Here is a 62,690-nt window from a genome sequence, read left to right as displayed (position 1 = left end):
TACTTTAAGGTATTAAAATTTAAAGGAGCCCCCTCTAGAACCAACAGAGCCAATAGGACTGGAGGGGGAGTGGCCCTCTATATCTATAATGAATTGAAATGTAGACCAGTTAAATGCATGACAACAGCCATTAATGATTTAATGGAAAGTGTAGCTGTAGAAATAGAATTAAAACAAAATAGGAATATTGTTATTGCATGTGTATATAGAAAACCAGATAAATTAGAAGAAATGATTCATGGTCTAAATAGCAAACGAAATATTGTAATTTGTGGAGATTATATTGATCTTCTAAAGGTAGATACACATATACAAAACTCAGATTTTTTGGAGACATTATATAAAAACGGGTTGTATCCATTAATAACGAAGCCTAGCAGAATAACCACAACTAGTGCAACTTTAATAAATAATATCTTTACAAATATTTGGGAGAATCACATTACTAGTTGGTTGGTAATAAATGATATAAGCGACCATCTGCCTATGTTTGCAATATTTGACTATAAGTTGCCTAAAAAAAAAAAAACAGTATTATAAACAGGAGTGCTGATCATATTAATAAGTTTAGGAATGATTTAATTAAACAAGAGTGGAAAGAGGTGTACACAGATGATGTAAATAATGCTTATAATTCTTTTCTTAAATGTTATCTTACTCTTTATAATAAGCATTGTCCTGAGAACCCATGCAGATCCAAACAAAGGCAAAATAGTAAACCTTGGATAACAAACGGATTAAAAAATGCCTCTAAAAAGAAAAATAGACTTTAAAGGGAGTTTATCAAATCAAGAACAGAGAATGCAGAAAAACGCTATAAGAAATACAAAAATAAGTTGACTGATATATTGAGACAAGCAAAAAAGGACTATTATAATAGAATGTTGCATGAAAATTAAAATAATATAAAGGCTACATGGAATATTCTGAACATTATATGAATATTAAACCATTATATTATATGATTAATTATTCTTTTACAGAAGGAGTTTTTCCAGATAGTATAAAAATAGCTAAGGTAATACCTTTTTTTTTTAAACTGGAGATAAACATATTTTTAATAACTATACACCAGTATCTCTCCTACCTCAATTTTCCAAAGTGTTTGAAAAACTCTTTGTTAATAAATTAGACAACTTTATTGAAAAACATGAATTAATAAATGAAAATCAGTACGGATTTAGGTCAAATGGGTCTACAAGTTTGGCTATCGTGAAAATTATTGAAGACATTACAACCGCAATAGACAGAAATAAATACACAATAGGAGTGTTCATTGATTTAAAGAAGGCATTTGACACTATAGATTATCAAATTCTTATTTCTAAATTATATACTTATGGAATTAGAGGAGTTGTACTGGACTGGTTAACTAACTATTTACAACAATGACAACAATATGTTGAGTTTGATGGTTATAGGTCAGAATGTATGAATATTGAATGTGGACTTCCACAAGGCTCAATTTTAGGACCCAAACTTTTTATTTTATATATAAATGAGATTTGTGAGGTTTCAAAAAAAATTACACTATGTATTATTTGCAGACGATACAAATTTATATAGTTCAGGAAATGACTTGAAAACTTTAGCTATTAATATTGAAGATGAAATGCTTAAACTAAAATTGTGGTTTGATGTAAATAAATTATCTTTAAATTTGAATAAGACAAAGTTTATGATATTCAGCAATAAAAGAAAGGAGGAAGTCAGCTTATCTATAAACAATGTAAATATTGAGAAGGTGTCTGAAATCAGATTTTTAGGAGTTACTTTAGATTAGACTTTAGAAAAGTCATATATTGCATGTAAAAAATAAGATGGCAAAAATCCTATTTATTTTGAATAAGGTTAAATACAGTTTACCGTATAATACAATGAAAATGTTATATTGTTCAATCATTTTGCCTTATTTAAACTATTGTGTAGAAATATGGGGAAATACATATCATAGTAACACTATGCCTTTATTTATTTTACAGAAAAGAGCCATTCGCATTATTTTCAAAGCAGGATATAGAGACCACACAAATCCACTCTTTATTAGGTCAGGATTATTAAAATGTAAAGACATTGTAGAATTACAAACTCTGTTAGTGATGTTTAAAGCTAGAAGCAAAGCTCTTCCATGACTTACAAAAGTTATTTGTTTTTACTTCTGAAGATGGAAATCACAGAAGGCCGTATGACTTTAAACATCTAATAGCACGAACAAACCTGAAACAAATGTGTTTGTCTGTTGCTGGAGTAAAAGCTTGGAATTCTCTTAGGAAAGATTTAAAAAGTTGTAAATATATTTTGGAATTTAAAAGGAGTTATAAAAAGAAATAACTTGAATTATATCAAACAGAATTTTGATTTGGATTGTATGTGATCATTGTAAAACGTTTAAACAAATATCAGATATGTTGGAGTTTGGGTGATGGTGGAGGGAACAATGCTAATGACATCTACTATTTATGTTAATATATTTTGGGTGATGCTAATGTCATCTACTACTAATGTTAATACATTTTGGGTGATGGTGGAGGGAACAATGTTAATGCCATCTACTATTTATGTCTATAAAGAGGGCAGATAAATATAAGAATATCATTCTTCTATCTTCTCCTTTCTGATCATGGAAATGTAAAGAAAAATTCAAATGAATTATATGTGTTTTGTACAAATAATGCATTTTCATGAAAAGAATAAAAGAGAAAATGAAAATGAAAACCCGAATTGACACTTCAATACTTGCAATGAATTGACCAATGTGTAGAGTATGTTTCTGGCAGTTAGTCTAATGCCTTTTCTCTCTCTTAGATTTAATTAGATTAGCATTCCTGTGCTATAAACTGCTACAGTCACTGTTCAGTCAATGTGGACAGGTCAAATCAATTGCTTTCGATGGATGCAGGTAAATTAAATGCACAAACATAAACACTGTTTTTGTATGAAAGTCTGTTTCTGCCACGGAATAAAAAAAATTTAATTGCAATTTATTATCTCACAATTCGATTCGGAATTCTGTATTGATATCAAACAGTTTTGAGTTTGCATTTCATTTTGAAAACTGCGTGTGTCTTTGTCAAGGTATTTGTGTATGTGGAGTTGCGGCTAATTTGTGTAACATAGGTGTGTGATGGGCTTTCCTTTAGCATGGACCTCCACCTCATCTGCATGGTGGAGAGAGGGAGTCTGCCGTGCTCGCAGCAATGCCAACAAAACCTCATGTAACACGCCTGTCTCCCTCACACACAAGTGATAAAACTCCACATACAAATAAACTCTTTTGAGGGTCTTTCGGACAGATGAGAGCAGTGTACAGAAACAGTGTCAGTTAACAGCATCCCTAAACATGGGAGATCTGAGACCTGTATCTGTCTCTCTATATCCAAACCTGCTGTGTGTGGCCCACTTCAAAGACAGACAGCAACTGGCCAAATACTGTAGAGCCAAAGTACTGCACATACATAAACACACACACACACACACACATACATGCTCACAAAGTTCCAATGCAGAACAAAACACTCATATATATATATAATTATTGCTTTACGGATATATTTTATATATATATACATATGTATATATGTATGCAGGTGTTTTTTGTGGATTGCACCCTTAATATCTCTGTAGAGTCTTTAGTTTTATCAGATTTATAAAAGAAGGATACCACCTTACGATTCTCTCCGAAAACAGCTGAGCTCCTGGAGGCATGCCATGGGCGAAGCTAAAGAGTCCTGAGCACTTGCGCACCGACTGGCAACAAAACACAGAAATTTGATGCAGTTTTACTCACCCTCTGCGAATCCAGCTCATGACCTGGATCTTTTATCTCTGGGACTGCTCTATCTTTCAGTATCAAATGATGAGCAAATCCAGAGTGTATTTGGCACAGAAATATTTTTTTGAAATGTTAGTCATGTTTAGCATGAGAATCCAACTCTTTAACAGTGTAAATAACTCAGAATGCATAAGACCGACACCCCCTCATCCATTAACATTTGTTAAAAATATCCTGACCTGAAATCAATGTCCATGCTTCTCTTTTTGTCTATCTGCAGCAATATCCATGAGGTTCTGATGTCTCTGTATGAGGACATGGCCAGCGGCAGTTTCATCCCTAGTTCTGCTAGTGGTACCCTGAACAGCAGGATGGAAGAAGACAAGCCCATCACTGAGCTCCTTCAGTACTTTTGTGCCTCCAGCAGCAGCTCCCTCAAGTGCAAGGTGCTTTGCCTGCATTTGAACTGTGATGCCTGCATTTGAACTCCCTGTGATTGTCTGCATTTGAACTGTGCTGTATAAATGTGTGTGCTGTGTAAACTGTGATGTGTGTTTTTTTTGGGTCCTTAAGTTCTGTTCTGTCACTCTGCAGGCTTTAGTTTATGGTCCCAGCAGCCCACAGAAGTTCAGCTTTCACAACATGAGCAGGATCAGCCACTTCAGGTAAGACATGCCTCTCCATCTCACAGAACAGACAAGTTGCATCCCAGGAAAGGATGTGGTGAGTGTTGTGAGTTTTGTTTTGTTTGCAGCGATGTTGTCATTGAGAGGGACAGTATTAATTTGGTAATGGTGAATGAAAATCCACAGGACTAGCATGAGAGGATGTTGATGAGTGCAACTTTGCTCTCAGTGTCTCAAGTGCGCACACGATCATCTGATAATGACTATTTGGGTTTGTCATGGTAAATGTAATGCACACTACAGTAAAAAAATGGTCAAGGATGCATTAAATTCATCACAGTAAATACATTTATATTTCAAATTAATTTTTTAATGAATTTCTGAAGGATCATGTGACACTAATGACTGCAGAAATGGCTGTTTGAAATTCAGATTTGACTTCACAGAAATAAATGATACATACAAACATACATTTTCAGATTAATTATTTTACTTATAATCATTTTTTAAATTATTTTTTACATTTCTATTCATTTATTTTTATGTCAGTGGTGCCTAATTTTAAGTTACCACATCTGGTAAGGTTAGTAATGGTAGTGTGGTACCTACACTTTCTCAGATAAAGTTCTTGATGCCTGATCCACAGCCTTCCTTTCATTGTAACTATGCTCTTCACCCCGTCATGGAACTGTGGTAACTGTCACCACGGAAATGCTTGCTCTCAATTACATAGATTCTTTATCATCTTTACATCATTCTGTAAAAAATATATGTTCATGCAATCCTACCAAGTGCATGGTTTCACAAGATGAACCATCCATCCTTCTGAACCCCTACAAATTGCAACCCACACTTGTTTATCTACATACCTGTCCTTTTTTGCATGATATTACATGGAGATGTACTCTGCAGTACAAATGTTAAGTTTGACATTGAAGTCATTACAGATGTATGTTGTGGTGTGTGTGTGTGTGATTACGCATTCAGAGGTCAGCTTTCACATTCAGGCTCTACCAGTATAAGTAAGCAGGCTCTTAGTTAGAATAAGTTGCATGGTAAAATGTCTGGTTTATGCATATAGTTTGAACTATGCATGTGGTGACGAATGATGTGTATGTGTTAAGAGGCACAATGAACAGTTTGGTGTGTGATGGACACCAAAGGAGTCCAGGAGTCCTGTCAAGATCAGCAGACTTCAGTAGGAGGCCTGTGAATGACTTGCTGGTTACTCAATCACCATCTCTGCTTATTTTGAGTGTATCCATGGGATGGGAATACGAACATAGTAACATCTGTGATTCCTTCTCTTTAGACTGTTTATTAAAAACCTCCCAGACCTGAGTGCATACCTGAGTGTACTATGAGAAATTCAAGAAGTGGAACCAGGTAAAAAAAAGTTGTTGTATTTTTAATTTAGCTGTAAGCTGAGTTGACCATGTTCTTGCTATAGTTGAACGTGTACAGTAAATAATTTGTTCAAATTCCCGGACTTTTTCCTTTTTTCAGAAATTACCTTGCTGTCCCTACCCAGGTTGAAAGCTAGTTCACTCATTTGTTTTCCATAACATTTGTTCACTATGTTTCAAGCTGTCTGAAGCTGCACGATATCTTTATGTGAGGAACAGACCAAAAAACGTTTATAATCTTTTACTCCACTTTTAGTCGGCATGAAATGGAAATTCACCCTATCCACTTATAAATTCATGTTATTGATCTGTTTGTGATTGATCTGAATACATGTGCATCCATGCATGTATTTTAGTTTTATAACACATTTTTACTTTAATCTTTAATCAAAATTCAATAAATCCATTAAAACAAAAGATTTTCTGTTTAACCTGTCCCTCGTTACAATTGTCTGCAAGCTCACATTCAGATCTGCCTCCATCCAATTAACAACCAATGAACTGAACAAAATCTGCCCTACATTTGTTTTATTTCTTGATGATCTGTTTAACTCCGATGTATGTCAGAATTTGGAACATCTGTAACTACTTATCTGTTTGCTACTGCTATATTCATTTCACTTTAAGCTCTGATATGTTACTGAAAAGCTACAAACTCATCAAACTCAAACCTGCATAACCTTCTGCATAAGAAATCACAGCCTCATGTGTCTTTAATGCTTTGCAGAATAATTTTTCATAATGCCATCTGTCTGTCTTATAACTTTCTCTTAGTTCATTTTGCTATGAATGACAAAACACCAACCCTCCTACATTAAGGAACATTTATTTTTCCCATTCGTTAATTAAATACAGAGTGCAAATAGTTAAAGACTTTAAAATAACAACACTGAACGTTGTACAAAGTTGGACAGAGTTTAGTACAGCTGGAGCTCTGCAGTCTGACAATCAGGTGCCCTAGAGAAGGACCACAAAGCTTGTCTTTAAACACCTACATGTATCCCTACAGTTCTGCAAAAATCACAGTTACACATTTAGTAATAACATCTTCAAATTATCATTGTGCTCGATTACACAGAAAAGAACAAAAACAAAAAACAATCCACAATTCAGCTCGATATTAATAAGTATGTCTGTACACAGAACCACTCTACCAGTGACGGTGAATTGAAGCGAATATTCGACATGGCAGCAGGAGATTATATGACAGGCATGATTTTAATTTTCATGTTACATTTTACAGCAGGAAATATGCACTGCAAAATAAAGCAGAGAGAGGAAGAGCACTGCAGAGATAGCAAATATTTACTCAAGACTGGACTTCATGCACTTAAATCAGAAGCAATGGAAGAGAGAATCGCTGTGTGTCCCTCTGGTATATCTATAGCTATACGACTGCCCACAGGGTGTTATTTATGTGAATCGGTGTTAGTTATGCAGGAATTCACCTGTGACTAGCAACAGTGGGGGGTTTTATTGGTGCCATTATACTTACATGATCTTTTTTTGTTTATGCTTTTTTTAAATTAGTTTTTGAGGTGACATTGGCCTCCTGTGTAGTTGGGGTCCTTAAGTGCTGGCAAAGTTGTAGTTTTACTGGCTATAGTGTTTACTTGTACAGAAGCAAAGAGTTTATTCCTTCTTTTTGGCCCCAGGAACCTTTTCTCTAATCCTGAAAATCAAACAGAAAATTAAGCAGGTTAATTGTATAAAAAATAGATTTAAAATTTTAATCATATTTATATAGAACTCACTTTCCCATTATCGAGTTAACCTGGGTGCGGACCAGTCCTAAGTACTGATCAATCTGTGTCTGAAAGGGAGAAAACGAGTGTGAGGATTCACCATACACAATATTGATACCAAAAGAATCGATACTTCAACAAAAACAACAATACCAAAAGAAAGCCATTCACTATGGAAGCTTGTTTCCGGCATGTGATGTAAAAAAAAAAAAAATTAACGGCAAATTTTTAGCTCACAATTCAGATTTAATTACCTTTTTATTCTATGGCAGAAACCAAAAGAATGGTAAGATATTAACTCAGTATTCTGAGAAAATCCTATACTTTTGTGTATCTATCTCACAGTTCTGACCATTTTCTCTGAATTACTTTCTCTGATAATAAATGTATATAAATTCTGAATTGTAAGGAAAAAAATTATTGTGAGATAAATATATATATATATATTTGTGTGTGTGTGTGTGTGTGTGGAGGAGACACGCTTCCGTAATTCACAATTTTTGTTTATTTTTCTTTTTTTAACTAACTGTACTTGAATTATTAATTTAATTGTTTACTTAATTCAGAATTATAAGAATAATTTCAAAATAAAAGTTTTCATTTAATGAAACTTTTTTTTTAATACTCAGTATTCTGAGAAATAAAGGTGTATGTTTAATAGCATATTAGTTATTGCTCAAAATTGGTATTGAGTATCATGAAATTTCACTGGTACAGGAATCGACATCGTAGGTTCATATAATGTAATTATCATAACCTTGTAATAACATACTGGTAAAAAAAAAAATTGTGTAGCCTGAATGCACTGCAAGTCGCTTTCGATAAAAGTGTCTGCTAAAGGAAAAAAAAAAAGTGGCAAAACATGTACCTTAAAAAAAGATAATTGTGGGGACTGGGAAAACATTACCTGGTACTTCTCGTAAACCACTGGCACACTAAACATGGATACCACCACTAAAGAGAGAAAGATCAAGGAGAGATACAGTCAGGACAACTGAGCTGCTCTCCCAGAATGCTGTGTGGTGTCATTTGATGACAGTTGTTTGAGGTTATCACAGCCTGACCTACAGCAGAGTGTGTGTTTGTGACATGGAATTCTGAGTGTGTACCTAAGATATGGAAGCAAATCAGACAGCAAACACACAGAAACTGCTGAACATTTCTTAGAAAATCATTTCTGCCCTAAGAATCAGCACAGATATCGGAGAAAGTTTATCAAACTTTTCATTTAAAATTCCAAGACATTCACTAGCTCTCTGCACCAACTGGTTTCACTAACTATAATAATATTTCCCAATATTACTGTTCTTTTTTTCTGTATATTTGATCAAAATAAATGCAGCCTTGTGACGCTAAGGGACTTACAAAATATACAAAATATTTTAAAATCTTACTGACCCTAAACTTTTGAATGGTAGTGTATATTTGTGTTGTTTTCTTACCCAGAATCAACAAGGTCAGGCCATTAAACAGAGCTCCAACATACGTCAACAACCACATCAACACTGCAAACTAAACACACACACACATATGTCAAATTATCTACACAGATTTGTAATCCTTTACAGGGGCACTCAGTAACTTTTCCCACTGTCTAACAATAAAAATAATGTAAACCTACATGAGATGAAGACTACAGTCATATTAATGCGGTTTTATTCTACATTAGCCTCTCAAGGTTTGAGATCACATGATGAGCTGAATGCAAGCTTGAAAATTATTGGCCACCTTTGATTTTAAAATATGTGACAAATATGCCTGAAAACAGTTATTTCTATCATGGCATCTGTAACTGAATTATTTTGTGCAACACTCCATGCCAGTAGGTTTCAGTATGAAGTCCAAGACCACTGTTGTATGAACCAGTGGAACAAAATTAATGAGTGCACCTTTAAAATTAGGGAATTAAATGTTCAACAGCTAGTGTGTTTTCACCTTTATGGAGTCGATCAGATCCTGAACCAAGAACAGCCTGCGAAGCTCCTTCATGGTGGAGTTGATGTACAGCTGAGTCTTATCCACATACTTCATGATCTGATCTCCAGAGAGAGCGATCTCCACCTCCAGATAAGCCCTGAAAAAGAGAGAAGCCATGAGAACCGATTCATTTCTCAATATGAACAGAAGCAAAAGACACAAACTGAGTGTTGGACTAACTTGAAGGGGTGGCCCTCATCGGTTTTTTGCACTGCCTGCAGGACTGATTTGTAGACTCGGAAACTGATGGTGGCGGAGAGGACAGCCAGAGCCAGATATGCTATAACACTCACCACGCTGAACTGGGTTAAAGAGAATAGCAGCAGCAACACACTGCCGAAAACCAGTCCAGACTGCTTTAAATCCCGCCAATGTAACAGATTGACCACTGAACCGAGGGACAAAAACAAGAAGAAAAGTGATCAGAACAAGAACAATGTCAGTTCTTAAGTACAGAAATCTTACAATGAGACATTACAGCATCAAATCTACTGCACAGTCACAGGTTGCAAGTCTCTCTACACTTGTTCTATTTTAGTTCAGTAATTCTACTCTGTTAAACATTGTTTACAAAGCCATCTCAAATTTGCAGCTGGTTAGTATTTGTTACACTTACTATGTAGTAGCAGCACTGGCCATTAAATCATCTAAAAGAAATGAACACAGTGGGTCTTATTCACTAACTGTTAGTGAAATATACCTACGAACCTTGGTACAAATATGTTTCTAAATTATGAAAAAAGGCAGAAACACATGCAAAAACATACTCTGGGTGGATTTATAAACATAAGATAAAGTTTTATACATAAATATTTCATCATAGTCAATGAGTGAGAAAAGTTGTGTCATTGCTCGAACTGCAAGGTTCCTTTGCATAAAAATTTAGATATGTATAGCTGGCTAATCTGGGTCTGTATAAAAGGTGATAACTGTGTTTGAACTGGTTTTAAGGATGGCACAAGTGGAATTGCTAGAGAATCAAATGCACTTTGGCAAGAGTTTGTATTTGGTGACAAAAAGGCTGTAAAGGAAAGTCATACAGATCCTTCAATTTAAGAGTCTCTCAGAACCCAACCAAACAAGCCAGAAGGCGACAATGGAACCCAAACTCTATCAGATTTTTTTTTATTAATTTCCATAATTGTGACTTATACAGGTCTGGAAATCAGTTTTTAATTCTCTGTTCAAGTTTGTTTTCAACATGCATTTTCCATGAAGAGGACATTTGTAACCTTGAGGCTATCAGTTCACACCTGTCAACCTCTCACAGCACCAGTTGTCAACTTATCTAACCCTAACCATCTGTGTGCACACACACTGTACTGGGTTAATTATTACTATTGAGTAAGACAGTACAAATAGTTATGTTATCAGAAGTGCTGTAATATAATGACCACACACTATGAGCTATGAGCCTTCACCATACTAATGTAAACTTTTAGAATTATAGTAGTGAAATGGAGAGGTGCATGAAGGTTACAACTTTTAAATTGCAAGTTTAGTTTGGCATGTGGTAGAGTATATCCATGTAAAATGCCAAAACCTAGTAAAATTATCATCACTCTATATACGGGAGATTAATTTATTTCTACAACATTTCTACACGTGTACCATCTTAAATTACAGCGGTAATCCCCCTTGGAGTAAACGGCCCGACATGCATCTCACAATCATCAACTGTACAACTACTATTCAAACCTACAAATTAGTCCCACCGTTCTCTAGAAGCAAGTCATTTACAGAGTACAGCTTCATTAGGAAAGTGTTTTGTGAGCATGCAGTATATCCATTAAACAGATTAAAACCAAGCACACTCAACAACCAAGAGCCAATACCTCCACAGAAATGTGAAACATTCCAGAGCTTGTATTTGCTATTGATGTGATTTTGACTGAATCTGAAGAAATAACGTCTTGTACTACTCATTTAATGTGCTTCTTTTCCATAAAATATTTAGCAGGGAAGTAGCAATGCAGTCATCGTTATAGTCCTGAATGCTGATTGGTCAGTATAGAGTTCTAGCCATGCTATAGTACAAATACACTGCTGTTTCACTGTTTTGGATCTTTAAGAATTTTCTTTATGTTTTTGAAAGAAGCCTCTTATGCCCATAAAGGCTGCATTTATTTAAAAACAAAGTAAATACTGTAATATTGTAAAATAGTATTACAGTTTAAAATGTTTCCTATTTTAATATATATCTTGAATGTAATTTAATCCTGTGATGATGAAGCTGAATTTTCAGCAGTCATTACTCCAGTCTTCGGTGTTCCTTCAGATGATCCTTCAGAAATCATTCTAATAGTGAATTTGCTGCTCAAGAAACATTTCTTCTTATTATCAAAGTTCAAAGCACAAAGTGTAAAGCTTGGTGGACAGGTTTCAAGCAGGTATCTAAGAAAAACCAGATCTTTCTTCTCTAACTGCTGGAAGCAAACTCATTCACCTTTCTATCTCTGCCCAAATATCACAAAGACAAGACCAGTAGAACTTGTTGCCATGAGAACCAGCAGTTTGAGATCTCTGAATCATCTCTTCAGTCTCTGCGGCAAGCGAGAGCTCCCTGTAACTTATGTGTGTTTCCATTTTTAACAGCTGTATTTGTTGCGGCTTCAGAAGAAACTGTTACACACTCACAGAAGCTGGTCTGTCACACTCTAGTGTGTGCAAGACATTTGTAGTCCCTTGTGTGATTCTCCAATCAGTCCCACAGGGCTAAATTTAGCCTGGCAGAGCTTAGAGGAGGGCAGAAATATCTGCCATTTTTATATGCAGATTTTGCTCGAGTCCTAGATGAAGTGCAGACTTCAGATTCAAGTCTGAGTTTCACTGAGAGTTGAATACACTGTCATTTATTCTTAATAACTTCTTATTGTATCTCATCAATAATAATGTAAAACAAAAAAATAAATATATACAAAAAACTTTAACATAATTATTAAACTATTAGCTCTGATGATAATTTCCTGCTCTGGTAAATCCCTCCGCTAACTGACTCTCTAATAGAATTAAAGACTAAAAGCAGTACGTTTGCATTCTTTCTCCTTACACACACCTTTAAATATTACTTAACTAATGTATACTAGTATAATACTAGTGTTTAAGGATATCCAGTGGTTAGGTGACCAAACATGAGCTGTTAAATTACATATGGACACTAAATTCAGTTTTCCAACAAAACCAGTGACATCTGTAATTAATTCTATCATTATAAAAAATCTCTTTGAGATCCCTGATTTTTGATGCTAAAACACCAAAGCTATCAGAAGACAGAGAGAGCTACTGACCTGAACCACCCATGACTGCAGATAGCAAGAAAGAGAGAGAGAGACAGTGAGTGGAAGCGCACACAAAAGGAAAGAGAGAAAGGCAGAGAATAAGAGGGAGGGGGAGCGGCTCATACTACCATTGGATAATAATGGAAACCACACATATTAATTCAGTATGGTGACAAATAGCCCAGATAGGGCTGCACAATTAATCTAATTTCTAATTGCAATTAAAATAATGAATGCCACTTTTACGCAAGCTTACGTTACGTTTACGTTAGCTTAAGGGATTTTCCCATTATTTTAATTTTAGTTTTAGTATAACATTATAATACCATTCATATTTTTACTTGTAATTTAAAGAAGAAACCAATTTGATGTACATTGACATTTGAGGCTTAATACTATAGAACAGCACTAAACGTTTTCAGTAAGAATGTTTTCAGTTTTATTTTCATATAAAAATACAGCATGCAGTTGCATCAAACATTAGTATAAACGTCATTCAGTGTTGATTGTGTAAATTGTAATTAATAATCGAAATTACAGTTTCAAGGGAATAATTGACAATTATGATTTTTGTCATAATCATGCAGCCCTAAGCCCAGACTGAAACACATACACAATCAAAGATGAAAATTATGTGTGACCCTTTCACAGAACCTAATTAATCCACCTTGTTTCATATGTCCTATGTGGCAAGAGCATGTGAGAAGAGAAAGAAAGGGGGCAGTTATGGTTGCTATAGATACAGTGTTCCAGTTTCCCTTACACACATTGCTTAGGGGGCCAGTTTAAAATAAAAAGGTGATGGTGGGGGGTAATTGTGTGTGTGTGCTGGTGTTTAAATGTCGGGGTGTACACAGCAAATGTCAGAGTGTTAAAATCCCAGAGTTTTGATGACCAGAGTATAATTTATACACTTTGGAGTAAACTGGGCTTAAAGTACACTTGTCAGGTTTCACCATAAACTCTCTCAAGTGTTAGTGTGTTGGTTCAGTGTTGATGTGGAGCTGTTGTAGTGTAAATAGTGGATGATGAACTCTTTGAGAGTCAATCTTTTGCTGTCCCGTCCGCATATGAGTTTAGGTTTCGATACGTCATCAGATCGACTACGCTGTCATTGGTTGAATCAAGATGCAGCCTCGTGGACACCAGTTTCCAACTGACATCCAAAGACGTCGTCGACATTTTGATTCTGCGGGACCGTAGGTAAGAAACCAGCAAGTGAATCATGCTGAATATTCCTGTTTGTCTTCTTGTTTTAATTCTCATAACTAAAACACTAAAAACGCTAATGTAGAAGTAACGTTAGAAGAGGTGTGACGTTTAGTAATTTAGTTTAACTAGCTAACTTAGTATATCAATGGTAGCTAAAGTGATTGTGAATGTTAAATCTGGTAAAACTGTTTTAGTGGTAACGTTGATCGTTGACCATTAAATGAAATTTCAAAAAGGAAATGCAGCAATCATTTTTTAACGTTAGCTGCCGCTCCCAATCTCGCGCCTTATGAAGGCTAAATTAACTAGCTAACGTTAGCCTGGAAAGCTAACGTTACAGATTCCCGTCAAATGATTGAGTCTGACTTTATTTGCACTACATTTGGTATTGTGTGTGTTCAATAAACCAATTGTATTTTTATGTTGTAGTAATATGTGAGGAAAACTACAGCAATGCTTTTCAAAGTACAGTACCAAGGAAAGAAGAAGTACATCAAACTCAATGGAGCATCATATCCAGCATTTCTCAGGGAGGGTAAGTTACGTTCTTAAGCATTCTTCTCTTCGTTCTCTTTATAATTGAAGTTTAGATCAGAGGTCGTGTTAACCGAATATTTTCCGTCATTGACTAGCTTTACGTTAATTTTTTTAGCAGTGACGAAAACATCTGAAGGTTTAATCAGGGTTCCTACAAAGTCTCGAAAGTTTGGAAAATGCTTGATTTTAATTTATTTCTTCAGGACGGCAGATGTAACTAAAATATAAATAAAACCGGCTGACAATGGTTTTAATGCGAGGCAGCCTCTGTTACGACTCAGGTCTCGTGTAATTCCATGTAAGTTAGCAGCTAACAGTCAGCAGCTATTTGGCGCCTCGTGTATTCGCCTGGCGCGCAAACATCTACATTAAGAAATGTCGCTTGCTGTAATTTTGTCGATAACTGCCTAGAAGATGATAAATAAAAACTGATTGCGTCGACGATCAACAGACTGAAAGGCACACACTGTGAGAGCTATGGGAGAATAAGCCTTCACCAGCCATGCCAAAGGTAATCGGAGACAAATGAATTTGACTGTAATTCTTTAAAAATATTATTAAATTAATTCATATCGAATCATTATATAACTGTAATGTAGGGAGGGGAGGGGGATGTTCTTTCCGTCGTGCACGTTTGTGTGAGCACTCTGGTTTCTATTCACAAAAGCAAAAGTTTAAATTTTAACGTCTGCAGCATTGTAGCCAATCGAAAGTTTTTTTTTATGATGCTTAGATGACTAAACTTACGGAGTGACAACCGCTTTTACCAGAGTGAGTTCTGTAAATAATCGTTCCGTGATAGTAGTAACCATAGCAACGGACGTGACAAAAAAATCTGATATGACCATTTAGATCTGTGCATCATGTCTTACTGTGTAAATACAGAATAGAGCTGTCACTGTCAAGAATAAATAAAACAAATCAGTGTTGGCTGAATATGTTTAGATTCATTTAGTCTATTGATAACACTTAAACACTCTTTTTCATGTGTCCTTTTTAAAACAATGCTCATTTATTAAAATAATATTTTAAGGTATTTAAGGAAGATTCATGTATTATATACTCATGATCATTATTATTATTCCAACCATCTACAAAAAAACTCATCCTAACCTACAGTTGACAACAAATATACAAACATATAACCACATTTTTAAAAAGTATCCAAAGAGTGATTTAATATAAGTTGTATTTATATTGAAGATTCTAATATTTTAGCTTGTAGTTTTCTAAAGGGGCGCGGTTTATACTATTTATATTCTTTCATTTTGTTGCTGCTTGAAAAATGGATTTAGGGACCTTACAAAATGCTTGAAAAGTGCTTAATTTAAACTTCAAAATCTGTACAAACCCTGACTATGAAAAGTGACTCTTTATATATTAAAAAATGCATAATCTAGCCTATATGCTCCTATATCCTGTAAGTTCATGATTAAAAATGAAAATGTGAATTAAAACGAAAATTTAATGAAAATTAAAATAGAGTAATAGATTATGGTGCAATTTTAACGACCATATCCATCAAAATAAAGGACAATGTGAAAGTCTTGCGCAACCACTGGTTTAGATGTACGTTTATATGAACTGTTATTCTTAGCACCATGCTAGTCTACCGTAGCCTTGCCCATTAAGAATTGTGCTAAAAACATTGTTCTCCCACTTTCTAACCCTAACACAACAACTTATGTTTTTTTCTGTATTCAAAGCTAAAGAGAAGTTCAGCATACCCCCTGAGACAAACATGTATGTGCTGGATGACAGTGGAACAGAGGTTGATGAAGAGGTCTTCAGCGACATCTTGGAGGAAAAAGCAGACATCCTGTGGACCATTGTTAATGTTCTTTCAGTTTCTGGTATTTGCTATCACAAAACCCAAACAGTATCTTCTCACCAATGTCCGATTTGTGCTTTCTCTGTTAAAGGACTACTTTGCATATTTCCAACCTTATCTCTTATCTGTCAGTGTTCACATAAGGATGTGAAAAACTACATTTGAGATAAAAATAGATTAGCCGGTAAGGCTGTTGACCCGAGCACTTCTCAAAAAACAGTCAGTTTTGCCATCTAGTAGTTAATGTATCATGGCCTAAACTGCTTAAAGTCTGGCCACATTAACTACCAAAACTCATGTAATTCCTGGAAGCAGTCTCACCATGCCTTTTTTGAACCTCTACTCACTTAAACCTGTGGAAACATTGACTGAAATATATATATAAAAAAAAATCTTTTTGCCCTTTTCAGACTCTCCCATCCAGTCCTCATGCACAGACACCTTGTCACTATCATCACCCTCATCGGACAGTGATGCTTCTCTGATGTCCCCAAAAAGACAGCGCATTGATGACGCCTTTGTGATGTCCCCAAAAAGTCTACATACTGATGACAGTTCTTCACAAGCCAAAGAGGTGATGTTTCTTCAGAACATTTCTCTTTATGTTGTAAACATTACATTTACCTGTTATTGTTACCATAACATTTTCCCCTGTTGTCCAGCTTGTCAAAAGAATTCTGGAACAAAAGCCTGGAGGGGAGAAAATCCTTGCAAAATATGCAATGACAGGAGAGATGAAGGACCGAGCACGCCGTGATCTTGTCAGCATTGTTGTTGCTGAAATGTTTGAAAAGTATGGGTAAGTAAAATACTTTATGGTGCATGATTTTGTAAAGTGTATATTCATAGTATTCAATTGCAGATTTGGTAGTTGTAATCAAATAGGTGATTATCATTAAATAACAACCGTGGCCAATGAGCTGTGGCCTTGCGCAGATCATAGGTTTTCCGGTGTGTTGGTTTTAATACACATTTATTCCACAGACGTGCTCCCCCTATGGATAAAAGAGCACAGTATGCATTGGGGATAGTAACACTGTTCCCCTCTCTAAAAGATCCCTACTCCAAAAAAGGCTATGTGAGTACATATTTAAAAGTAAGGTTAATCTTAATAAACAAATGAATAATGTTCTGGTGCATTTTAGAAGTCTAACACTTCTTTTATAAAGATCTCTATTGATTCATGCTGAAACAATTTTTTTATACATTTCCATCTTTGTTGATACTGTCTTTAGGAACACTTTTTTGACATAGACAGCAATGAGGGCTACATTGCCTGGAAGATTAAAAACACACAGCGAGAACTCAGCAATGGCGGTACCAATGGGGGTAGGAGAAGGAGCTCTCAAACTACAGGCAGCAGCGGACCAAACTTAGAGAGAGAAGTGACTAAAGTGCAGCAGTTGGAGGGAGACCAGTGTCGTGAGGCCATATCTCTACTGAAACACAGCACAGACAACGAACAGATCTTCATGAAAATGAGAGAAACCTTCCAGCACAGGCAAAAGTTGATCCATGATCCTGAGCAGTGCAGCACAGTGCTTACTGTGTTCCCAAGGTTTCTTGACACAAAAGGCCTGGTAAGTTTTTTTTTTTTTTTTGTAAGCACATTTATTATGTTTTTGCAAATGTCAAGAACAGCTGTTCAAAGATGAAAACGGTCACTTACCACTACCACCATCATCAAATACACATATGCTTGCTTCCTCCCCTTTAGGTGGCGCAAGACTTTGACCTGTTGTTTGGAGCTGAGACTTCATCAAAACTCCTTGAGAAATGGGATTTCCTGAAGGCCAAAGTAATAGAGCAAGCCAAGGACATCAGCAAGACACCCCTGCTTGACCATCTCATCCAGTCTGCAGAGGAGAACACTGATGAGGATGACGAGGTCCCAGGTAAATAATTTAACTGGATCTGGTGTGTATCTTTCAAATGTCGACTTAATTTATTTACCATGACAAATAGTTGTGTAGACAAATAATATATTTTTTAGGGCTGCAACAACTAATCGATAATCAAAAATAATCAAGAAAGAATTTCATTATCAATTCATTGTCACTTCACAATGGTGTAAAACGCATTTCTATGCATAAAACGCATCTGAAAAACAGAGCAGAGGTCGCAAAGTTAGCTGCTGCGAGAAAATTGCACAATACAAAACATGAGAATGTTTTATATTGAGTTCTTCAAACTGACTTGTAATTGTATTAATGTGGCCTGTCTTGTCAGATGCCGTGACAAATGTGTGTGATGTTTAATGTGTTTCAAGATGTGTTTTCCTCAGCATTTTACACAAAGTCCTGTCAGTAATTGAGTCTTCGTAAACTTCACTGAATGAGCGCAAGTCAGTACATCAATCAAACGGCGGTCGGAATGGAAGCTCTATAACCCTTGACTGAAGCCCACGTAGATTAATTTTAGGGCTGGTCCGAATACCATTTTTTGATCTTCGAAGCTTCGATAGGAATTAACATCGAATATTCGAAGCTTCGGAAGGAGGGGGCTGAACATATTTTTCTCTCTAATAAAGGCAGGAATCTCTATGCATCTGTCTGTTTGCATTTAGATGATTTATCTTGCATTTAGAACCGTTCATCCAATCGACTTCACGAGTGTAGTGTCACATTTGGTGCAATATAGACACGCGAGACGTGACACGTTCAGAATTAATAAACTTTTAATACAGAACAGCGCGAGCCGGAAGCGTGCGCGCCTCACGCGCAGGGCTTATATGCTCCGAGAACGGACACTGCACTAGTGATACAAAACACAGCCTAATATTTTTCTGAGTAACAAATAACTCTCAAATCAGAAATCAGCAGCACAGTAATTACTGACACAGTAAAGGGTAGGCTAATATATTGTTTTCTATTTCCACAATGTCAAAGCAACGCAGCTTATAGCCTACAAGCTCAGGCATGCACTTCTGCCCATACAAACTCCGCTGTTCTGCGCTCTAAAATAAGAGTATTGTATTTCGCCCAAAAATGCTAAAAAAATAACCGTGTGAGAGCGTGTTTTAGGCTATATCATGTTATAGCCAGGTATGACGACGCTTACAGCACACGTCACCGCAGATCAGCATCTATTCATCAAGCCAATGTGCAAACTATCGTAAATCAAAGTGAAAGTGGGTCGCAGATGCTTTAACACACAATCAACTTCATTAAAAGTAAAGAACCAAAATGATCTTACCAGGGCTGTTGCCGCTCTCTTATTGCGGTCTTTGACTTAGAAATTTTAGCTGACGATCAGTAAAATGCATGCATCTGTTGCTGGTGACGTGCACTCCATTACATCTGCCTATAGCGCGGGATCTGAAGTTTGGATTCATATCCGTTTTTCAAAAACACATTTATGTGTTCATTGTTCATATTGATAAATCAGAGAGAGCTATATACGATCTGAGAAAACGCATGACAGCCCCATTCAAGCGCGAATGGGAACCGTTTCTAGGGGGATGCCAGGTTGTGAAAAAAAAAAAATTAAAACAAATATTCGAATGTCAAACTTGAAAATCGAATACCAACCCACCGAACAAATATTCGAATATTCTGATACAGCCCTAATTAATTTACTATCGTTTTCATAGGCTTCAATTGACACAATGTTTGAAGGAGATCATTGTGCAGAATAAAATTTCCTCGATAAATTGGCCTTTTAATCCAACCAATTGATTAATAATTGACAGGTTAATAGATTATCAAAAAAATTGTTAGTTGCATAACTAGTATTGTTATTGAAAAGAGTTTTGAGTTTTAATATTGATGTAGTATCAAAGGTTTTGGTCAGGTGTATATCATGCTTAAAGCAGGTGCTTCTGTCTTCTCAGGTTGGGATAGTGACATGGCCTCACTGCTACTGCTGGTCTACCTACTGCCACCACCTCCAAGTGGAAAGAAGGGAGCTGTAAAGATCAGTACCCGGGAAGCTGTGGACCATGTAGTCAAATTTCATAAGGTCAGTGTGCCCTAATCTCCAATGGCAATAGCCATTGTCAAAAGGCAATTGTGTAACCCCCCAGATCATTAATTTGTTTCTTTTCAATGCCACCGCCACAGAATTTTAAGTCTGGTAATTATGTTTTGCCTCCTTGAAGTATAGCAAATAGATAGTGGGGTTCACCTCTTTTGACTGCAGTCTTGTGCTCGTGCTATCAGAGTGTGACTTTAGGAAGTCACAGACAGGTTTCTATCAGAGTGTGACTTATCCATCAAAATGTGATGTTCAGTGTAGATTCATTTCAGTTTATTGTTATCTTACAGTCATGTCGCAGCCTTCAGGAGCACTCTGGTCCAAACCAGCGGAGGCAGCCCTACATCCTGGCAGTTGGGACGACAAGAAAGCACATCCACGAGTTCTACATTGCATTGGATGGTGATCTCCTTCCCTGCAAGGGCAAGTCTTCCCTGTCAGCCTTTGATGAACTTTTCAAAGCACATTATGTTTTCGGCATCTCCTATGACCAGGCCTTAAATGGCATGTACACATTTGTGCAGACCACCATCTACAACATTGATGTTGGTCATTCTCACGAAACTCCCAGAGTCAAGGACCTAAGAGCTAAGCTCCTCAACTAAAAAGTTATGATGTTCAGATGCTTTGTTTGCAAGTCTAGTTTTGTTACCGTTCAAATGTTGATCCGTCATCTCAAAGTTTTCCATGCCTTTTATCCTGGTAAGAAGTTTCAGTTAATGTGTGACCAGGCTGGATGCCACCAGAGATTTTGGACTTTTTCAGGCTTTAGAAAACATCTCCATAACAAACATCGCGCAAAAAATCTAGATCAATTTGAGAACGAACCTGTCATAGTTGAGAACAATCCCGTCATAGTTGAGAACGAACCCATCATAGTTGAGAACGAACCTGTCATAGTTGACGTAGCTGATGATGTTAATTTAATTCCAGAGCAACCAGAGAATTCTCAAAGCTGTAATGAGACCAGGCAACATACCCAAGAAATGTGTGCATCCCTTATTGCAAATCTCCAAAGCTGTGGTGTGGCTACTAATGTCATAACGACTGTTGTTGAAAATATGGAGGAACTTGTAGAGGAATTACATTCAAATGTTAAAGATGATGTTGTAAAATTACTCTCTAACGATGAGGAGATCAGAACAAAGTTTGACGATTATTTTGACAACCTTGAAAATCCATTTAGCAAACTAAACACTGAGGCAAAAAGGAAAAAACATTTCAGTGAGAAATGGGGTATTGTAGAACCTGTAGAGGTAGCCCTAGGAGTGAGGTATGACGCTAGAAGGAATCGAACTACTGGCACATATGATCAAGTTCCCATAACAGACAAATTTGTTTATATTCCTCTATTGCAAACTTTGAAGTTCATATTCACCAACCAAGAGATCTGTGATCATTTTGTGCAGCCTTGTGAGAAAACTGGGTTTTACAAAGACTTCTGTGATGGTAACTATTTTAGAGACCACCCCCTCTTCTCTGAAAAACCAAACTCTCTCCAAATACAGATATTCTACGATGATTTTGAAATGGCAAATCCTCTCGGATCCAAGCATGGTATCCATAAGGTTGGAAGTATATACTTTGTTTTACGAAACCTATCTCCAAAGATTAACTCTGCTCTTATGAATATTCATCTTTTAGCCCTTTTTCATACTGAGGATGTGAAGAAGTATGGATTTGATTTAATCTTACAGCCCCTCGTACGTGATCTGAAAATCCTTGAGTGTACAGGAATTGAAGTTCCTTTCTCTGATGAACCAGTTTACGGAACAATTGCACAAGTAACTGGAGACAATTTGGGATTGCACTCATTACTCGGGTATGTTGAATCATTCAGTGCAAACAATTTCTGTCGTTTTTGTCTAGTGGACAAACAGACCTCACAAACGGTTTTCAGGGATGATGATCCAAGAATAACATTGCGTAATAAAGCACTGCATGATCAGCATTGCAATGACCTCATGGTAGATCCTACACTGCCATCCACATTTGGAGTTAAGCGACAATGTTTATTCAATGATCTACAGTACTTTCATGTTTCTGAAAATTATGCTGTAGACATTATGCATGACATATTGGAAGGAGTGGGGCAATTTGAGCTGAAGTTGCTGTTTGCTTACCTCTCAGACAACAAAATCATATCCAAGACAGATGTTTGTAACCGAATATACTCATACAATTATGGCTTTGTTGAGCGAAAAAATCGTCCAACCAGAATAAACTTGGAGCAGAATGGAAACGGAATTGGTCTCAATGCCATTCAAACTTTTTGCCTAATCCGGAATATGCCCTTGATATTTGGAGATGTTTTACGAGAAGGAAATGCCCACTATAGACTCTTGTTGCTTCTGTTGCAAATTATGAACATTATATTTTCTCCAGTTGTTACTGATGGAATGACAGTATGTCTGAAGCATCTCATTGTTGACCATCACCAACTTTTCAAAGAGCTTTACCCACATCGCAGAATGATCCCTAAACATCACTTCATGATTCATTACCCCAGAGTAATTCGAAAAATAGGTCCAATTCTACATGTTTGGTCAATGAGATTCGAAGCCAAACATAGGTTTTTCAAAAACACAATCAAAAATTTCAAAAATATAACAAAGTCATTGGCCCAAAAACATCAGATGGCTATAGCATACCATTGGGAATCAATGCCATTTAAAAGTATTGACTGTGGGCCAGTAAAAACTGTTCAGCTCATTGAATTGCCACATGGTGAGATGATTGCAGAAGAACTGCAGGTTGACTCAGACTGTGAAGTTGATCTGACTTCTTGGATCACTTGTTTTGGAACTGAGTATCGTCCAGGCCTTTTAGTTTGCACGGACAAAGAGGACGATTTGCCTGTATTTAGTCAGATAAAAGACATCATTGCATTTAATCGAGAATATTTTCTTGTAACAGAGGACTTTCAGACACTTTGTTTTGCAGAGCATTTTCATTCCTTTCATGTGACACAGGGAAATGATCATAATGTTTCCATGCTTAAAGTTGATAAATTGCACTTCTTTAAGCCGTTTGATCTGCAAACTACTTATGGTTTTGATAGGGATTATCAATATGTTGTTCCTGTACATGTGTTTGTATGAGTTTGTGGTTTTTGTACATCCATGAACTGTTAAATAAAACCGACATATAAGCACTGACTTGGAGTATTTTTCATTCACTGATGGTTCTAGGTTTACACTACAGGTGTAGGAAACTATTGAAACAATGTAAATAAAAAAGTACCAGCTTTAGAGTACAGTTGTACTCTTAAAGTGTTAAATAATGAGCTCTGCAAAGGTTCTAGGTTTACACTGCAGGTGTTCAAAAGCACTGAAACGGTGTCAAAAAGTGCTAGTTATAAGAGTTCATTTTAACTCTCCAGGTGTTCAAGTTTAACTCTATTTTGAGAGTATATATTTTACACTTTTTACAGTGTTCACTGAACACCGAACTCTTGGACCTATATATACACTGAAACCAGTGTTCAGTGAACTCCTATAGAGTACATTGAACACTCTGATTTTTGCTGTGTAATTATAGCATCAGAGATGCACATCCAGCTTGACAACCAGTCTAACATTATGTCCAACCATTCACTTCCTGGGTGAAAGGTCACTGCCAAGGGCAAAGTCCTTTATGGAGTGCAGCTGAATTCCAGAAGTAAACATCACATTAATTTTCTTCATAGCAGAATCAATGTTTATCGATAATTATAAAGCTTATAAAACAGACCTACTGTGAGCTAAAAGGTTGTTAATCAATGGCATATGATTTTGTTGAAGCCACTATAGCTTGCATTAGTTCAGCTTATATTTTAAATGAATGTGTTCAACAGAACAAATCCAGGTGAAAAACTGCATTACCCATGGTTCTGCAAAAAAAAAAAACGTGCACCAAATCATAAAATCAAAGTTGCAATACTTAAAGCACTCCCATGAAACACTGTAAATTATAGCTAATCTATCTTACTATGCTCTCAAACTAGGCCCACTTAAATATTTATATATAACCTATTTATTTCAATTACCTTCGCAATTTGTATTTATGTTAATGATATTTGCATTGCTCCATGGTACATTCATTAAAGCTGTTACACAGTACATAGTCTTGTACTGTACCTTTGTCTTTTTATTTTAAAATAGTTTTTTTCTATGCCAGTCTATGCCAGGGTACTGGAGAGGAGAATCCGGCCGATAGTAGAACCTCGGATTCAGGAGGAACAGTGTGGTTTTCGTCCAGGCCGTGGAACACTGGACCAGCTCTATACCCTCTACAGGGTGCTGGAGGATTCATGGGAGTTTGCCCAACCAGTCCACATGTGCTTTGTGGATTTGGAGAAGGCATTCGACTGTGTCCCTCGCGGCGGCCTGTGGAGGGTGCTCCGGGAGTATGGGGTCCGGGGCCCTTTGCTAAGGGCTATCCGGTCCCTGTACGACCGGAGCAGGAGCTTGGTTCGTATTGCCAGCAGTAAGTCAGACTTGTTCCCGGTGCGTGTTGGACTCCGGCAGGGCTGCCCTTTGTCGCCGGTTCTGTTCATGATTTTTATGGACAGAATTTCTAGGCGCAGCCAGGGGCCGGAGGGGGTCAGGTTTGGTGACAACACGATTTCGTCTCTGCTCTTTGCGAATAATGTTGTCGTGTTGGCTTCATCAAGCCAGGACCTTCAGCATGCACTGGGACGGTTCGCAGCCGAGTGTGAAGCGGCTGGGATGAGAATCAGCACCTCCAAATCCGAGGCCATGGTCCTCAGTCGGAAAAGGGTGGCTTGCCCACTTCAGGTTGGTGGAGAGTTCCTGCCTCAAGTGGAGGAGTTTAAGTATCTTGGGGTCTTGTTCACGAGTGAGGGAAGGATGGAACGGGAGATTGACAGACGGATCGGTGCAGGTTCTGCAGTAATGCGGTCGATGTACCGGTCTGTCGTGGTGAAGAAAGAGCTGAGCCGCAAGGCGAAGCTCTCGATTTACCGGTCAATCTACGTTCCTACTCTCACCTATGGTCATGAGCTTTGGGTCATGACCGAAAGGACAAGATCCGGGATACAGGAGGCCGAAATGAGCTTTCTCCGCAGGGTGGCTGGGCGATCCCTTAGAGATAGGGTGAGAAGCTCAGTCACCCGGGAGGAGCTCAGAGTAGAGCCGGTGCTCCTCCACATCGAGAGGGGTCAGCTGAGGTGGCTCGGGCATCTGTTCCGGATGCCTCCTGGACGCCTTCCCGGGAAGGTGTTCCGGGCGCGTCCCACTGGGAGGAGACCCCGGGGAAGACCTAGGACACGCTGGAGAGACTATGTCTCCCGGCTGGCCTGGGAACGCCTCGGTGTCCCCCCAGAAGAGCTGGAGGAAGTGTCTAGGGAGAGGGAAGTCTAGGGTTCTCTGCTTAGACTGCTGCCCCCGCGACCCGGCCCCGGATAAGCGGAAGAAGATGGATGGATGGAATCGTTTTTTTCTTCAAATTAAAGTTTGCAATATTGTGATTCACCTTGTAGCTGTATAGTTTGATTTATGGCTTTTAACATTTAATCAAAGACTTTTTAAAAATCACTAAGGGAAAAATGAATGGGAAACATGCTTCTGGAAACAAGGCAGCTAAAAAAGTGAGCCCTCTGTTGGGACTGAAAGCCCGAATGTTCATTCAAATTGCTGAACAACTGGATATCTTGTTTTAATGTATCATAAAAAGATTGCCTTAATCAGTTAGCAATATGCTAAGCTAGTACTCAAATGAAACTCTACACTATGAAACTCATCCTGGACCAGGAAGGGAGCATGTGTGACTGCATTAAAACCTTCTCTGCACTTCTGACCCTCACAATGCCCAAGCCCACATTAATTTTTACTTTCCATGTACATTTGCACTCAATGTCTGTGTCTGAGTGAAAATGTAAGTTAAAAATGAAAATTCTGTCATTTACTCATGTCATCATCTGTATGTCTTTCTTTATTATGCAGAACACAAATAAGATATTATGCAGAATGCTGTAAACCAACATTTTGGTTACCATTGATTTCCACAGTACTGACAAAAAAGTAAATAATAAATAAAAAATCTGAAAATACCTTCTTTTATGCTCTAAAGTAAGAATGTCATGCAGGTTTAGAGCAACATAAAGGTGAGTAAAAGATCACAGAATTTTCGGGTTTTGGTCGAACCTTTTTAAAACAAGTTATCAGTGACTAAGTCTTCACTGTATCCACATGAACTATGCTGTTTTTGTCCCATTTTGTGCCAGTTTACGTTTTAATTAGGGTTGGTGGTAGCTTATTGGTTAATGATCTGGGCTGCTAACACAAAAATCTCAAAAATAGGTGACCCAGACACCAGAGTTACTGCGATCACAATCCTGGTTCTCTCATAGATTGTGCTACTAATCAAGACACACACAAGCCTGAAAATTCCAGAGCTAAACAGGAAATGGAATCCAGCCCCACCAAACGATACAAATATATAATTGAAATCTGGAGGTAATATATGTTAATGTAAATTTTACATATACTGTACTAGCTTTTGTAAAGTGTAATCAGGAACAATATTCTGTCCTGACTTTAAAAACCCTGTTGCTTTATCCAATAATTAACACATTAGAACAATTATTTTATTTACTTTCATTTAATTACTTAATTTCCTAATAAAGACAAGTGTATAAGGATGAGTTTAAGTAAAACAGTGTCTTCATGCATGTGGGAGGTTTAGAAATACAGCACTGAATGTTTTATTTATGTATGTGTTAGGCTACTTTATGCATGTCACTGTGTGTATGAGAATGCAGTTAGAGGGGACTAGAGGGTTTGTTATGAATCATCAACAAACAAGAAATAATTTCATAGAGATGTCGTACCATAATGCAGGGAAAATGTGATGTAATACAAATAGCATAGAGACAAACTGTGTAAAAATGTATGTTTGTGCTGTTAAATGATCATGAGTAGAATTTCTAAATTGTTTAAACGCATTATGCTAGAAATGGATTTAAGATATATTATTTACTATGCATCGATGGTAAAAATAAATGTAAAAGGCCCCACACATATCTAGGCAACAGAATATAATAGAAACCCTCATGGGGAGTCCTTTTTCACACAGAATACTCTAGCAACGGCCTAGAAACCATAAAGAATGCCTTATACGGAGAATACTCAGGCCAGTCATAATGTTGTGAATTTTTCATCTAGTCACAGACAGTAGTTTCAGCAAACACAACCATGCACAAATACTGTAGCTTTACAAACACAGACTGCACACAATGCAATCCCTATAATTGGAGTGTCTGCATCCCCTCCCTAGTGGACATTCAAAATGTGCTTGCCATTGTACTAGAATAGCCTAGAGAACCATTTTTCTCTTTTAAAAACAGCCTAGCTCACAATTTCTTAGTCTTGCATGCCCTCCCCTCCCTCTTTCCTTCTCCAGGTATCATGGATGCCTGCTGGAGAGGATGATGTAATCAGGATGGGTGTGACCTGGTTGCTATAGCGACAGCCTCATCCAGCGCTTGAAGATAAAAACAGTCTGAACTGTGTTCCATGGCAACCGGAGCCTAATCTAACGACACAGCGGGGTTACCATATCAGCCTTCCTATGAAACAGACGGACCACCTGCCACCCCTCATTCCAAAACAGCTGCCTCTCCCCTCTTCTCTTTGTCCCACAAGCGCAGGCTTCACGTGAAACGCAAAACCTAACACACGCTTAAATACACACGAACAACACGGTGCTGTGAAATGAATACCATACAATACGGTTTTTATACAAGCACGAAATGTGTACCCTGTCCTCTCCAGCTGCTCCAGTTGCACTCTTTCTTCCCTTTATCCATGTCTTCCCCTCCTCTGGCGTTTCTTTCGCTGCTGTCGTCTTTCTCTTTTCTCTTTCGCAGATCTTGTGTCTTCTCGAGACCCACTATCTCACACGTCCGAACGGCATGAATGAAAAGAACAGAGAGAAGAGAACAGAGGAGAGACAAGCTACTGCTACTTAGTGAGGAAACAGAGAGAGACAGAACGAAAGAAAGAGAGAGAGAGAGAGGCGCTGATCTTCTGGATGAAACCGTAAACACTGCAGCCTTCACCGCAGAGAGAGGAGCGTACCATATGCAACGCCCGGGACGCGATGGGGGGGGGGGTTAAAGAGGCCGCACCCTATCTAGCAAATATAATGCATAAACATAAGCAAGGTCATGTGACATTATTGGCTCACAATGGGCGAAGTCTGCCATATATATATATATATATATATATATATATATATATATATATATATATATATACATACACAGTGAAATGTAGGTCTGGCATACTCTTTTTAGACTGTGACAAAAAATAAAAATAAAAATAAATAAATACCAATAGTGAAATATACAAAAAAAATAAGGAGAAAATTTTTTGAAGAATTAAATACAAATAATGAAATATCTGAAAACAAAATAATAAAAAATAAGATAAAAAGATAATTAAATACAAATAATGAAATATACACAATATATTAAACTACTACACAGATACTGTGTAGCGATGCTACAAGAACTGCTATACAGATGATGTGCAGAGATGTAAACAATGTGCAGATGAGTTGCATAGGTTGTCATGAAAAAGTGCAGTGTGCAAAGAGTTATTGGGTAACCCTACACAACCAGAGTCACTAAAGTGTGGTGTTTAATGTCCATTGTTAAGTAGTCTGATAGCGTGAGAAAAGAAACTACTCCTGAGCCTCTCCGTTTTTGCCATCAGACTACGGAAGCTTCTGTCTGACTGATATATATATATATAATAATAATAATATATATAATTTTTTCCCCTTGCTTTTTTGCATTCAGACTTAAACAGAATAGCAGGCTGACATATGTGAAAATATATCCTTACACACTGAGTAACAAATATTTCTTCCGAATTATAGAGAAAATTATAGTAAAATATTAACATTCTCGTTGCAGAGAAACAAAAAGCAAAATAAAACAATATAATTACATAAAAATAAATATTTGTTATTTTTTATTTAATTATTTTGACTTTTTCTTATTTTTGTCTTTTGTTTCTGTGTTGTAATGGATATTAATAACACTCATATATACATAGGAACAGCTCAATATTTTAATATTTAAATAAACATGAATGTTTGGACGCTTCACAGTTGTTTGTAAATTAATGTAGTATTGTTTTTTATGTTGTTAAATAATCATAATGATGATGATGATGATGATTTTGCAACATAATGTTTCTAAATAAATAAACACTGTTCTAAGATATTTCAACAACAAGAGCCGACTCAGATGCATGCATGCTTTCATGCGTAGGTACGTGTGAGTAGGACTGGAATTCGATGGTTTCAGTCTTGGCTTATTCATTTTCATCATCTTCCTCTGTTTCCCTCAGCATCTTCTCTCTAAGGGCTCCCTCGCTCCCGTGTTACTATGGCAACAGGCTGATCTGTGCTGATCCAGATTGACTCAGAATTGCAGTGTGATGAAGAGCGCAGTTGTTTTAACATCACATCATTAGAAACACCCGAACTGTTCACACGAAGATATACTTTATCGCTACTGTGATCTGTTGGTAATGGTTTAATGAAGTTTTTTATTTTTTTCATTTATAAAAAACAAAAGCTGTGTACATAAACCGGCGGTCTCTATCGCCCTCTGCAGGTGATCAACGATAGCGCTACTCAGAAGGCGTTGACCTCTTTTTCTTACATTCTAGAACCTTCAGTTTCAATCACCAGACAATGAATGGAATATATGTCTGGTAAAATGCAATTCAAAACATTAGCTTTACACACAGCCTATCCGTCAGTTTATCTGTAGCTGCCTGCAATTTTGTAATATTAAAAACCAATTAATAAAGGAAGCAAAATAGCAAATTAATTAATATATAATCAGCTGCTGTTCCTTCAGAAAATAATAATAATAATAATTTCACAGTGCTTGAAGCATCATATCTGCACTGCCTCATTTTAAAACAGAATTATATAAAAATACTGTTCGCAACAAGAGAATCTGCTTCTCTAGTGAGAACCACTTAGTGCCCTAGGCTATGTTCAAATGTTCATTTCTTTCACTGCTGTCACGATTTCAAGGCACTCAGGTTCACGTAAAAACACTGAAAGGTGGACTGACTTCAAAGATATCTTCTCACTCCCGCTTTGAATGTGCAAATAAAAAATTCCATTAATATTAATGGGTCTACAGAAGATTTACTATGAGCAACATCAGTAGGCCTACTTTTCGATTTAAATGTTGTTTAAATGTGCCTTAACTTAAACCATAAAGGGTTTGAAAAACAATAAACTGCACAATTTTAAAGATCTTCGATATGTTTTGGGTCAGTGTACACCATTTCTTGAGCTTTTCTGCTGTTTCTGTGTTAGTATTGTGAAGTTATGTAAACACAGTGCAGTTGTTTAAACCCACCACTAGAGGGAGATTATCCACTTAATTCAGCCTCAATCGACCCCAGAATTGAGTGGATCTGTCTGTGGCTGTGTGCCTGGTGAGTCAATGACATCACAAGCAGCATGAAGGTATTTCACAATGAAACTGATTTCATACCAGCATTCAAGGGACCATGATGTCATGGTTTAATAAACTAAAATAAATTCAAGTGAGCTTTAGTCATAAAAAAGCATTTAATGACTAAAATATGCATTTATTGGTAGAAATTTTATCATTTATGAATTCATTTACTCCAAATAATATGCATCGAATCATGAATCTATGCTGCTTTCCAAATAATAACAGATGAAGGCATCTTAGCTGACAGGATGTTGCACAAAAATGGGATGCTCTTTACATAAAGGCTGTGCTTTCGGACATGGTCATTGTCTCTCAGATTCTCCACCACTGAATCAAAATAGTCCTTGCAACATAAGCAGGCTTTTCTAATTAAACTTTCATGGAAAACACCAGCTGTGACAATAATCTCCTCAGCACTGCATCCTCTGAGCATTGCAGAATTATGAAGTGGCATGAATACGTGTTCAAAGAACAGATGATAAAGAATGAGATCAGTGAGCTGGATTACAAAGGAAATCCAGGATACTCATGATTTAAATTAATATTTTGGGTTCAACACAATAAAAAATCTGGTTTGTTTTGATAACATGTTACAGAAATGGTCTCTTATGCTTTAAATCATACAGCGTTTCTGATTGATTCAGACTATAACTTGTTGTACTGAAATATAAGTGTCATTCATTTTGGGGGTCAGGCCATAGAGTATCTGTGCTATACTCTATGTGTTTGATTCACTAATAAGAATCTGAACTAGTACACAACCCAACAGAAATCCATTTCTTGCCATTATTTTGTGGTTCATGATTTTCATTGCTTCACATTCAAAATAGGCCGCAAACTCATGTTGGCTAATGTTAGCTGGGTTACAAACCTGCAATCATCTAGAACAGTGGCTCTCAACCTTTTTGTCTCCAAGGCCCCCACTTTGTCCAACACAATATTCCCCTTTGGCTATTAGAGATATTTCCTCTTGCATTTTGCTTGTTGCCACTGGGAATGTTAAAGTTAATTAAACATAATTTATTTTGTGATTCTATAAAATTCAACATTATGATTCTGTATGGTTTTCAATAGAAATAATAGTTATTAAGGGGAAAAATAAATATGATGTCAGTTTACGTCTGAATTTGTGTGTGTGTGTTTTCAGCATTTTAATTAGTTTTAATGGGAAGTTTGCTGAGCCCTGGGTGAGAACCACTGCTGTAGTCCTGAACTGTGGCTGTTGCATTAAAAACAGCCATGCTTACAAATCTATGTTAGGATTTCAAATTAATTTTGTGTACCATCTAATTGAAAAAAGTTAGTGTCCATAAATATTTCTTATATAAAACTGTATCATCTATTAATTTCCTCACTGTGTTATTTAAAAATTTGTTGTTTCTGTTTCTATGACAGTCATTTTACCTGTCACTATGCAAAGTAGACCCAAAGCCATTTTTCCTTTGAATTTTCATTTTTGTGGCTTAATATGAGGAAAAACTCATATATGTTCCCAAAAGACAATAAATAAATAAATTAATTAATTAATTAATAAACAAATAAATAAGAAAAACCTTAGGCATCCTAGATAAACTTATTAGGGTAAATAGTTTTTACTGTTTGATCCAAACAATCATGTTATAGTTCTTCCATTTAATTTACTCCCCAAAGGCAGTTTGACTCACATAAATGAGCAAATTTCTCTTATAATGCAAACACTTTCTAAAACTGTTTATTAGTATTCACATACTAATATTACTTATTAATATTTTTAACATATTCATTTTAGTTTAAGTTTTAAGTGTCATTTATATATATATATATATATATATATATATATATATATATATATATATGTATGTATGTATTCTAATTAGCTTAAGTTAAAGTTTTTCATCTAATATTTATATTTTCTTTTATTTCCACTTTATTTAAATTAACAAAAATGCTTTTTAATCAGTTTCAGTTTTAGTTAAAAATAATGCTGCTTGTATAGGAAGACTAACAGCAATGACTCTTACCTTTCTGTCTGTTGATGCTTTGTAGGAGCAAGGACAGATCAGCCTCTTCCTCTGTAGTGGAACTCACAATACTGCTTTTGCTTTTATTCTCCTTCTGCTGACTGGAATTCTGCTCCGGAGTCACTGTAGACGTTCCCATTACTACAGGCCTGGGTTCATTGGACCAGTTGTCCTCTGGTTGTGGCTTGGGCTTCTCAACAGGTGCTGCGTTCTCATTTTCCTTCTCTTTTTCTTTCTCTGTTACTTTCAAGGTGCTAGCTGGGGGGTCAATGAAGGGAGAGGGTGTGGTGCAGGAAGTCGTAATGGGCTTAGAAGACGTGACGCCTGTGGTCAGGGGAGAAGATATTTCAGGAGGTTTTGGGGTGGAATATTCCTGCTCCCTCTTGGGACTCTCCTCAGAAGCTGATTCGATTAGCAGGTCGCTGTCAAGCTCCGCCTCCCTTTCCTCTCTCAACAGACTGTAGAGTGGTGGGTTGCTGGCTTGACCAAAGCCCCCCTTGATACCACCAGACAACTCAAATGGGTTACTAGCACTGACCTTGTTGGTTTGTGGCTTATCAAATGGGTTACTAGCCTTATCAGTGGCAGATGAGTAGCTGGTCTGCTCAAATGGGTTGCTTGCTTGGCTGAATCCACCTTTTGCGGGCGGGGTCTTAGATGTCAGGTCATATACTGGTGAATCGGTTTCTTCGGTCACTTGCTCAATTTCTGAATCTCCAGACTCATCTCCACTGCCTTGAAGGTCTTGAGCCCATGTGGACGTCGTTTTGGCTGAACTCTTGATGACCTCGGCTTCAGGAAGACTGGGATGAGAGCTGATGCCACTGGAATCTTGAGTGGAGCTCACAGACTTCATTCCTGCAGGCTGGAACAGCACATCAGATGGAGACTCTCGACCTGGAAAAGTGGAAAGTAATGGAAATGTCAGAATTTTAAAAAGCCTAAACTATGAGCGAAAGATTATAACATTTAATTCTTAATTATGTATTGAAATAAATAGCACAATTTGAAATGATTTAAACGATTAGGTATTAGTGGCAAGACAATAAGATCAAGACTATGGATCAGTATTTTCTATCCATCAATCTACTTGAAAACAGAAGGCATTCTGAATTCAGTTCTGAACGGTGCAGCAAGTGCCTCACGAGTGGGAGGGATCTACCTGTAGGGGAGTGGTTAGGGGAGTGGCTAGCTGAGGAGGCTGCACTATCATCCTCTGGTTCTGACAGTGTTACTGTGGGAAGACTCTGCTGACCGAAACCAAGCACGCTCTCTCTCTCGAACATGCCCCCTTGTGGAGACCCTTTCACTGGCTGGGATTCTGTTGTAACCGTGATCTTTACAGGACTGGCACTCTGTGGCGTTTCCATCCTATGGTAAGATCGGTAATCTGCCATCTCTTCATCTGAAGGGTCCTCCACATACGGAAATGTGTGCTGCCCACCGGCTGATCCCGGACTCTTCACCTCTGTGTCTTCAGATCCAAGAGGACTCTTTTCCAAATAGCGACCCAGATCGAAAGGGTCATGGCTGGATTCCTTTTCATGGATCTTAGGCTTCAAATCCTGAATGTCATCTTCATCTTCTTCATCGTCTTCGTCATCTCCATAGCTAGATATGGGAGGCTGCTGCTTGTTCTTGGTATTGCCCACACTGCCAAAATCACAGAGGTCATCCCCCATGTCCATGTAGCTATAATGGTCAGTCTTGTGTGAGCCCTGCAGGGTCGTCTGATGGTCTGAGGGGTCACCTGGGGTCATGCCAATGCCGGAGTCGGTCCCAGTGGGAGCAGGTGGAGAGCGGTTGCCCTCCGTGGAGAAGAGAGAGGCACCATAATTGAAAGAATTGGAGGAGGATTTTGAGGAAAGGAGAGAGGTGTATAGATCACCCTCTCCTGATGATGACTTCATAAATATGTCAGATAATGAGTCACCTGGAGAGACAGAGAGAGATAAGTAATGAACATCAACGTGTAGAAAAAATTTAAATAGAAAACAACTTCTTCTTCTTCTTTTTTTAAATATGGGTTTATTTATTTTTTTAAAGGATGATAAAACTGAGGTCATTGTGATTGGCCCTAGAAATCAGGAAGTGGCTCTTTGCTTAAAGTCTATCCCCATGCCTGCTTTAGTTCTATTTTCACAAGTAAGGTGTATATTTCCAAATCTCTTAGTACAAAAATCAAAACTGATCACACTTATGACATCGCTAATTAATTTTAAAAACTGATCTCATGCTTTCATTACAATTATACATGTTTTCAATCAACATAATCACTGTTTATTACAAGATTATTGTAATATATATCAAGAACATTTGATTTAATCACCAAAACACAACAGTTTGAACTTCTTTTAATTTAGTACCGGTACTTTTAAGAATCAGTTCATTGAAGAGCAAACAATACAAGATACATGTTTCAAATTACCTTTTTGCTGAAATAATTACAGTAATACAGGCAATAATTGTGATGTTAGAAAATACACTCTCACTTCTTCTGATACATTTATGATTAATTCCTCTCCCTTGTATCCTGTTGTGTGTTTACAAATTGCAAAACAGACTTTTTTATAAACAAGGATGTCCTCAGAGGGAGTTTTTTGGTGATTTTCTCAGGTTTTGCCCTCTTCCAATTTGTCCCCAAAATATGGTTAAGTAGGAACACACACACACACACACACACTAACCCTACTCCTAAACCTACCCTTACAAAAATTATGGGTTTCCTCATAATCTGTTCTGTTGTGATGACCATGGCAATAATGGCAATAATACATAAAATATGTTAGAAGATTACACATTTTAGTGTATATTTGGTCATCTGCACTCAATAATGTGAGGTGAAAAAACAGAAAATAGACAAAGACACAGTTCTACACAGAGAAAGACACAAAGTAATAGAGCTGAACAAGAATCCATGCAGAGAATTAACATGAAAGTCAATTCTTTTTCCAGAAGTGATGTAAATCTGATTCCCACTGGACTGAGAGGAAAAGCAGATTAGCATGTGGTGACATTCAGACCGGTTGGGTACTGTGAACACTACACGGCCCTCTAAGACACAGTTGGAAACATCTGCTCCGTCTCTGTGAATTCAGTTGAGTCTTAAGAGGATTAATGAAAGTTGGACAAAGAAACCTGTGACTGCTACATCTCCAATTACACATGCACACTGGCCTGTGCTAAAATTTACAGTAGGAAATAACATCGTAATGGATCAACTGCATTTTGTGGAAATTAATGATGTGATTCCAAAACCTGTCATGGCACCTATCAATAAAAATATTACAAATCATCTTTGGTAACTGAAATAAAGCTGAATTAAAATATAAATAGTAGATGAAAAACGTAAACAATTTAAACTACCATTAGAAATTCTGCCTTATGACAAACTGAACTAAGTAAATTAAAAATAAGTAAAGCTAAACAGAAATATTTAAAAAACAAAAAGCAAACACACACAAAGTTATGAAAACATAAACTAAAATTAAAATGAAACATAAAAATAATTGGCTTTGCCATTAATATGTTGCTAACAACCCAATACTAAAATATAAAAAATATTGCACATACAAATATTGGGAAAACCAATCAGACCAAACAGTTTCATTAAAAATTATTTTCAGTATAACATTTATTATCAATATTTATCCTGCTTCCTCCACCTTTTTTGATGGATTTTTTTTACACTGGAAAGTACATTAAAGGGTTGCCTTCTTTGACAAATACAAAATTTGTTTTATGAGTGTGGTTGAATTCGGTGTAGCATCCTAAATTTACCATTTATCATATCTTTAAAAGTAGAATGCTAGTATGAATCCAGCCAGTGACTCGATCATGTCATTTGCAAATGCATGCTGGGAGTAGGCGTAAACTGCTGAGCTCTTTTGACAAGACTCACATTTCCATGGTAACAGTGACTTCTCTGATTGTTGGAGAATTAGTGTAGTTCTTAGCCGGGGATAGTAAGCTCAAAAATGTAATTTACTGACCCTCATGACAAACCTGTATGACTTTGTTCTGTGGAATAAAATAGATATTGTGAAAAATGACACTGTTTTGTTGTCCATACATAGAAAGTAATTGGGCACAATGTTGTTTAGACTTCTTTTGTGTTCTGTAGAATAAATAAAGTCATACAGGTTTAGAATGACATGAGTAAATGATAGAGTTTTGATAGGGAAAAAACAACAACATTATTTTAGAATTAAGCTGATGTCACGCTGAATTGTCTTCCACCATTTTACAACCTCAAAATTCTAAGTAGGTCTGTCTGGAAAGGTTTATACAATCAATTTCTCTACAAAGGCCCCTAGTGTTGTGCTCTATTCGAGTGGTCCTTGCATGCTGACCGCCTTTGGCTGAAAGTGACAGAAGGATCGGTCTTTTCACATACACCCAGCACTGCTTGTTGATCTCGCTCAGCCTCTTTCTCTCATGCCCGAGTGACTTTGTGAATGCAGACAGACAGTACACACACACCAGCATTCCTCCTCGTCTAGGCCTTTCCCTTCAGCATATCAGACAGGCAGACAGAGAGAGAGACAACTAGGGAGAGAGAGACAGTCAGAAGTGGATTATGGTGGACACATTGACATGTGTGAGTGATGTTAGTGATTTCTGTTGTGTTGAGCTCCTAAACCACGTGGACAGATCTTTTTCCAGTCTGTCTTTTAAAGAGCTGAGAGATCACTTCCTTGGCTACTGTAAAAAGATAATAGCGATGTGCAATGGATCGTTCTTACTCGGCCTATAAATAGACCTCCCTCTGTTTATTTAAAAAGAGAGAATGCTAAAGATTGAGCCAACTACTGTACAGCCCAAACCGACATTGTATGAGAGAGAGAGAGAGAGAGAGAGAGAGAGGGAGAGAGGGAGAGGGAGAGGAAGGGAAGAAACAAGAACCTTACCAAAACCAGAGTGTGAAAGACTCTTTGTGTGAGTGCATTTGAATGTATTTAAGAGAATATGCATATTTATTCTTTTGTCCATGAGAGGAGGAAAGACTGTGTTTTTGTGTATGTGCAAGTATGTGAGTGTTACAGCTAACCAGTGCGCGGGGTAGCTGAGGGATTTCAGGCGCTGGCTCATGAATATTTGAGCATGTGAGAGAGACTATGCATGGGCGTATGTGTGCATGCAGTTTCCCCATAGCTAATAATAGCAATCTGAGCCATAATGGTGGCTCAATCACACTCTTATTGGACCGAGGAGCACCTCCAAAAGCAAAAACTGACAATTAGCAACAGGAAAAGGCATGAAAGTGAGCTGCGATGGCTTTCCGTATGAAAGTTTCAAAGCATGTCTCTGTATTTGACCTTATGTATTTTACATGCGATATGTGTGTGATAGGCTGTAGTCACTTATCTCCACTCTGAAAGGGTTTCTATAGATACACCGCTACTCTATGTGTCACATTGATCCATAGAAACACTGCAGCATGTGGTACAATTAAAGTACCACTATGAGTGCTTGGATGTCTGCCTCACATGTACACTTCCTTCTTGATATAAGGTAGTTTTATGTTTTATTATTGTCCAGCACTAAATCCACATTATTGTCTAAGGTTTAGGAATCAGGCAAACACCGGACCATCTCATCTAATAAACTCACTGTTATTTTTGTTACAGTCAGTGAGGATTTAGTTTAGCAGCTCAGAAATACTCAGAAAGAAAGAGTTCACAGAAAAAAGAGAAACATAGCTTTATGATGCAGTATACAAATTTCTTGATCAGATGTTGTTCATAGCATCAAAACAGCTATTGCTTCAAATGTTGAAGCAACATCATTTATCAATAACACAAACTTTACCCAACATGTTTCCATAAATAGACATCCTGAACTAATATGAGTCTGGGATCCTTTTCTTCAACTCCTCTTTATTTTAATAATCACAATACACAAGAAAACATCTTATATACTTTCTAATATACTCATCTCTAAAAAGGTTTATGGCAAACTCAGTTGTTTTTTTGGTTATACATTAGCACTGGCTTATATGGTCACGTTTAACATGCAAGCAACAATAGTTTTGTTACAGATGTCTGGAAAGAAATGTGCAGTTCACACAGCCAGCCATAATTAATTTATTCAGTATGCAAATGTGTCCAATAATAGGGGTTTACCAAGACAACATGAGCACTATTTGGCTGGTCATGTGATCTCAACATGGTGCCCCCCCCCCCCCCCCCCGAGATGGTGCTCCATGTAAAATAGATTAGGCTACTGATGTTACTGGAGTCATCATTTCAGTGGATATAATTTTCAAGTGCTACTTCATTTATTTCTTCTTAAAACTTTAAGTGAAAAATACTATGTGCACTTTTAAGTGCACTCAGCAAACCAGATATAACTGTCCAGATTACAGTTAGTTTATATTAAAATACTAACACTAATGTGAGTTCTAATGTCTTTTCTAAAAGCTTAGTATACTACAGCAGGTCGACTCAGGAGGGCTGACAACACACTCATAGCAATTTGTAATTATTCTGTTTTCTTAATTCGTATGCTTGCTTACGCCCCACTGACAAGATAGGTTTGGGGTGGACCTTTTCCTTACAAAAAACATTTGCCATTATGTAAAAGAGTTACATTTTCTCATTAGATTGGGTTGAGTCTGACTGTGAATTTTAAGGTTGTGCCGCTGTTGTCAATACTGTATAAGTTGTTAAAATGAGAAGTGTTAATAGCCTAGCTGTGCTACATGAAGAGGTTTATTAGAGGGGTGGACAATGCTCAATTATTGAGCCATGCCCTGTGATTTAGAACAGTGAGACAGGCCGAGGAGAAAGAGGGCAGTGAGACAGGCTGAGCACAAAGACAAAGAAATGATGATTACATTATTGTGGCTTTATGAACACACATCATGATCCTAAGAGTTCTCTCGTCATGGTTGCTTAACTCTAATACCATTAGAGAGCAACAGAAGAATGTTTTGTTTGTTTTATTGTGTGTGTCTTTGTTTGGTCATGTTGTTTGAACTACCACAGTTGCCTGGAAGCATACTGTGCGTCTGTGAATGCAGAGACATCCAGTCGCTGTCACACCCATGGCCTGGTCTGGCTCTCTTCATCTCCAATTCATCATCATCATCAGCTTTTGCTTCTTCTTTTCTTTTATTGGATGTCGCCGCTAAACACACACACACACACACACACACACACACACACACACGCAATGCGTAATTATAAAAAGCCCCAATTTACCTGTAGATGCAGTTTCCATGGCAACGTCGCTTCCTCCAAAGGGATGGAATTGTTGCTTGGGCGCGTGCAGATCGTCCCGCATCTCATCAAAACGGGGCCCTGCGCTGCTAAACATCCCGTTCTTCTCCTCCTCCTCCTCTTCGAACCATTTCCCATCCAAACCCGGCCCCTCGCTCGAACTGGCGGACATGGTTGCAGTAATCGCACGCAGGGAGTTTGTTTCGAAGCGAGAACGATTCTGTGAGATCGCAGAAGAAATTCAAAGACGTAACGCTTAATATGGCCGATCCTGACCGATGCTTCCCGTCTCGCGGCAGCGGAGCCAGTGGGCTCGATGCGTTTGGTTCAGTGTCTCGGCGCTGACGTCACTGTATCTGTGCGGCTCGCGGTTGGCACGGATTTAGGACGGAGAGCGAGATTGCGGTTGGAGGACGGTCCGTATGCGCGCGCCTCCACCCCACGGGCGTGGTTCATGCTACCTCACAGTACGCAAAACCCGCTAGCCACATTTAAGCTTTTTAAATATACTTCAGCGCAAATTACAAAAATACATCCAGCGATGAAGGAAACAGTCTTAACATGACTTTTTCCTTATTGGTGCGGCCTGAAATGACTACATTTAGTTGTTTGCACTTGCAGAAAGAGTGTTTTTGACCAAATTGATTAGTCATTAGCCTACATTATTCATTAAATTATTTTATATTTATTTCAATATTTTATAGGAGCTGTTTGCTAGTATTGATACTCTGCCCAGTTTAATTTAACTTATATATATATTAGCAAAAATGGGATAAAATTGGTTGAATTTTGATTGTTTTTTATTGATCTTATTTCTTCTGAACTGTGATTATTTGTTTGCCTTTTTCATTATGCTCCACCCTTACCAGTGGCTAGCATTGTTGTGTTGTGTTCTAAAGTGTTTTCTGTCTTTTCTGTCTTCCGTTTGTTTTAATTTGTGTTGGGAATCACTATTAAGGTGTTTTTTCTTTCTATATTATAGCCTATAGGCTGTAAGTTTTTCTTTTGTATAAATAATTGTAAAAAAAAAAAAAAAGTTTAATTAAAGATTTTATTCCTCCTAAATTAAAATATTTAAACACGGAATAATTCTAAAGTCGCCATGCTACGAGAAGCTTCCATTTAAACCTCGTTCAATAATTCACATTGCCTTGAAACACCTTCACATTGGATATAGTTTTACTTGTGGATGATCCGGTGTTTGAGCACCATCTGCTGGCGGACAACAACACAATCCAACAGGGCTTCCTTAGCAACAGTCTGATGTAAACTTTGCAGTGAGCAAAATAAAGAGTAAAATCACAAGTGCGGCTCGGTACTGGAGTGTTGAAATGTTTCACTGTTGAAAGGTATGGTGAGTAGGTAAACTGATTTGTTGTAGTAGTGTGAAGGAATTTGACTTGTCACCTCCTGGGCTCTGGACTAGTATACAGTTGGACATATACAAACTGGTGAGTAGTTTATAGTGCAAATGCATTAGTAAAAATTAGTAAAACATTAGAAATGTGTATTTTGTGAGATACATTATAGTATAAGGTATATGTAAAATCTTTTTTTATATTTGTTGTTCAGCATTAACTAGGATAGAAATGTAGATACATTTTATTATTATGTTTAGAAGCTACAGGTGTAGTATTTTTAGTAAAGAATTCGTGACTATGTTTTATTTATTGAATTCCCATAAGCCTTCAAAAATATTGTTTTATGGGGATCATGACAATGAAAAGCAGATACTAACTGGAGATGAAGAATTTTAAAGAGCTGGTGAGTTTTTATTTATTTATTTATTTTTTTGTTAAAATGAATGAAGTTAATGTGCAATTTGCCTTTGTGTGGTTTTCTAATCTGAGCCACATGTACTGGTCTGTGCTGAAGTGTCTTTGGATTGTTTATTTCCTCAGTGTGTGTCTAATGCAAAGATCTGGTTTGTTTCTAGTTTAATTTTCCAAAAATGTTTTCCAGATTAGATTTCAGTATGATTACAGGCTTTTTCTGCAATTTTGCCAAGATTGTTCAGTAAAAATGCTTATTGTCTTTGACTGGTTTACTCTAATTAAGATGAATATCCGCAAATAAATCTAATATGTTTTGATCTGTTTGGTTTTGTTTGTGTGTTGTAAGAAATCCGTGGCCTACATAACTGTGTGCATCTGCAGAAATTATTTCTGTATGAAAACCACATCCAGCAGATCACAAATCTAGAGATGTTCGACTTTCACATTCTGTGGCTTAATAAGAACCAGATCTCTGACATACAGGTATAGCCTATGTTTATGTCTGGAGATACTCTAAATGAAATTTATGTTATATTATTTTTGTGTCTATACCACTTTTTTCACTTTTTAAACCTTAAGGAGTTGAATCTTGCTGATAATGGTATTGAGACTCTTGGTAGGTCCACTGTAATAAACCACATTTTCGCCATTTTAGCATTTAATTGTTGTGCTATAATATTAGAATATACATGGACATTTAAATATGTTACAATATACTCTAATATTTAACATGTTTATTTCTAAGGTCATAGTTTGGATCCCAACATCAATCTCCAAAGTCATTACTCCAGTCTACAGTATCACATGTTCCTGCAGAAATCATACTAATGTGATGATGTGATGCTCAAGAAACATTTTTTATTATTATCAATGATGATAACGTTCTTAGAGATTTTTTAAAGACTTTTTATGAATACAAAGCACAAAGGACCACATTTAGCACAAAGGACCGCAAAAATGCTGCCCCTAAACTGAGCAGTATTACATTATGAATATCTCAGTAATGTCACTGATATTTAAGTGTTTTGCTTTCATGCATTTGTGTATGTTCAAAGTGTTCCTGGGCCACAGTGCTGCAGCAAAGCAGGGCAGTGGTATAAGCGGTGAAGATGTCTGTTTTAATGATATGTAGTTTTAATGAATCATTAGCTAATGATTTGCAAAGAGATCATTATGTTATGACTTTACTTGTTGAGGCACATGACAGTTAACTCATTGTTAAGGAATTGTCATTATGGTTAGGGGTTTTGCTATCCCCACCAAAGTTTGAGGTCTGTGGGACTGTTTGGACAGGTGCACAGTGAATGTAATGTCAGAGAATATTTTTAAGGATGGGTAAGTTTAGCTGCAAAAGATTATTAGCGCAACAGAATCTGAACTATTGGACATAATAGACAATTCCAAATCCATTCGCCCTTCATATTAGAAGGAAATGGAAATCCATGGCTTAGTGTGGATGTTAAAACCAAAATGTCATCTTACTTAACAATGAGTTAATTATCATGTGCCTCAACAAGTAAAGTCATAACATAATGATATCTTTCCAAATCATTAGCTAATGATGAATTAAAGCAGACAACTGGAAATGGTAATTAACACATTAAGTTACACTATTAGTTAAACTATATGTTGTTAAGGATTTAATACATGATGACATGTTTAATTAATAGCATTTCATTTATTACTTAACCTATTAATCAGAGACTTTTTATTACTTGCTGATTTAGTAATCATTAATGAATGGTTTAGTTCTTAATTAGTCATGCATTAACTCATTCATGCATTAAGTGTTACCAAAAATCTTTTCGAGCACAAACATACTGTTTATTCTTTAATGAGATCTTCTCTAAGCACCTTCTCTCTTTCCCTAAGGGAACCTAAGGGAATAATATCAGTCAGGTAGATGGACTGGAGGGACACAATAACACCTACACAAAATACTCAACAACTTACATGAAATACAGGTACAAGCTCCACAAAGGACAAAAACAGACTTTTCTAAGCTTCTTGTGGGAAACAGACTATAATTTGTTATATGCTGGAAAAAGCTGCAAACTATAAGTTTAATTAGTAATATAATCTAACATTTGGTATTTGAGTCATGGCATATTTCTAAATGAAATACAAGCAAACAGTTTGGTTAACATTCATTAGTTAGACAGGAAATTCTGTCAGATATAGTTAATCTCATGATAGGTATAATTTACATTACTGTATTAAGTGTTGTAGGTCAGAGCTACACATGATTTTATTAGCAGCATATATAGTAACCAAGAAACTTAGGAACACTGTTATTTTAAACCCTGATGAGTGTGTGTGTGTGTGGGGGGGGTGGGGGGGGGGGTTGGGTTTGAGTACTTGAGCCTTGCTTTCATTATTCACTTCTTAATTCTCATCTATCTGTATGTGTGTAGCTGCAGTTTTACTGTAATTGCTAAATTAGAGTAATTCAGTCACTTAGTGTGTTTGTATTAGTGTTGTTGGGCCCTGTGAGAGCTCTGGCTTTTGCCTGCCCCTGAATATAAAGTAATTACAGACAGCCATTCCTGCACCAGAACTGCAGCCCAAGAGGTCAATTAAGCAGTATTTACATTGATTGAAGGTCAGAGGTGTGTGTGTGTGTGCGTGCGTGCGTGCGTGCGTGCGCGCGCGCGTGCGTGTGAGACTTACTGGGTTGCCCACTACAAACAGTTCTATGAGAGGAGGAAGTACCTCCAGTTTGTCCAGCTCTAAAATGTCTTGTGTATATACATATACTGCATTTAGACACTAACAAAAAAGAAACACATTGACTATTTTTATATACACAAAAGTTTGGGTAGTAGGATTTTTTTGTATTGTTTTTGAACTAGTCTCACGCTCACTGTGAGCAATTCTACCTTTAGGATTCCTTATTTGTCTTTCACTCATGAATTAGTTTGTATATTAAAACAGTACACTATAGTAGTAGAGTATATCAATATAGTATATCTTTTTTATCACAGATATTTTAACAGTTTTTGTCATGTTAACTTCTATGTTTGCTGTATTAAAATGTTTCAAATAAACAGGCATATGAAGAGGGGAATAAATAATGAAAAATAAACAGGATTAGGGAATGCGCAGGACACAAGAAACATCAAACTAAAGGTTTTTGTTAACGTGTCATGATTTCCACAGAGATAAAGGAATGAGGAGGTAAATCAAAAAAAGATAATTGAGTCTCATAAACACACACACACACACACACACACACTACTCCTAAAGCTACCCTTACAAAAATTATGGGTTTCCTCATAATCTGTTCTGTTCTGTTCTGTATCTTTTCAGAGCGCCCTTCACAATGTAAGATTCCTAATTCATCCCACCGAGAGCAGACACTACATTATCCATGCACACTAGAGTTTTAGAAGTGAAAAGCGCATGCGTCGCTTTTATAACTGTAAGCAACAGCTCAACGTGGTCGGAGAGGAGAGGGTGTGTGAAACACACACACTCAGTTCAGTATTAAATCACATACAGTGTTCAACTCTTAAAATGCTCTTCTGGCTTCAGACTCCAAGTACTGAAGCAACAAGGCCACAATCAGGAAAGTCGTTGGCTAACACCCCACCAAGTCTGAAAAATATCACTGCAGGTCAGACGCAAGCTAATGAAGTAATGCAGTAGCTCTTTCAGGTAGGGTGACCAGACGTCCCGAAAAATTCGGGACAGTCCCGAAATCTAAACTGTTGTCCCGAATCTGGCCCTAATTGTCCCGAAAATTATACTAAAGCAAAATCTTGAGTAGTTATTGTCTGATAAACATTAAAAACTGTCAGCGGAGGTTGAGTCGTCCTGCAACCAGCCCCCGCCGGCTGCTCATTGGCTGCAGCATCTTTTTTCTAAGTTCCAAAAAATACCGTAGGCGGCAAGGCACGAATTTAGATATTCATTTATCTAATTAATCCATATGCACAAAGACAATACGACCTTTTTGTCCCCTTTTTGTTTTAAATCTTGATGAAGAGAGCGCAAGTTGCTGCAGCTGCGAGGAGGAGTGTTGCACGCGTACAGGAGTGATTGACAGTTTGCGGCACTGTGTACAAAAAATACGTTTAAGCGTTTAGCGTTACAGAAAGGTCTGATTTACGCACTGTTACAACAGTCATTGTTTTTTTCTTTTTTTTTCTTTTTAGAAATAAAAGCCCACTCTGGGATGGAATAGTTCTCATTACAGCTATGGCAAACAGTGATTTGTGTCAGACTGTGACACTGTAAAGAGAGCAGAGGTTTTAGTCTGATGTGTTTATTTTCAGTGGGCTGTACTGTGAGGGCAGATAAGCAGCACAGCTGAAAATCCAATGTCTGGTGAAATTCAAAGGCAATCACACACTTGAATGTGTTCAGTAAAAACCTGTTATCACGGCTCAGGGTACTTCTCTTCCTGTTTTCCTCTGGAGTGCAATTGTGTGGGGTTGCAAAAAAGAGAGAGAGACACAGAGAGGGAACCAAATTTGACAGAATAAAAGAAAATACATCAAAATGTGGAGAAAATGAGAAAGGAAGGCCAGAATGAATGCTGTTGAATTTAATGGTGGACCTGCTGTGGAAATAACACAGAGCACAGTGTGCTGTCCAAGCACTTTGTAAAGGAATATAGAGATATGTCTAAGTAGCAGGAACATTCCTCTTTATGTGATTGGTTGATGTGTCTCATGCCAATAGTTAATTATTAAATTAATTAATTTAAGATCACTTTTCCATGCTTCTAAATTGTATCTTAGACACAACCATTTTCAATTTCTTTCTTCTTTGACCTAAATATAGTAGTTTTCTAATTTTCCTATACTAGTAGATGTGTAGAAATAAACTGTTGCTGGAGTGTGACCTCCCAGTGATTCATTTAATTTTGCCAAACAAACAAATAAATAAATAAATAAAAGTTTTTGCCACATAGTTGCTTTGAAAATCCAGTGTCTGATTTGATTTGGTTTATATGATCCTTTTCCCCATGTCTAATTATAGCCTACTAGGTAAAACAATCAATGGATCAAATGTGTAAGTCATATTAGTTGCTTTTCTTTTATCATTATCTTTACATTTAAGTGAGAATGGGGTCAATTTCATTAATTTCATTGCCTTGTTTTAAAAGTTGCTATTTTTGCTGCAAGTTCTAAAATGATCAAGACATATTAAAAGTGTTTTGTTTTTTTGTTTTTTAATTAAACTGATAAATATTCTTTGCATTGTGTAAATAATTAAGTCGAAATGTCACAGTTTGAGCATAATTTGCAACAACAATAGAGTTACCTCTTTAAATTACAACACATGCATATCATTTTTTCCAAAGGTTAATGCATAAACATGAATGACCTTGTTAATAGTTATGCCAACATTTGCAGTTTTGCCATTTATTTTTCCATAGCTTAGTCTGTGATGAATAATAGATATTAACGTTAGATCAACACCCCTCTTCAGGCATCGGCAGAAGAGAGGATGGATAATGGGTTCGTTTTATTCCCACACAAACCCTCTACCCACCCTTTCAGCAACTCTCCGGCCGTTCTCATTTAAAGGTATGTAAAGTTTAAAAAAGAAAAAGAAAAGTTTTTTTTTTGCCATGAAAATAATATATCCAGTATCCAATATTATATGCAAAAATAATCCGCTTTCTAAGCCCAAACACGATCTGCTAATAACGTTAGCCTTGCTAACCAGTTAATAGCCGCTTTCTCTCTCCTCTCTTCTTTATTGATCAGCTGTTTGGAGGAAACCAAGACGATATTATAATGTATTATGATATAAGAGCTGTATGTTTGGTTATTGTAATGTAATGTAATGGGAACCGATTACATGATACAAATCAACAAGACTGCATTAAAAACTTAAATCTGAGGATTATAGCCACAAAACAAAAGCTAAGAGCACATAATTCACATAAACCCGCGAAGTCGATGGTTTGATGCTGATTGACTCACATTTCCTCCTGTGTTTATGCTGTGTGTTTATTTTGGCAGTAGTCCTGCTTATTTTGCTCGGGTAACATCAACAAACAGGTTAACTGGAATCAAATGTAAAAATCATTTCTTTTACCACTGCTGAATATGTGACCGATACCATCCAAGTAGCCCAGTCCAGACTGCACTCTGGGCTTACTCGAGACGACGGAAAAAAAAGCTCGGATTGGGGTAAACCCCGTCTCCGTGGAAGTAACGGGTATTATGGATAAGTGTACACTATTTTCTCAGCAGTGAACCCTTGGGTGTCCTTGACTGAATCTCACCACACACTGAGCTTCCATTTCACATTTTTATTTTTGCACTTGACCTCTTTTTTTGTTAAGCATCTGTCAAGAGCCCTAAAAAGGAGAACCTGTTTAACAAATCTCAAGTATGTGCCTTGGTTACTATTTTTTAGTGGTTATGAATGTTTTTTTTTTCATGTGACCACCTGGTTTTATAAAAATTGTCTCTGGCACATTTGTTCATCCTATTTGGGTCTTTATATGGTTGTGTAATCATATGTATAAAAGAAATCTTTTTACCGTCTTTTTTTGTTCACACAAACTTAAAATGTTTGTTATTATAGAATATTAATTTCTATTTATAACTAATGTACATTTAAACACAGTTAACACAGAATACATAAATCAACTGCATAGCCATTTTTTATAAATTTTTCTTTTTAAAGATTTGCCATTTGTCGTCTTGTTGATACAGCGTGCAAAATATAAGGTGTTAAATATTGACTTGATGACGTTTTGAAATCTTGTGACATTCTACTATGTGTGACTTCTCGGTTCCTTCTGGTAAGAAATTCACAAATCAGTGTTTCTTGAAATTAGATTTTCAAGTTGTCTTGACTTTGGGCATGCTGAAGTATGCAGAATCTGCATCCTAGATGAGTAAGAAAAAAATATTAGTGCTACTAAAGCATAAATAAACGAGTTCAGGGATCTGTTTACACCAAAGTCCCACTACTCACCAGTCCAGCTCTAAAGTTCTGCACACGTTTTTTACCCAGAACATTAGTCAAGTACCAGGCCAGAGTGGGAGTGTACTGCCACAAGTAGCAGAAGAGTAGAAAGGGCTGCTCAGCGATCCACATCTCTTTCACATGATTGGCCAGACCTACCAGGGTGAGGTGAACGCAGCGCTCTGTGGACATCTTATGTGTTTGATCACCAGCTGTATCCACAGGCTAAAGAGAAACAACAAGAACTTTTTAGTTAAGCAATTGCAAAAGTATTTTGATTTGATGTTTTGCTTACTGAGTGCATATAGGTGTTAAGTATTATATATATATACTGTTTTAGTTTGTATTAATATTTGGAATTAGCTTTTTTATATTTAAACTTTGTCATTTTATTTATTTTGTTATTATTGCTAAATAGTTACAATTTTGGTCTTTGATTTATATTTTTGAGTTTTTTAGTTTGAGTACTTTATTTAATACTTCAATTTAAAGGTGAAGATTTTCTGTTGAAATACATTGTTCTTAGCCCACTTTATTGTTAATTGACTACTATAAGTATGCCATTCATGGTTTTATCTCCCCCTATAGTGTAAACATTCAGCATTTGTGTTACAATCAGATCAACCAATAGTGAGCATTTGGTGAGCATTTGGGGCGTGGCTACTGTAGCTGGCTGAGCCAGAGGGTGTTAAGCTGACTGGTTACATGGGAAAGAAATTCAGATTGTAATAGAAGTGCAAGCCAAAATTTGACGACTTGCCAAAAGACTTGTGGTGCTTTTACACTTTGCCAAATTTGGAGAGTTTCTTCTTGACAGGAAAGCTAAAGTCAAGTTTTTGCCACACATTTCATCTCTTTTCAGTCAAGCCACAGATAAAATGGTAAGATATTGTAATGTTAAGGATAATCTTAAGGGCATGTAAAGATTGTGTTTGAAATGTATTTTTGTAATTCCGCTAGGTGACACTAGTAGTGCAGAAACTGAACTTCACCTTTAAACAGCATTCATTCTTTAGTCTTATGTTTTTCATCTTATTTTTCTTTAACAGAAAAATCTAAATAAAATATTGAGCAGGTACCTTGCCAAGCTCCTCTGTGAACGCACTCTGAACGATGCTAGATATTACTGGTCCGGGGCAGATGATACTGATGGTGATGTTTGGATAATCAGTGAGTTCTGTTCTCAGAGAGTTGAAGAACCCCTGCAGAAACACAACAAATCAGGAGCTTTTTCTATATTTTAGGACTATTATTCTTTACCAGACAATGCTGCATAAGGTTAAGGTAGATTCTCAGGGAATTCTGTCTACTATTTGCTCTCACCTGCACAGCATGCTTGCTTGCAGCATAGCCTGTTGCCAGGGGCGCCCCGACAAACCCTGCAACGCTGCTGACAGTTGCTATGATACCACTACCACGGCGGATCATGTGGGGCAGCAGCTGCTTCGTGACAGATACTGTGCCAAGGTAGTTGAGCTCCATAAGTGCTTGGTACACTTCCAAATCAGCCTCTATGCACAGAGAACGCTGCGTCCGGCCTCCGTTGTTTATCAACATGTCTATCTGAAAATGCAAATACAGACACAAAAAATTACGACATTTTTAGTGGGAATCCTACTTAATGATCCATTGAGCTAGCATTATATCATTCTAACTAGCATTAAATTGATTGATACTCAGATGATGACATGACATGCAGTAAAAAGAAACAACATGGCATTGCTAGTCTGTTGCAGCTGTTCCAATGTCAACAGAGAAATTCAAAACTGTGCTATGTAATGCTAGCATTTGCAGGCTTTTAAGATGATTATTTACAGTTTTTCTATATTCCTGTCTCTGCAAAAGTCTTAGATTTTCATGTTGTATTGTCATGTTATGTAGGAAATTTGGCTCACTGGTGCATTTTATTTTGAATAGTTTACCAAAAAAAAAAAGAAAATTTGCTGAATATTTACCCATCCAATATGTAGATGAGTTTGTTACAAACATCCTGCTTCTCACTGTACAAGACATTAATACACTGGAGTTGTGTGGATAAATAGTAGATTATTGTGATTTTTTTATAGGTCTGAACCCTCATTTTGGCAGCACCCATTCACTGCAGAGGATTCATTGGTGAGTTAGTGATGTAATGCTAAATTTATCCAAATCTGTTCTGATGAAAACATACATTTTCAGTAAATGTTCATTTTTGGGTGACCTATTCCTTTGCATGTACTGTACATACTTTAATTTTAGGTGTTAAAAATAGGAAAATTCTATCAAAGTCAGTATTCTGAAAATTATACTTCTTGGTGTCAGCAACATTACTGAAATAAAAGTCCATAAAACGAATAACAGAAACTCTCTGAAGATTGCATATGAAATACAGATGGGATTTACATCACCAAAGTGCTTCAGAGCTGTAGCAGTTTTTTCTTGATGTGATGCACGGTCCAACAAATCAAGTGGAAGAACAAGAATATCCTCAGCCTTTAGAGAGGAGCGCTCTAATAGAAGGAGAGAAAGAGTGTAATTTGTGTCAGTGGGTCATGGTGTGGATGCTTTTAGTACATATCTGTTAGGTAAAGACAGCAGCGATAGTTGTGAAAACACATTCAGGGTCACACTCTGCTGCTCTGAGGGAAGAGCATAACATGCATAACAGTGAAATTTATTAAGTGTTTATTCCTGTCTGTCAAACATTTCTCAGGACTGTTCATACCTAAACATATGTGCTTCACCCTCTCCAGCTCATTCTCTCTGCGGGCAGACAGCACTAGCTGAGCACCGAGTGCCGCAAGCTGATAAGACATCTCCTCCCCGATGCCACTCGAGGCTCCGGTAATCCACACCACTTTGCCTTTCAACTTTGACTCTACAAAATGAATAATAATTATAATAAGTCTACAACATAACCCTATTATTTAATGAATAATTAAGTTATAAGTTATGAAAAACAGTGTAAATAAGAACCGGGACAGTATAAGAAAAGGTGCATTTTCAAGGAGAAGTACACTTTTGTAAAAGTTTAAACATTATATAAGTTAAATATGTTTAGGTAATAATAAATTGATTGTGCAATCTCAAGCTAAATCAAAACATTTAAATATATGCTGGTATAATTGTGACTTCAGTAATGGTTCATGTAACATTTCTGACAGTTCTACATTTAATTTATATGCATTTAGCAGACACTTTTATCCAAAGCGACTTACAGTGCATTCAGGCTATTAGTTTTTACATATCATACCATGTGTTCCCGGGGAATCGAACCCCCAACCTTGTGCTTGCTCTACCAATTGAGCTACAGGAACACTAATTTGATATTAAACCTGGCTTGTGTGCAACTACAACTACAAGGTGCTTTGTTTTATTTATTTATTTATTTTGGTTCCAACACATAGAAAAAAAATGGAATGCTACAGAAGCAGTCACTGAGGCAGTATCCTTTCAAAAGCTATACTAATATGTACATATAAAATACTAAAATGCACCCTTTATGGGTAAATAAATTCAGCAGTTAATAAGTGACAGCTTTTTTTTCCCTGAGATTGCATGAGGAAAGGGGTCTTTTTCTGTGAGGGTTAGATTTAGGTTTAGGGGTATGGTATATAATATAGAGTTGGTACAAAAATACTTATATCTATGGAAAATCGTCATAAAGCATGAAAACCCAACATTTTTGTACACTCAAATAAAATTTGGCATCAGCTGTAAGTCAACGCCATATGAAATATTACGGGAGAGCAGGGGCGAAAGTACCATTTTTCAGAAAAACATCATTTTAAAAGATAATGTTGTAGACAGAGATATATTTCTGCTGTGGTCAGTAACTCATAAGTGTGGTCTATCAATACCAGGTGGTATTTTGTAGAAATATAGAAAGGCTTCAGTATAATTTCAATTTGAACATAAGTTGCACATTGTTACTTTTGACCCCATCGGTTGGGACGAAAGTAACACACAGGTGGGTTAAAAGTAACACAATATAAGCTAGATTTATTTTCTGTTACTCTTATTTTTATTAAGTATACCTGACTATGACCTTGTAAATATGTAACTGCAAACATATTCTGTCTTCTATTTTTGTAAAAAAAAAATATTAAATTACATATTTATATTTATATTTTAAATTTAAGTTTCATCAAATGTCTCAAAACCCGACTGTACAAACTTTATTTTTTATTTTTTTATTTCAGTGTATTTTTATAAAACATTTTTTCAACAGAATGAACAATATAATAATTAAATTACATTGGCATAATATAAATTCTAAACATAATGTAACAGTAGGCCTATTCATGTTTCCATCCAGTTGTTTTTATGCATAAATTCAAAATGTGCATTAAAACATCTGGAAACACTGCAAATTCATAGCTGGAGGTGTAAAGGCTAAGGTATGGCTAAAACCTAAATATAACTAAGGTAAATGCGAGGTAGGAGCTGCCCAGATGTTCCTCTATGTCCAGAAACGCTCTCTCATAAACATCTGGATAAAACCAGACCACTGTTTGTCTTTCTGACCCTCACTCAGACATATTCTTTTGGCATAATATGACATAAACATTTTAATAAATGATGCAAGAGACAGAAATTCACAGAATAGCATGTACCGGAACAAATTTAATACTTCTTTTCACTGTAGCGGGACAAAAGTAACAACTGTTACTTTCGTCCCGACAGGAACTCCTGGCATTTAAACCTGATTTACTTTTATACTAAAAAACTTTGATAATGCAAACTTTAGGATGTGTTAAAGCATTAAATAACCTGTAGATTGATCATTACTGTGACACATGAAACAAAAAAAACAACACAACTAATTAAAAAAAATTACCGCTTCAATAATTTACTTTTTGTACTCGAAAACAGTTTTACCGACCTAACTGCGGGAAATGATGTGGAAATCACGTGATATTTCTCAGCTCCATCAAGGATTGAATGCTGAATATACCGTCATAGCTGGGAATGCAAATGCAGTAATAGGCTCTGAGAAAAAAAATTCTGAATTTTTTTCTGAAAAAAAGCTTTGTTACTTTCGTCCCACGTTACTTTCGCCCCGGTTCTCCCCTACATCAGATTATAAATATCACTTTTCATACAGACTTTCGTTTATCATTTTTTCTTATTAAAAATATAAATAGTTTACTATATTGTAGCAGGCTACGTGTCACATATTGCGATGGTGACCTCCGCACACCTACAGATTGTTAGAAGACTGACAGTCAACCATAGAGTGCAAATTCCACATTCTTGCAGGAATGTGTCACACTTGACTTTGTTGTATAAATGGCCCGATCAATACAGTAGAACATTTTACATTACAAGCCTATTTCAGTGGGTTAATATATATGCCTATAGATTCTGATTCATATTACCTGGTTTGTTGCCGAACCTGGCCGCCCATAATAAAGTTAGATCAGCGTCGGCGAAAATGAAGCGTATAAACTGCGTTAGTAAATAAACTGCGATCCCAGCAAGAACCACACACAGCCAGCATGTATCCATAATTTCTGCACAAAAGCTGAGAAACTTCGCAAAAAGTAGCTATTTTACATAGTAGTGGCTGAACGCAGTGGTGAATCTTGCGCAAGCTGAGCGCTTGACAGATCTGTAACTGCTTTTAGTGTATGGAAAGCCAAGTGGACCAGAAAACTCGTGCTTTTCAACGCCGTATTAATTTTAAAACGCCAGGCGTTAAATACGCGCCGTTACGCGATAAGTTATGGAAGGCCAAGAGGGTCAAATACACGTGAATTTTAACAAGTCAACAACACGTTAAATACGTGTATTTCACGCGTAAACAACACGTATTTAACGCGTTAAATTGTGGAAAGCTATGTGGACCATAAAACACGTGCTTTTCAATGGCGTATTAATTTTAAAATGCCATTTTCATAACGCCGCCAGGCGTTAAATAAGCGCAGTTATGCGATAAGTTAATGCCAGACGCCACCACGCATTAAAATAACGCCACACGCCGACAGACGTTAAGTTAACCGCAACACGTATGGAAAGCCAAGTGGTCCATAAAACGCGTGCTTTTCAATGCCGTGTTAATTTTAAAACGCCGTTTTCATAACGCCGCCAGGCGTTAAATAAGCGCCGTTACGCGATAAGTTAACGCCAGACGCCACCACGCGTTAAAATAACGCCACACGCCGACAGACATTAAGTTAACGCGACACGCCACTTAAGATGCAGATTTATTTACTCATCTACATGGACACACCTCTCATGGCTACAAGGACTCTACGGCAAGTCAGAGCATCCAGTTTGCAAGAGCGCGAAGATGGCAAGGATAGCCCTTACAATTATACATATAGCTTTTGTCTCATAAAGTTATCACCCCAGGCACGAATGAGTGCAAATTTGGAAATGATTTTATTCAACAGTTAAATTAATAAGAAAGTAATATTATTATTATATTATATTTTGAGTAGGCTATCATTTCAATTTAATAAATAGTTGGCGATAGTTTCGCAAAAATAGAAATTGTTTATTTACATTTACATTTACTCAACCCATTGTTGTTTCAAACATTATGCCTTTATTGCGTTTGAGGAAGATATTTTGAAGAATGCTGATAACCAAACTGTTTTAGTCTGTAAATATATGACGATTCAGATGCAGCTTCTGAAACAAAAGTAGAGCATATGTAATTCTAAATTAAATATCAATTTTTAAACTACATTATTTTTTCTTTTATATTATTCATATATATATATATATATATATATATATATATATATATATATATATACATATATATTCATATATATATATATATATATATAAACATGAACTGAAATGATAATCATAGCTGAATTAAGCAGAACTGCGAAGCTGACCCCCCTTAAAAATAGACTTATGGGAGTCCCCCCTGATATTTTGTATTAGCATCAACAACAAAGGCAAATCTGAAAAAAAAAATAATAATAATGCAGTTAGCATAGTAAATAAGATTTAAGAGACGGAGTATGGGGATTGAATGAAGGCAGTAAATGTTTATTGGTTCACCTCAGATCGTGAAAACAGACTGCAGTATTGTCATTCATCATAACAAACAGTGTAGAGAGGGCTCCCTCGGAGGAAATCCTGCAGGCGCCCCTGAACATATGGGCTTAAATTTCAGGAACACTTAATTTGCTCTATTTCTTAGAAACCAATTCAAACAAAGTCACAGCTGATCGCGGTGCATCGCCAAACAAACACACAGCTGTTTCTGAACAACGTTTTTGAATGAATTTGTATTTTTGAACAAATGTAGCGAGTCAATGATTTATCCATCACCAATTCATAAAGAGAGTCATTTGCTTTGTTCTTAAATGAATGAACGAATCGATTACAGTTTTTCTGAATTGCTAAAACACTAAATCCCATTGTAAAAACTAAACTGGCAACTGCCAAAACTCTTTTATCAAATCAATCACACTGTTGTCAAAATCTTAAACACTATTCATCTGTTTAGGACACAATTTGCGAATCTGAATCGCCCATTTACTCTAAACACATTCTCAAACACAGAACACAACTTTGCAGTGTCATACACTTGTACCCAGAATTGTGCACACAGGCTACAGAAGTTAAACACAACTAACACACTGTTCTCATCCTTTACACACTACCACTCAAAATTGAAAACACATGTGTCCAATCAGTGCACACAATTAGAAAACAGTATTTAAGCCTAGTCAAACGCAAATGGCATGAGTTGATCCAACAATGGAGCAGAACAGAGGAAGAGGTGGAGGAAGAGGAAGAGGAAGAGGAAGAGGAAGAGGAGTCTGTGTCAGAGGTGGTGGGCGAGGACAAAGACCAAGCAGATCAATAATTTCAAATGACATTCGAGCAACTGTCATAGATCATGTTCTGGTGCATGGCATGATTATGAGGGAGGCAGGGCAACATGTGCAACCAAACCTAAGCAGGTTCTCAGTGGCTTCTATAATCCGGAACTTCAGAGAAGAAAACAGGTAAAGTATACTTGTCTCAGAAAGGGGACAATGACACATAACTTTTCCATGGTACTGTGTTTTGAAAACATTTACTGAATAAAATGTGTGTGCATGTGTATACTTCTAACTAAATGGGGTTCTTTTTACAGAATTGAAAGACGGCCTCATGAGGGTGGAAGGACACGCATGTTCTCACAACGCCAGGAGACACTTATTGTGGATATGGTCCGTCAGAACAATGCAATTCGACTGCATGAAATACAGCAGCGGATTGTAGAAGACAATGTACATTTCGAGGGAATAAATAGTGTGAGTCTGTCAACAATTGATCGTGTCCTGCAACGCAACAAGATAAGGATGAAACAAGTTTATCGGGTACCATTTGAGCGAAACAGTGAGAGAGTGAAAGAGCTACGATGTCAATATGTGCAAGTAAGTAAACTCAGTACTAGAAAGTACTGTGTAGTTTGGGAAGCAGCACATGTATACATCTTACTGTGTCATTTATGGAACTAAATGTAGTTTTCACTGTGTACAGAGGATCTTTGAGCTTGACTCAATGGCTATGCCTCATGAATACATTTTCATGGATGAAGCTGGATTCAGTCTAGCCAAAAGGATTATTGAATTATTGAACTGCCTGGCCAGCGTGGTGGAAATGTAACCATCTGTGCTGCCATCAGCAGCTATGGGGTTCTCAACAGTCATGTTACTGTTGGGTCATACAACACCGAACTGCTGCTAACATTCCTGGATGGTCTCGAGCAGAGGGAGCGCGAGCAGGCGGAGCGTCCCTTGTATGTTGTCATTCGGGACAATGTGAGCTTTCACCGTGGTCCGAGAATACGCGACTGGTTTCAAAATGAGCAGCATTTTATTAATGTCTTCCACCATACTCTCCCTTCTTAAACCCTATCTAGGAGTTTTTCTCAGCATGGAGATGGAAAGTGTATGACCATAACCCTTACACACAGGAGAACCTAATTCAAGCAATGACTGGAGCATGTGGCGACATCAGCGTGGGATCTTGCCAGGGCTGGATTCGGCATGCTAAAGCATTCTTTCCCCGTTGCCTAGCAAGGGAGAACATAGCATGTGATGTGGATGAAGTCCTGTGGCCTCACCCAGCAGAGAGGCGTGATCCTGAGGCAGAATGAATGCTGTAAACATAACTTTTGTTTCTCTTTTTTTACTGCAGTTTTTTTTTAAAAGCTTTATTTTATTTTTGTTTAAATCTGAGTACAAGAATAAAATTATTCCCGCTATCCCACAGTGTTTTGCATTTATGTAGTGTGTAATGGTTGCTAAGTTGTGTTTGCACATTAGCTGGTTTTGTGTGGTTTTTGACGATAGTGAGTGATTTTGATTAAAGTTAAAATGGTTTTGGGTCAAATGTTTGGTTTTGCAAGAGGAGTCAGAGGTTTTGTGAATGTAGCTTGAAAATTGGGTTTTGTGTTCACAGTTTAGAGAAAAGGAGAGCAGGTTTCAAGAAATGTGTCTTAGCAATTCAGAAAAACTGTGAATAAATGATTCATTGATAAGGCAGTGACATGCTGCCACCTACTGTCTGTTTCAGTTTCATTTGAAAGTATAAAGGAGTCATTTAAATAGTTTAACGTTTCCATTTTCAAAACTTTATATTTTAAACATTAATTTCATTACATCGTTCTTATGAAATACATTAACGCCACCTCTAAGTCTTCTCAAAAAGTCTGTGTAATCCTTAATGCAACAGCAGAGTTCTGTGCCTTGCAAAGCTGAAATGTTGATGCTGATTTCATTTGACTGGTATCTTATTCTTATGGATTGTATTTTACTAATTGAAATTGGAATTGGAAAATGGGATCAAAAAGGTAAAAAAAAAAATCAAATATTGCCCTATTTATGTTCCTAAACAAACAAAAAAATATCAGAAAAAAAATGTAAGCATAGAGGCCTTGATACTGTAACGTTACCTTTTAAAAAAAACTAATTGCAAACGTTTATGCAAAGTGTATTATGTACAAATCATGCAATACTGTACCACTAAATAAGAAAGGTTTTGAGGGCAAAGCTAATCAGGCCAATGAGAGACAATTAATAATCAATCTCATTTTTTATTAAATCATTCTTTCATTTCACTAATCAATCTTTTTTATTTTATTTTAATTTTTTAATTAAACACAAAGGGGTCATTAATGATGCTTAAATTATAGCATGTGCAAATTCAGTATATATAATTTGGCCAAAATTACAGGTACCTATATTCAAGAATGAATAAATGTACTGTTATTATAGATTACAAAGGTATTTATAATTAAATACATTCAAAAGGTCAGGACTTGCCATACATTTTCTTATTTAAGCGTAAATTTGGACTAATTTGTGTCATTCGATAACTATATTCACTATATCTATATTTGTAATTGCTTTATTGTAAAATAAATCAGGTATCTACTTTTGAGTATGATTTCAGTTTATCATATGTTATTATGTTTTTAAAAAGGAAGAAAAAGTACCCTCAGAAGATATTTTAGAGCCTAATTGTGTTAAATGTGAAAAAGCAAACAAAATGTAGCTTTAAATATTAATATTTAATTTAGAATTACACATGCTATACTTTTGTTACAGAAGCTGCATCTGAATCATTGGGTTGAGTAAATGTAAATAAACAGAATTTCTATTTTTGTGAAACTATCGCCAACTATTTATTAAATTGAAATGATAGCCTACTCAAAATATAATAATAAAATAATAATATTACTTTCTTATTAATTTAACTGTTGAATAAAATCATTTCCAAATTTGCATTCATTCGTGCCTGGGGTGATAATTTTATGAGACAAAAGCTATATATATAATTGTAAGGGCTATCCTTGCCATCTTCACGCTCTTGCAAACTGGATGCTCTGACTTGCCTAGAGTCCTTGTAGCCATGAGAGGTGTGTCCATGTAGATGAGTAAATAAATCTGCATCTTAAGTGGCGTGTCACGTTAACTTAACGTCTGTCGGCGTGTGGAGTTATTTTAACACATGGTGGCGTCTGGCGTTAACTTATCGCGTAACGGTATGGCAAGCCAAAAGGGTCAGAATTACGCTATAGATGAATCGCGTTTACAGCCAAACGCCGTAAAATACGGCGTTTTAAACCGTTTTTGCGCCGCGAAATACGCCGTTGTGATTACAAACGCCGTAAAAAACGTGCGAAAATGTGTCAATGACGCCGTATTTGACGGCGTTTTGGTGTCCATGAAAAACGCCGTTTTTTACGCCGTTAATGTCATAGGACGGCAGTAAAAACCGCCGTTTTGGTTGCACAGAGCGCGCGTCATTCACGGCGTTTTGCTAATAGTATAATGAGCCACGCCCACTGATTCCCGCAGCCAGTATGTTTGAATGGTTTTCACCCAATCAATGGTAACTTAAAACAGACCAGACTAATTGATCACAGATCATTCTAGCCAAATGAATTAATAGGATATTTAAGTACAATACCCCTTTCCTTTTTGGATATTTAATCTCTACTAACATTAAACATAAAAAATTGCACCTCTTCATCATAGTGTAATGTAGGCTTATTGCTAAGATTATGTTCAACAACTATCCTACCTTCCCCATTTTATGTATTCAACTTACCACAGAGATACCTTTTACTACTGCGTTAGAAAATAAATGGACACAGCTTTGAGTAATGTTTCCAAATGAGAAAAAGCCCCTATTAAAGTGAGATAGTGTTTAATAGTTGCACATCATATTATGGAGCCTGTTGATCACCTGCTTGTTAAAGTGCCAGACTCCCACGTCACCGAGCGCTGGTTCATGTTCGGCTCTTAGCAGGTCTAGCCAGCATTTTAGCGTTGATTAAACAGTGAATAGACGTCGGGTTCCATCATGTCCATAAGCCAGTCAACATTGAATTATGTTTAGATTTTGCAGATTGGATCAAGGTTAATATTTTGAAATAGTTTCACCATTGTATACCTTTTCAACATGGGCGAATACACAACTGTAGGTTCAATTAGACCTAGTTCGCATTTAGATCAACCCTGTACATTCATAAAGGTTTAAAAAATATATATATATATATATAAAATGAAATAACTGGCAGCAATGGCTTTAAAATCAACCTCAAACTACCACATGCTAATTTTTTTTTAAACAAGTTTTATTTTGGTAATATTTTGTATAAAACTGATGAATATGATCCCAAACTTTAGCTTGCAGTGTTTGTGCATGGATGGCTTGTTAAAAACCTGTAGAACAACCATCCAAATACAAAAAAAAATAAAAATCCTGCACATTTTGCACTTGTAAGACAATCCCACGTACTTAGAAACCCCTGTACTTTTTTTGACTGAAACAAGTTGCTTTTATTTTGGTGAAAAAATATGGTTTATGTGAAAACATGTTATACTAATGGGTCTCATTACAAGAGATGCGTACATTTGTGCAGTGAAAATACTGAACTGTTTGAGAATGGAACCTGCAACAGAATCCGTGGTCCAAGACCAGTCTTGATTTTTGTCGACAGCCAGAGGTGGCCCTAAATTTGACAGTCACCTTAATTCTGTACGGAAGAACCCTACCTTGAATGAAATGCATTTAATATTTTAATTAGAACGGTTTCTTCAAATTGTGATAAAGTGTTACAACCAACAGCCTCGTTTTTTGTGGTTATGCTTTGGGTGATCCTTGAAAGAGTCCCAGCTCTAGGTCCTTTCTGATGCAGTCCTCTCCTCTCTCCCATGTGTGCACTTTCTGTATGGTCCTTTACTAAATACTCAATATCAGCTCGTTAAATATCTTTAACTGAAAGCAAAACAAATCACATACAATATTTTCACTTTACAGTTCAGTAACAGGGGGGTTGGAAAAAGTGCACAAGGCTATTCATTAAACACGTAATGTATTCAGATGAAAGTTTGCAATATTAAATTATTCACAAGCAGTGTTTTAGAGCCCCCAGTTACACGGTTTTAATTAGAATCCTAACTATATAGTGTATTTTGTAAATCAAGTAAAATCTAATTTTTATTAAACCAAGTGAAATCAAAACCTATAACAATTGGTCGATGCATCCCTCCCAACTGAAGTGACAGTGAAATGTAGCAGATGAACAACTCCTTACCAATTTGCCAAGAATAAGCTAGATCTTTGATGACTCTACAAGGGAAAAGAAATGTTTACTGAAAAAGTTCTTAAAAAGTAGGATTTCATTTTATACCATTTCTTTAAACCAGTGGTTCTCAAACCTTTTATACCAACTTTAGAAAATATTTGGCCCTCCAAGTACTACCATAACGACCAACATTAAAATTTCAGCAGCATAGTTGGCCTAACTATTCAGCTACAGCTCTGCACAGTTTTATACGAGCCAGTTTTATTCCTCATAAGCATATTTATTGTTGTCAGCCACTTCAACATTGTAAATACTCAGTTTTAACATTAACACTGTACTGTTTACATACTGTTAAATAATTAAATTATAAATTCGAATGTGTTGTACCAAAAGTGAAACAAAAACTGTACTATTTAAAATGGAAACACCAAAAAACAACTTTACTCAAAAGACCAAATTAAAATGTATTAACATTAATTTGTTTAGTGATTCCTCTGCGTACCACTAGAAGGAGCTAACTAACTAACGTTAGTGCTACTCGTACCACACTTTGAGAACCACTGCTTTAAACAATCTTGGTGGTATGGGGAATTTTGTCAAGGCTTATTTTCTAATGTAACCTATCGCTGGGCTAACTAGGATTAGCAATGTGTATTATTTTAAGGTGAGACACTGCAGGCAAAAACACTGTTTTTTCAAGCACCTGTCAATTTTGAGATTTTGGGCTTTTTGGTTTTTCATAAAATGCTTTTTCAAACTAGTGGAAGGAAAACATCCAAAAGACACTGTTAAGTATTTCCTTTATAGCACTTTATCTGTTTGTGTCAATAGATTTCAATTACAATACATATTTTTAAAGG

The 62,690-nt window shown here is 36.7% G+C and overlaps 3 protein-coding genes across 9 annotated transcripts; 1 reads left to right on the top strand and 2 right to left on the bottom strand.

Annotated features, from left to right (window-relative positions):
• Positions 1-6,614: 6,614 nt before the first annotated feature.
• On the bottom strand, positions 6,615-40,500 carry LOC132110602 (reticulon-1-A-like). Of its 5 annotated transcripts, XM_059517326.1 has the most exons (10): positions 40,063-40,499; positions 34,020-34,790; positions 32,858-33,754; positions 12,814-12,828; positions 9,707-9,914; positions 9,485-9,623; positions 8,992-9,061; positions 8,457-8,503; positions 7,559-7,617; positions 6,615-7,476 (listed from the first exon to the last, which is right to left on the bottom strand). In XM_059517326.1, exons 1-10 carry the CDS (start codon positions 40,250-40,252, stop codon positions 7,437-7,439), a joined length of 2,436 nt encoding a protein of 811 aa, XP_059373309.1. In that variant the 5' UTR covers positions 40,253-40,499; the 3' UTR covers positions 6,615-7,436. The 5 variants fall into 5 exon arrangements, with proteins under 5 accessions (XP_059373309.1, XP_059373311.1, XP_059373312.1 ...); XM_059517328.1 differs by lacking the exon at positions 12,814-12,828 and having other exon boundaries at positions 32,843-33,754; positions 40,063-40,500; XM_059517329.1 differs by lacking the exon at positions 12,814-12,828 and having other exon boundaries at positions 40,063-40,498.
• Positions 13,935-21,185, top strand: LOC132110603 (uncharacterized). Of its 2 annotated transcripts, none has more exons than XM_059517333.1 (10): positions 13,935-14,007; positions 14,446-14,551; positions 16,260-16,406; positions 16,795-16,958; positions 17,047-17,177; positions 17,369-17,462; positions 17,620-17,964; positions 18,102-18,279; positions 20,217-20,344; positions 20,650-21,185. In XM_059517333.1, the coding sequence occupies exons 2-10, from the start codon at positions 14,470-14,472 to the stop codon at positions 20,962-20,964; spliced, it is 1,584 nt and encodes a 527-aa protein (XP_059373316.1). In that variant the 5' UTR covers positions 13,935-14,007; positions 14,446-14,469; the 3' UTR covers positions 20,965-21,185. The 2 variants fall into 2 exon arrangements, with proteins under 2 accessions (XP_059373316.1, XP_059373315.1); XM_059517332.1 differs by having other exon boundaries at positions 13,937-14,007; positions 17,047-17,183; positions 20,650-21,184.
• Positions 40,501-48,465: 7,965 nt separating the features above from the next.
• LOC132110601 (dehydrogenase/reductase SDR family member 7-like) lies at positions 48,466-54,382 on the bottom strand. Of its 2 annotated transcripts, XM_059517324.1 has the most exons (7): positions 54,152-54,382; positions 51,496-51,648; positions 51,174-51,280; positions 50,115-50,354; positions 49,871-49,993; positions 48,801-49,016; positions 48,466-48,712 (listed from the first exon to the last, which is right to left on the bottom strand). In XM_059517324.1, exons 1-7 carry the CDS (start codon positions 54,279-54,281, stop codon positions 48,665-48,667), a joined length of 1,017 nt encoding a protein of 338 aa, XP_059373307.1. In that variant the 5' UTR covers positions 54,282-54,382; the 3' UTR covers positions 48,466-48,664. The 2 variants fall into 2 exon arrangements, with proteins under 2 accessions (XP_059373307.1, XP_059373308.1); XM_059517325.1 differs by lacking the exons at positions 51,496-51,648; positions 54,152-54,382 and having other exon boundaries at positions 51,179-51,280.
• Between the last annotated feature and the right edge of the window lie 8,308 nt (positions 54,383-62,690).

Source organism: Carassius carassius, chromosome 30, assembly GCF_963082965.1.
Source record: "Carassius carassius chromosome 30, fCarCar2.1, whole genome shotgun sequence".
Classification (NCBI taxonomy): domain Eukaryota; kingdom Metazoa; phylum Chordata; class Actinopteri; order Cypriniformes; family Cyprinidae; genus Carassius; species Carassius carassius.
This window is presented reverse-complemented; position numbering and strand designations above follow the sequence as displayed.

What these genes read in the sequence shown, in the direction of transcription:
- LOC132110603 (XM_059517332.1), top strand. Translation starts at nt 14,470, where the DNA reads ATGCTTTTCAAAGTACAGTACCAAGGAAAGAAGAAGTACATCAAACTC. An exon ending in TCCAGCATTTCTCAGGGAGG is followed by an intron (nt 14,552 to 16,259) that starts GTAAGTTACGTT and finishes CTGTATTCAAAG; the next exon opens with CTAAAGAGAAGTTCAGCATA. An exon ending in ATGTAGTCAAATTTCATAAG is followed by an intron (nt 20,345 to 20,649) that starts GTCAGTGTGCCC and finishes GTTATCTTACAG; the next exon opens with TCATGTCGCAGCCTTCAGGA.
- LOC132110601 (XM_059517324.1), bottom strand. Translation starts at nt 54,281, where the DNA reads ATGGATACATGCTGGCTGTGTGTGGTTCTTGCTGGGATCGCAGTTTAT. An exon ending in CAGGTTCGGCAACAAACCAG is followed by an intron (nt 51,649 to 54,151) that starts GTAATATGAATC and finishes TTCATTTTGTAG; the next exon opens with AGTCAAAGTTGAAAGGCAAA. An exon ending in TCACAGAGGAGCTTGGCAAG is followed by an intron (nt 49,017 to 49,870) that starts GTACCTGCTCAA and finishes GTTTCTCTTTAG; the next exon opens with CCTGTGGATACAGCTGGTGA.
- LOC132110602 (XM_059517328.1), bottom strand. Translation starts at nt 40,252, where the DNA reads ATGTCCGCCAGTTCGAGCGAGGGGCCGGGTTTGGATGGGAAATGGTTC. An exon ending in CCCTAACCACTCCCCTACAG is followed by an intron (nt 33,755 to 34,019) that starts GTAGATCCCTCC and finishes CCACTTTTCCAG; the next exon opens with GTCGAGAGTCTCCATCTGAT. An exon ending in GATGAGGGCCACCCCTTCAA is followed by an intron (nt 9,624 to 9,706) that starts GTTAGTCCAACA and finishes TCTCTTTTTCAG; the next exon opens with GGCTTATCTGGAGGTGGAGA.